This window comes from Rutidosis leptorrhynchoides, chromosome 3, assembly GCF_046630445.1.
Source record: "Rutidosis leptorrhynchoides isolate AG116_Rl617_1_P2 chromosome 3, CSIRO_AGI_Rlap_v1, whole genome shotgun sequence".
NCBI classification, from domain to species: Eukaryota; Viridiplantae; Streptophyta; class Magnoliopsida; order Asterales; family Asteraceae; genus Rutidosis; species Rutidosis leptorrhynchoides.
The window spans coordinates 481025654-481097742 of record NC_092335.1 but is presented as its reverse complement, the minus strand read 5'-3'; the positions used below and the strand labels follow the sequence as shown (position 1 = coordinate 481097742).

General features: G+C 34.6%; 1 pseudogene; it reads right to left on the bottom strand.

Annotated features, from left to right (window-relative positions):
- Window positions 1–12495: 12495 nt before the first annotated feature.
- LOC139898155 (probable disease resistance protein At5g66900) lies at window positions 12496–37320 on the bottom strand (annotated as a pseudogene).
- Window positions 37321–72089: the final 34769 nt, after the last annotated feature.

Sequence of the window (72089 nt, the reverse complement as noted above, 5' to 3'; positions counted from 1 at the left end):
TATGATATTAACTCATCAAATCTGTATTACATCTGAAGAAAATATACATACATATATTTTCATAAAGACGGTAATAAAAATTCTTTTGTACAAAATATTACTTGTGAAATCTTTAACGGGTAGGTAATTCCCGGGAAATATTTAAGTTCACAATTAATATGTTACACTGTACATTCTTCAACTTTGATTCAAAAATTATTAACTATTCTCACAGCGATATACAATCGTTTCCATACAAATTCAATTACATATTCTGATATTGACGGATCAGAATCCAAGTCAAGATTTAACGGGTGACATCATTCTTAGATCTCTACATCTTTCAAAGCTATACTTTGACTTCAAAAATGTGAAAGATCCTTTAGCATTGTTATTACTGAAAATAACCTTGCAATTCCTTTCCAAAAGTATCCAGTATTATCAACCGTTCAACCAGTCAACGACGACCTTTCAGACTTGTAACTTTGGCATATACGTTTTTGTTACTGGGGAACCTTTCATGTTCCATCACATTAGCAGTAAATTTACCAACAACTTCATTGATCTTTGACCTTCCGAAAAATCCTTATACTCATTGAAACCATATCATGTACTCATCCACATCTTGTAACGGCAATTGCCATACCAACTATCAGGAATTAGCAATCAGTATTTTGAAATCTTGTAGCACGTCTATGAAATGTCCCGTTCTTATTGATTAAAAACGTTCCATATTAATTGATTTCGTTGGGAGGTTTTGACCTCTATATGAGACGTTTTTCAAAGACTGCATTCATTTTTAAAACAAACCATAACCTTTATTTCATAGATAAAGGTTTTAAAAAGCTTTACGTAGATTATCAAATAATGATAATCTAAAATATCCTGTTTACACACGACCATTACATAATGGTTTACAATACAAATATGTTACAACAAAATAAGTTTCTTGAATGCAGTTTTTACACAATATCATACAAGCATGGACTCAAAATCTCGTCCTTATTTAAGTATGCTACAGCGGAAGCTCTTAATAATCACCTGAGAATAAACATGCTTAAAACGTCAACAAAAATGTTGGTGAGTTATAGGTTTAACCTATATATATCAAATCATAATAATAGACCACAAGATTTCATATTTCAATACACATCCCATACATAGAGATAAAAATCATTCATATGGTGAACACCTGGTAACCGACATTAACAAGATGCATATATAAGAATATCCCCATCATTCCGGGACACCCTTTGGATATGATATAAATTTCGAAGTACTAAAGCATCCGGTACTTTGGATGGGGTTTGTTAGGCCCAATAGATCTATCTTTAGGATTCGCGTCAATTAGGGTGTCTGTTCCCTAATTCTTAGATTACCAGACTTAATAAAAAGGGGCATATTCGATTTCGATAATTCAACCATAGAATGTAGTTTCACGTACTTGTGTCTATTTTGTAAATCATTTATAAAACTTGCATGTATTCTCATCCCAAAAATATTAGATTTTAAAAGTGGGACTATAACTCACTTTCACAGATTTTTACTTCGTCGGGAAGTAAGACTTGACCACTGGTTAATTCACGAACCTATAACAATATATACATATATATCAAAGTATGTTCAAAATATATTTACAACACTTTTAATATATTTTGATGTTTTAAGTTTATTAAGTCAGCTGTCCTCGTTAGTAACCTACAACTAGTTGTCCACAGTTAGATGTACAGAAATAAATCGATAAATATTATCTTGAATCAATCCACGACCCAGTGTATACGTATCTCAGTATTGATCACAACTCAAACTATATATATTTTGGAATCAACCTCAACCCTGTATAGCTAACTCCAACATTCACATATAGAGTGTCTATGGTTGTTCCGAAATATATATAGATGTGTCGACATGATAGGTCAAAACATTGTATACGTGTCTATGGTATCTCAAGATTACATAATATACAATACAAGTTGATTAAGTTATGGTTGGAATAGATTTGTTACCAATTTTCACGTAGCTAAAATGAGAAAAATTATCCAATCTTGTTTTACCCATAACTTCTTCATTTTAAATCCGTTTTGAGTGAATCAAATTGCTATGATTTCATATTGAACTCTATTTTATGAATCTAAACAGAAAAAGTCTAGGTTTATAGTTGGAAAAATAAGTTACAAGTCGTTTTTGTAAAGGTAGTCATTTCAGTCGAAAGAACGACGTCTAGATGACCATTTTAGAAAACATACTTCCACTTTGAGTTTAACCATAATTTTTGGATATGGTTTCATGTTCATAATAAAAATCATTTTCTCAGAATAACAACTTTTAAATCAAAGTTTATCATAGTTTTTAATTAACTAACCCAAAACAGTCCGCGGTGTTACTACGACGGCGTAAATCTGGTTTTACGGTGTTTTTCGTGTTTCCAGGTTTTAAATCATTAAGTTAGCATATCATATAGATATAGAACATGTGTTTAGTTGATTTTAAAATTCAAGTTAGAAGGATTAACTTTTGTTTGCGAACAAGTTTAGAATTAACTAAACTATGTTCTAGTGATTACAAGTTTAAACCTTCGAATAAGATAGCTTTATATGTATGAATTGAATGATGTTATGAACATCATTACTACCTTAAGTTCCTTGGATAAACCTACTGGAAAAGAGAAAAATGGATCTAGCTTCAACGGATCCTTGGATGGCTCGAAGTTCTTGAAGCAGAATCATGACACGAAAACAAGTTCAAGTAAGATCATCACTTGAAATAAGATTGTTATAGTTATAGAAATTGAACCAAAGTTTGAATATGATTATTACCTTGTATTAGAATGATAACCTACTGTAAGAAACAAAGATTTCTTTAGGTTGGATGATCACCTTACAAGATTGGAAGTGAGCTAGCAAACTTGAAAGTATTCTTGATTTTATGTAACTAGAACTTGTAAAATATATGAAGAACACTTAGAACTTGAAGATAGAACTTGAGAGAGATCAATTAGATGAAGAAAATTGAAGAATGAAAGTGTTTGTAGGTGTTTTTGGTCGTTGGTGTATGGATTAGATATAAAGGATATGTAATTTTGTTTTCATGTAAATAAGTCATGAATGATTACTCATATTTTAGTAATTTTATGAGATATTTCATGCTAGTTGCCAAATGATGGTTCCCACATGTTTTAGGTGACTCACATGGGCTGCTAAGAGCTGATCATTGGAGTGTATATACCAATAGTACATACATCTAAAAGCTGTGTATTGTACGAGTACGAATACGGGTGCATACGAGTAGAATTGTTGATGAAACTGAACGAGGATGTAATTGTAAGCATTTTTGTTAAGTAGAAGTATTTTGATAAGTGTCTTGAAGTCTTTCAAAAGTGTATGAATACATATTAAAACACTACATGTATATACATTTTACATGTAAATGTTGTTTTGAAACCTTTAGGTTAACGATCTTGTTGAATGTTGTTAACCCATTATTTATTATAACAAATGAGATGTTAAATTGTTATATTATCATGATATTATGATATATAATATATCTTAGTATGATGTATATACAGTTAAATGTCGTTACAACGATAATCGTTACATATATGTCTCGTTTCGAAATCATTAAGTTAGTAGTCTTATTTTTACATATGTATTTCATTGTTAATACACTTAATAATATATTTACTTATCATTTAACATAATTAACCAAGTGTATCAATATCTTAATATGATTCATATGTACCTAGTAAGACGTTGTTATAACGATAATCGTTATATATATCGTTTTCGAGTTTCTTAAATTAATAGTCTCATTTTTATGTATATAACTCATTGTTAAAATACCTAATGAGATACATACTTATAATAAAAACATGTTAACTATATATATAACCATATATATGTCATCGTATAGTTTTTACAAGTTTTAACGTTCGTGAATCACCGGTCAACTTGGGTGGTCAATTGTCTATATGAAACATATTTCAATTAATCAAGTCTTAACAAGTTTGATTGCTTAACATGTTGGAAACATTTAATCATGTAAATATCAATCTCAATTAATATATATAAACATGGAAAAGTTCGGGTCACTACAGTCTACGCCAACAGTTATATGTGTACATATAACGTCTACCTCTTGGACTTACATACTTTGAATGTGAAGTTTCCGAAAAACACCCCAAACTACGAAACTAGTTCTCCGAATTTTGGAAAAATGTTGATGAAGCAGCAAAAACTGTAAACGACCTTAACAGTCAAAAGTTTGATGATAAAGAATAGTATGGTGGTAAAGCTGAGAAAAAGAGAAAGTTTGGAACTGGAAAACGGATTGAGCAAAGTATGAAAGAGGCTGTGGATAAATCACAAGGACGAAACCTGTCTTCAAAGAATCCAAATGATTCAGTATCTGTTGAAGCCATTAACGAATACCTTGCTTCCGAATCTAAACCCTTGCGGACAATATTCTTCATCATCCTCTGATATTAGAAATTCTAAGATATCATCGTATCTTTCATTATAAATATCCTCCATATTTTTGGAGATAATTTCATAATCATTCTTATCAAAAATCAATTTTCTCTTTACGATATATGTGTTACACCATAAAAGAAACTATTTTAGTTTCTAAATTCTGAAACTTTCAAGTTTAAAATATAAATGTTTTGAAGTAATGTTGGGAATTGAAGCATGAGTTAATATAATATAATGACACTTGATCAACGTGATTATATTACAGTAAGTCATGCTGAGTTTCTAATGGAACGTGATAAAGGTTCATATATCATACCCTCATCATGAACCATGTTACATAACTCTTTCATTCTATATAATCTCTAAAAATATCAAGAAAATATTTTCTTAATGATTCGGTCTTTTTTGAGGTATTCTGGTAATTTGACAAGTCAGATTGTGCTATTTCCATTTCTTTCTTAGAACATTAGTTATATTCATCTGAAACTTCATACCTACAAATTCTGGACCATTATCCGCTTGACTTAAGGTCAGGAAGAGAAAACGAAAGCATGAAGCTCCGAAATATAATGGAGAATATAAAGCCCAATAACAACCTCAAAATTTACAAACCGTGTATATCAATGCGTATAGCAATATAAAGACACGGGAGAATGAAAAACACTATAACCCCAAGGTAATGGTAGAAGAAAGTAACTTCCTCTGGTGGTAGATGAAAAAGAAGAATGACAGATATGAAAGTTAGGAGTATATCAAGAATAAGAACTGGATGAAGCATTTCACAATCTTTTGGAAGTATGAAATGAGGAAGAAGATGTAGGAGTGGTGAAAATAATGAGACGAAAGGGGGTTAATTTATAAGCAAAATAACAGACAGAGCAATCGAGGCAGGTGACCTCATTTAATTAAAGAAGATCTTAATTTCCTTAAATTCCGAAGAATCAAATCTTATTTAGATTATGAAGACTTTCTATTCCTTAAATTTCAGAAATCAATCGTTACTACGTCAAGAGATAAGACGCATCTTTATTCTCTATTTCACTTTATTACGATAACTTCCCTCATACGCTTCGAGTAATTGGATTGTGTTATCCATATTATTCAACGGTGATAAAACTCTAATTATCAACTCATATACGTCATGAAAACATTTTTATTGTTAGCCATGATGACCTCACTCAAATTTCGGGACGAAATTTCTTTAACGGGTTGGTACTGTGATGACCCGAAAATTTTCGACCAAATTTAAACTTTAATCTTTATATTATTCCGACACGATAAGCAAAGTTTGTTAAGTTGAATCTCAAGAATTTTAAACTATGTTCATACATTCATTTAACCGCGACCAGATTCCAATGATTCACGAACCATTATATGAACGGACATGATTATATATGTATATGTGTATATATTATAACTTGAAAACGTTAACAAAGTATTAGGCGTATAATACTTTACACGAACGTATTTGTTTCGATATAGGTTTAATATAATTATCAACTGAATTAAAAGATAATATCAAATGATTGATTTATCAGATACATTGTATGATCGTGAGTCTCTATTGAGAGGTCCACTTTGATTTATGAAACCTTTCCTTTTTAACGATATTCGGAATAAATGGTAAAGTGACCTACAAGTAAGAACAAATATGTCAATTAACGATTACTGGACAAAGGTTAGTAGAGATTAACTTTCAACACAATGATGGTCTCGTGTCTCTTGATAAAGTTAACTATTTAGTTTTCTTAATATTGAAAACGTTTTACGACATAGATGAAACCTTTTAAAGAATGATTTTGAATATAACTAATTCTGGAAAACTTAATTATATTTATTCGATTTAGTTCAAATATATGAAAGCATTCTTCGAAATAATAGATTTTTAATTATTATAACGTTTCGATAAAAAGATGTAAATGTAATTAGTTTTAGAGAACTATAGTTATTCGATTTAGTATGGACACATTTTTCGATATAATAGAATTTTATTGTTAAAATATTTTTATGGATTTTCAATGATATGAAAATGAAAATAAAGATAAAATAAAGGTTTCTAATGAGCACTAAAAGACTACAACATTTCATCTCAAGATTTCAAGTTAAAATGATGGAAATCACTAAACCTGCGCACTTGCACGAGAAAAATCATAACTAAATCATACTGACTCGAAAAAGGGTGATTCCGGTGTCCAGACGTCCGTAACTCAAAAATCTACAACTTTCGTGAAGACACCATACGCGAACCGCGTACCTATCTACGCGAAACGCGTAATGTTTGTCGACATAAAAAGTTTGTCGACATAAAAAGTGATGGCGGCTTATTATTATATTATATATTATATTATTATATTATTATTTTACATATATATATATATATGAACGAAGTACTTATTAGGAACTAAAAAAAAACACTCACACACTCACATAAATAAATCACTCTGTATATTTTCTAGCCTAAAATTTTAAATTAGTAGTATGGTACTGTAACAAGTGATACACGGGTATTTTAATTCGGGTTACAAACCGATTATAACTAAGGAAACTATGAGTTATTGCCAAGGAGGTTATGGGTAATATTCGGGGATATATTTATGAATCAAACCTAGTGTTTATCATCTCCGTTACGTCTACGTACTTTCCTACAATATTGAATCTCAATATTGATATGTTGAGATCTACGATTATTTGATAATCCGAGTTTCGGTCACATTACGATGAACAACTTTATATGCTGCTAAGGTGAGTTTCATATGATCCCTTTTACTCTTTACATTTTTAGGCTGAGAATACATGCAAATACTTTATTAACTGATTTACAATATTTATATGCGTGAGTTTCATATGATCCCTTTTACTCTTTACATTTTTGGGCTGAGAATACATGCAAATACTTTATTAACTGATTTACAATATTTATATGCGTGAGTTTCATTTGCTCCCTTTTTAATTGCTTTTGCAATATATATTTTTGGGCTGAGAATACATGCACTTTATTTTAAACACAATGGATACAAGTACATACTAAATTCTACACTGAGTTTGAACCGAAAATCCCTTAGCTTTGGTAACTAGTAACTGCCAGTTATAAGAACTGGTGGGCGCGAGTAGTAGTATATGGATCCATAGGGCTTGATATCCCCGTCCGAGCTAGAGCGCTAGCCTTTTAACGGACGTATGCTATTTGAGAAGCGTACACGTTGGTTTGCGTGTATTATTAAGATGATTATACAAAGGGTATAAATTATATATACGTTAAAGTTTAGTTACCAGGGTGCTCAATTTCGTAGAATATTTTGATAAACGTTTCTGGATGAAACAACTGAAATCTTGTTATCCACTTTTATATGCAGATTATGCGAAACACTAAAACTATGAACTCACCAACCTTTGTGTTGACACTTGTTAGCATGTTTATTCTCAGGTTCCCTAGAAGTCTTCCGCTGTTTGCTTATATGATAGACAAGCTATGTGCATGGAATCTTACATGGCATATTTTTCAAGAAAACGTTGCATTTACCAATTCATCACCATGTACCTTATTTAGACTGCATTGTCAACGGAAGTACTATTGTAAACTATTATATAAGGTGATTGTTTATATGTAGAAATCATCAGATGTCGAAAACCTTTGATTTAATATTCATTTATGGTGTGCCTTTTCAAAAGAATGCAATGTTTATAAAACGTATCATATAGAGGTCAAATACCTCGCAATGAAATCAATGAATGACGTATTCGGCCAAATGGATTTGGAGCGATCGTCACACCATAAGAAGAGAGCAGGAACCGAACGGTTGTCTGAATTCTTCTATTATCTCACTTCTCAGAGTATGTCGAATAGTCCTTACGTTCAAAAGGCTTCTCCTCGAGGTGTTCCAAATTAACACTTTTTGCCAAAACAACAATATTCCACTCACTATATGGTGGATATGTGTGTTGCTTAGTGTATACTTCACTATCTTCTTCTAACATCTATCTTGCGTTCTTGAAAAAATCATAGTAGTGCCAGATTGAGACAAAAAAAAAAGATAAACAAATACTGAAATACAATGTTAGAAATCATGAACAATATGAAACAGGTTAATTGCATATATAAATCACCATGACCTGTGGCTTTACTTTATTGCCCACAATAAAAATAAACAAGGGGGTTAACTAGTGGGGTTTGAAAGTAACAATACCGACATAAATAATGTAAAAGAGTAATTGGGCTCTCCTTTTTAGAGTTACAAATGAAATAGCAGCAGAACAACACATAACAACACAGGGTCTAGAACAGTAATAATCGAAACATAAGCAGAACCAACACAATTAGGTCTGGAACAAGAACACAAGCAAGATCTTGAGCAGTGATCAAGGCAGGAACAACACTGAATCAGAAACGGGTTATGGGAACGGGTCTGGATCGGGTGAACTGGACAGATGCGGGTCAGGATTAGACAGAAACGGGTCAGGATTAGGAGCAGCTTTCATGATCGTTTTCAATATGTAATTATCTTGAACAAAACGGAAATTGGCAACAGGATGAACACGAAACAGGATTCATGGAAAGAATTTGCAACAAGAAGGGATGGCTGGAACAGGTAGTAACAGAAACAGACATACAGCAGCAGAAAACTTACCGGATTTTCGAACGCCGGCGAAGTCGGGTCCGGAAAGTTCTAGGTTACTGGTAGAGTGACAGCAGTAGCAGCAGAGTAACAATAGTAACAGCAGGAAGGTAGCTAGGAGTAACAGCCTAACAGCAGCAGTAGGCCTGATTCCAGCCAAGTTCAGATTCCGGTCAGACTTTCAGATCCCAGTCAGACTCAGATTCCAGCCATCGCTGGGTATGATACCATGAAAATTTATTTGATCTAAGGAGTTGAACAGATTCATGTAAACTGATTTCTCATCTTATTCATTAAGACCATATATAACCCTTGAATTATACACTTTTTGACTAAAAAGTACAATCTGCCTGTGATGTGGCAGATGTCAGTTTCTAACCCAAAATAACCGTAACGCCCCATTTTTGTGTCACATACCAGTTTTATTATTTTTTATTTTATATTAAATATGAATACAAAGTATTTTCGATAAAATAAAATGCATATAAAATATAAAAAAACATCACAAATTAATATTTCATAAAATTCAACCATTACATAAATTAATATAATTCAACAATACTTAATCTGACCATTACATAAATTAAATTATAAAATAAACTAGTTCGTGGTGCAACAATACGCCCGTCTTCCGAATCGGATTCGGAATTAAGTAAATACAATGCCATTTAATTATATAAATAATTTGAATGAAAGTGCTAAAATGAGTGAAAATATTGAGTTTGATATGTTAAAAATGATAGGTTTTGATGGGTTTATATAGAAATGAATATAAATATTTTAAATAAATAAAAAAAACAAAAACAAAACAAAAACCATTTAAATGAAAATGCTAAAATGAGAAAAAATATTGAGTTTGATGTGTTAAAAATGATAAGTTTTGACGGGTTTATATAGATAAGAATATAAATAATTTAAATAAATAAAAAAACAAAAACAAAACAAAAATCATTTGAATGTAAGTGTTAAAATGAGATGAAATATTGAGTTTGATGTGTAAAAAATGATGATTTTGATGAGTTTATATAGCAAAGAATATAAAAAATTTAAATAAATAAAAAAACAAAAATCATCAAAATACGTGGACCAATCACAGCATCTGACACATTTTTTTTCCGTGAAAAATTCGACTGACGCCCCCGGGGCGTTTCGCCTGACGCCGCATTAGGGGCGTCAGAGGGCGTCAACGAGCCTGACGGGACCCAACATAACTGTAAATTTATTAGAAAAAAGTGTACATGGATCAAAAAGTAGTGTGTGAGAATCACCTCCCTTAACAGTATCCATGAATGATATCAAACCTATCCGAAGGTTGTACCATCGTTGTAAGGTAACCTTTACCCCGTTTCTCTTTAAGCATAATCGAACTTGAGCTTCTTTTTTTTTCAAGCTAAGGCTGCACATGTGGAAATGATATATCTGTAGAAAATACAAGACATAAATAGATGGTCATAAACATTAAGACCACGGATAATGGTGATGTCTAAGTGGAATGGAAGAGAGGTACTTTTTGAGTATTGACGCGAACATGGTCATGGTGGGAAAATGAGAGGTTTGTGATGAGGGGCGTTTTTTTGAAATGTTGAAGTTGACGTGGCATTTAGTTTTGATTATTTATTAATAACATTTACTTTTTATATATTTTTTAATTTATTATTGCATTAAAAATATACTATAAATAAAGTAAAAAAGAAATTAAAATATAAAATATACGGAGTACTTTAATAACATAAATTCATAAAAAAAAATTAAGGAGGTTAAACTAAAATGTTTTACTAACCTGTGTATTTTTTGTAGACTTTAACATATTATAAGTGTATTAAGTGTAAAATCAAAAAAACCCCAATCGTCTTTTTCATCTACCGTCGTCTACTAGTTGCAGGTTTTTTTCATTTTTTTTGTTTGCCCAAATTTCACTCCTCCCACAATTCTTTTCATTTGAAAATCAATAAAAATTACTCCAACTAATCAGAACCCAACACATCATCTACAAAAGCCCCTCACCTTGGCGTGTTTGGAACACCAACGTCACACATCGATTTACCCACAAACGCCCCATTACAGATGTTTGTGGGGCGTTTGTCTTGCTAGCAAGGCGTGAGTGAGGTCACAAACGCCGGGTTATTCGTGATCTAAGAGAGTGTACATATTACTCCGTATCTATTTTCTGTTTGCTGACTTAAATCTATGGTTAAATGGTTGTCTTATGTGCCTTGCACTAATGGTATTTTGTATGGGTCAAATATTTACTAATTCATAAATATGTTAATTAGTTGATATCGACTAATCTTTGTAGTGCAATTTACGCATTTTGCATATTCAAATTTGTATGATAAAACGTTTAAGATACAAATGTTTTTAATACTCATATTTTCGATTTCCGATGTTAATGTTATCAATAATGATGTTTTTTTTCATTAAAATTGTATTTATATATATATATATATATATATATATATATATATATATATATATATATATATATATATATATTAGCGTCATTGAAAACTAATTTATACAAGTGTCGTGCAACGCATGAGCTCATAAAACTAGTTATATTATGAAGATACAAGTGTTCTTTATATATATATATATATATATATATATATATATATATATATATATATATATATATATATATATATATATATATATATATATAGGCAGGATCAATGGGAAAGTAACCAATCGGGGGGAAGCAAAAAAAATTTTTTTTTTTTCGCTTTTTTTGGAATTTTTTTCCCGGCATCAAGATCACACGAAAATATGAACATTTAGAAGAGACACTTCGTGATGAATGTTATTATTCAGGCGGAAAAACGATCGACAAAAATAACATTCAAGATAATATTGTTCGTGAAGAATATGAACGTTTTTTTTCTCCATGTTTTGTGAAGTAAAATTTAGCCCATTTAGAGTTTAGGGTTTAGGGTTTTGGTGTTTTGGGTTTATTCCATAAACCCAAAACACCAAACCCTAAACCCTAAACCCTAAACTCTAAACCGTTCGTGTTAAAAACTCAATCTAAATCCTAAATCTAAACCCTAAATCTAAACCCTAAACCCTAAATTTCTAAACCCTAATATCTAAACCCTAATATCTAAACCCCAATAGCTAAAACCTCAACATACGCTCGAAAAACACGATAATTGTTATATATTACTTCTTCGAGCGTTTTCCCGCCAAAATAAAAACATTTATCACAAAGTGTCTCTACTAGATGTTCATATTTTCATCTCATCTATAATGTTCGTGAACAAAGTTTTTTCAAAACACGAAAGAAAAAAAAAAGTTTTTGCTTCCCCCGCTTCCCCCCGTTTGGTTACTTCCATCTTGATCCTACCACTATATATATATATATATATATATATATATATATATATATATATATATATATTGCAAAAACTTCAACAGCAAAACAAACACATCAGTTTGTTGTGTTGATTTTGAAAATTTAACTATTAACAATCAAATTATTTTCAAATCCGCTCGAAAGAACAACCACCTACAATGACAAATGCGGTTTACAGAATATATAGTAACCATAGTTACATTTTAGCTGCAAGGAGGAGAAGTTCCAGTCTAACGACCAATCGCCGGTATTAGATGATTCGCATAAAAGTTTCTAGTCTATCTTCTTCGACCAAACTAATCTCTACATTATCGAATTCGACCCATTGATAAGATATTTCTTCGTTGCATACCACTTGTGTATGACATAGATCCTTTACAGATAATGGCAGTTCATATATACCTGTACAACCCTTCATGTAAATCGTTCGCAAATTTTGTAGCTTTCCCATCTCTTCTGGCAACTCTTGTAAGCTTAAACAGTCTGAAATATCAATGACGCTTAGTTTTTCGAGTCCTGTGACCGATTCAGGCAACTTTTCTAGCTTTGTACAAGAACGAAGACTCAATGTTTCAAGATTAGTCAAGTTACCAAGTTCGTTTGGTAGTACATACATTTCATTGCAGTTGGTGATGCTCAAAGTCTTAAGGTAGACACTGCTACACAACGTTGCTGGAAATTCTACCAAATCTTGACAATAATCCATTTCGATTTCAACTAGTCTTGGCCAGACGTTAAGGTTTTCGTAGCTTAGATTCTTAAAAGTATTGCCTATTTTGCACATTATGAACGATACCTTTTGCAAGTTTCCCAATGTTAAAACAGATGTGATGAATGAAGAAACCGAAACACGCTCAAGCCTAATTCTTGATAGATTGGATAAACAACCAAGAAGATGAATGTTTTCTATCTCTGTTGGGTACAAACCATAGTTTGTAACATTTATAACCTTTAGTTTTTGCATATCGTTTATAAAGTGCCGTAAAGTGTAGGTCTTCGACATCAAGTTCAGCACCATAACTTCAGCATTAGGGACTTTCATGTTGCACCATCTCGAGGAAAATGATTCCCCTGCAAATCAACATGTTAATCGATTAATTAAATACTTGGTATACCAATAAATATACATATTCAAGTTTTTCTGATCGATGACGCAAAACCTGTGGAAATAGACAATATGCGGGCTTGCATTGGTTCTTGAACTTGTATAATAGACGTGGGCAGGTCTGCTCCTCGTGCATTTATAATTAGTCTTTTCCTTTGAGAAATCGGTACTTTGCTACTCAAGTGAATAGCAAGTTCCCTCAACAGATCGTGTTGCTTGACGAATTGATGGTCACAATAGTTAAATGTTGTATCATGATATTTCCTAAGACTAACATATAAGACTTAAGTTAACAATAGATGATACAAAGTGAAAAGTGAAAAAACACTCTTCAATTCAATTAAAGTTATTACTGTAGGAATATTTTTAACGACAGCCTTTAGGATGAGTGTCGTTAACATGCATAAAATGCTGTAGAATTCAATAACCGTCAGTTTAAAGTCAACATATAACCGGTATGTACAACACTTTTATGCATGTTAACGACATCCCTAATAACTACTCTGTATCATTTATAGAGTTAACATAGTTATCGCTATTATGTTGAAACTTAAAAGATGGGGAGAGTTTTAGTACCCAGTGGCCATAAGATTGACAAGGTGTCTAAAGGAAAGTCCAACGATCTTGTCGAACGTTTGACTACCCTCATCATCGTGATCGTACAAATGCACCCACATATCTAAAAGAGCACTAGCAGGAATCCTTTGATCTTTGGAAATAATCCAAAGACCAAAAAATACTCTTTGAATTCTTCATCTAAGAAGTTAAAGCTTCTTTCAAGACGTTCACGTACTCGCAAATTCATATCAAGAACCGAACTACCATGAGATAATGACCTAAGCATTGATTTCCATGCTGACTCATCTCTCCCATTTAAAGAACTTCCTACCACTGAAAGTGTAAGCGGATGCTTCTTACAACATTTCACCATCTACAAAGAAGTGTTACAATATATGTTATCCCCCGAAGTAGTGTATGTATTTGAAGACACTACAAAAAATATGCTTTCATTATTTTTTTTACGCTTTAAAACGTTAATAATTTGATATGTTTTTGACACATATAACTGTCACAAAGTTTTTGACACTTAAAAGCGTCAAAAAGGAAAACCCACTGACACTTAGAAGTGTCAAAAAGGTGCTATATTTTTCCACACATCTAACTTATATTGTGAAAAACTCAAATAATAAGTGTTAAAAGCTACAAGATTAGTTGTAGTGTGAATAGAATATAGTAATAATACATTATAAACGTTACCTGATACACAAGATCTCCATCAATAACAGATTGATCAGGTCCGTTCCTGCTTCCAGTAAACGCAGAGCGTTTAAAAAGTGTCGTGGCATCCTCATCACTCAAAGGGTCAAACTTAAACGCGTAGTATTTTGGAAAGGCTGTTCTAGATGTTACCAGAATTTTACATCCTCTTATATTGGATGGGAAGTTATCGATAAAAGAATCAGACCATACATCATCTAAAACCAATAACATAGGACTTGATATATCATCTCGTAAAAAGTTACCCAGCTTATGTTTTGGATCTTCATCGCTTTGAAATGAAATTTTCTGACCAAAGTATTCTGGATTAAACAGATCATCAACAATTGTCATGAAGTTGGGTGTTTCTGAAACCGTCACAAAGAAAATTTGCTCCCCAAATTTTGCTGTCAAGGAGTAATGTATGTTAGTATCTTAATTCCAATTTATCAATCTAATTTAGACGTAACCAAACATACTTGAATCTATATTTTTGATGGAGTGCAAAGTCGATTTTAATAAGGAACGGGATTCCGAGTTTGATTTTGATTCCCTGATCAGTGGGACTCACGACCGCGAGAAGCAGATCGCGACCGCGAAATTGAGTCAAGCGAGCAGAAGTTGGAATGCAATATAATTAGGAGTCCCCGTTTGTGTTTGATTCGTCTTCGTTTAGAACTATATATATACACATATGTAACATGTAATCATGTGCACAGAGAAATATAGTAAATATTCTATGGTTTTCGCCCGTGGAGTAAATTATTCTCCGTGTTCTGGAGTTGAGATATAATCACGTTAAATCTTTATGCTGTTTATGCATCTATTTATCGTTTCATACTTTAGCTAGTTCTTTTATCGTTCGTGGGTGAGTGATTGGTTAAATCACTTGTCTTGTTGGGTCCTAAATTCCTAACAAGTTGTATTAGAATTTAGAGCTTTAGGTTACGAGATAGGGCACGATGGCGAATTGAAAGCAGAGTTGATATGGTTGATGATTCGGTTTTTCATCAGGCTTATCAAACGACAGATCTATGGTTTTGTTCGCAATATGTATTGTGATCAAGGGATTTTGTTTAGGTTGCTTGCGATGAACTCAGTGTAACACCCTCAAACGGGCTCAAACGGGCCTAGATGTATGACTATTGTTTTTCCCTTAGGATTTGATCAAGTGTGCTTATATGTTTTTATTTTATTAATATATTATAATTATTTGAGCGTTAGGATAAGACTAGTTTGTGACAAGGGTCGCATAATTGGTTTGCTTATTTAATTTGGACTCCGTTAGGGCCACCTAACGAAGTACATACGAGTTAGATAACTAGATAATTGTTAAATACCCGTGTGTTGTGGAGTATGGGTTTTAACCCCTTTTATGTTAGGTATCTGATTCATTTCGTTCCCTTTTCAGGAAAACTCCACACACACACACACACCTCATACCTAACACCTTCATCAACCTTAAACCGTAGTTCATCAAATCTTGTTCTTGGAAGCTGTTGTGTGTTAGAAATCGATTCATTGTGTTTCAGTGAATCAAACAAGGTAAAAATTACCCGTTTTCATAACCTAAATTCATGTCAAAATGGGATTTTTGGTTGGGTTTTATAAAAGTTTAATTTGGTGTCAAACTTGCAAATTAAGTGTTGTTTTGTTGTCAAATGTGTTGGTTTAAGTCTCAAAACTTGTTGTGGTTGATTTATGGTCGGTTTTATAGTCAAAAACAGGTCTTGGAACAAGAATTAATGATTTTAGCTTGAAACTTGTCATGAGTCTGTTGCTGCTGTGCAGATGAACTACATCTGTACGGATGCATCTTGTATCCGTACGAATGGGTGTTGTATCCATACAGTTGTATCATATACGTACGGATATGAACTCGGTATATCTGTAAGGATGAGATTCTTATCCGTATGAATGGGCAGTGGATCCGTACGGATAGACCTGTATCCGTACGGATGTGCATCAGTTGTGTGAATTTCATTTGAAGTGTCGGTTGCTTGCCGTTATGCTGCATCTTTGTATAATTTTGCTTAAGACATTATAACTAACTTGTGTGCATGTCTTTATCAGGTGAAAAGGAAAAAAGAGAAGGTTCAGTGAGTTAAGATAACTGAGCCCCTTCTCAATTCCTGGTAATCAGTGAGTGGGACTAACTAACTATGGACTTGTAGTATAGAGTAGCTAGTTATCCTAAGAATGCCATGTTAGTTAGGATTAATCATGCCACTATTGTTAGACTTAGATTACCTGTTGTATGTGCTATTTGTGGTTACCTTCTGTGTTGAAACCCTAGTATGTCCCTACACTGAGGTGGCCTTGAAACATGTAGGAGAGATCAACCATGTGGGGGTTGGGTTCCTCATCTGGCAGCCTCCTAGTATAAGTTTGAATGACGCATACGTTGTGTGTGGATAACTATACTTGCGGTATGTGGGAGGAACTTCAAGTAAACCCCGGTCCGATCAACTGGTGGTTGCAGGTTAGGCCAAACCGCCGGAGTCTCTTTAGACTACACTAGTGGTGGTTGTGTGTTGGACTATATGACATGATTGGAATAACTATTTCTGTATACTATAGTCGGTAGTTAGTTTCATTCACTTAACTTCATGCTAACCCCTCCATCTCCCACTTGCAGTGTCGGTGTTGCTATTTTAGGAGAAGATGGGCGTGTTAGTGTTATGTTTGGACGTGAAGAACTCTGATGTCTTTTAATATAATAATGTATTCTGTAACTTGATTTTAAGTGACTCCTGGTACTGTAGAAATTTATTAAGATCTATATGATTATGTTTAAATTAAATTTGATGTTTTAATTAATGCTTCCACTGTGTGTTTAAAAAATGAGCGGTGTCACAAGTTGGTATCAGATCATAGGTTTAGTAGCATGTACATTGTGATTTAATGTCATGTTCCCATACTTTATGGAAGTCATGTCAAACGTAACATTCAAGGGGATGGGATAAGTGAATGCTAAGACTGAGTGTATGTTAGTTGGTAAGAACTAACCGATTTTATACTAAAATTTGGTGTGAGATGCTGTGGTAGTGAAGAAATGACAGATAATGAAGATAATAAACTGGCCCCAATGCCCCGAAACTTTCAAAGCCCTAGATAAGGATGGGCATGTGTCATTAGAGGAAGCGACGCCTCAACAAATAATTGATCTACAGATTCAGTTACACAAAGCTCGAGATCGTATCAAAGAGCTTGAAAAACAACAGCAAGTACAGCTAAACCCTAATACTACTGCGTTGAATCAAGCAGTCCCTCACTGTACCCATAGTACGGAAGTTCCTCAAAATATTTTTTTTCCACATACTCAGTATCAATGTCCTCCACTAAATCAGATGCCATCCTAGTATATTCAGCCATTCCCAAACCAGATGATGTATCCTTTCCAAATGCCACGCTTCAACCAGTATTGTTTGAAAAAAAAAGAAGTGTACATACAAGTAGTTTCTAAACCCCCTAAATACAACGGTCATTCAAACCCAACCACGACACTCAATTGGCTCAGAGAAGTGGAACGTGCTTTGGAAGCTTGTTAGTGTGAGCCTTAATTGAGGGTATTATATGTTAGTTGTGACGCCCCGTACTAAATCATCATGTACGGACCATCATCAACAGGATCATTACAAGGTTAAGTACTATATGCGTTTTCAAAACAGAGTTTGCATTCATTAATAAAAGTGACGTCATAACATACGTCAATTGTTTTACAAATCAAAAGTATGCTTCGCTAAGTAGAAGCATTAAATAAGTGTACGTGACCATAATGGTCGTTACATAACAGAAGTTCATAAGTAAAAAGTTTGAATGCAACATAAGTAGTCATGCGATAACAACTCTAGGCAGCGGGTTCTACAGCACGACTAGTAAGATAGCGGAAGCGACTTCAAGCACCTGAGAAAATACATGCTTAAAAAGGTCAACACAAAGGTTGGTGAGCTATAGTTTAAGTATAACAGTAATGTAAGTAGGCCACGAGATTTCAGTGCTACAACGAGCGTTTCAAAAGTATGTAAAAGTATATGCTTAACCGTGGGCACCCGGTAACTAACTTAACGTTTAATGTACCCCCTTAAAGTGCACTTGGCAAGTGCGTATAACCTCGAAGTATTAAACACTCGTTAAATGCTAGCGCTACTAGCCCGAGTGGGGATGTCAAACCCTATGGATCCATATCTAAGATTCGCGTTCACGGTTCAAAAACCAATGATTAAACGTTACCGAGCTAAAGGGAATGTTTCTGCCGTTATATAACCCACACATATATAAAGTTTAAGTACTCGTGCCTAGTATGTAAAACATAAAATCCGCATGTATTCTCAGTTCCCAAAATAAGTTAAAGTAAAAAGGGAATGCTATAACTCACAATGATAATGTAGTCGTAAAGTCGGTCCGGTAAAGGTGTGCAAGTGAATGGTCCGAAGTCCTCAACCTAAGTCAAATAGTACTAGGTCAGTAAATCGTCTTAAAAGGTTTACAAGTACGTAATTAAGGTCATAAGGGTCATCATCAATCATCATTAAACAAAAGGTAACAAGTAAGACTCGTTTATGAAAGTCGTTTAAAACAAAGGCTGACTTCGGTCAGTCACCACGGCCTCTACCCTTACTGAATTAAGGTGAGACCAGTGGTCATGGCTCCGTCTATGAGTCCCTTAAGTGTGGTAAAATTTACAGAAGCAAACTCGTCTTGGTTTGACCGTGGCGACGGTCTAAGTGCGAGTAGGTCAGAAATTTCTGCACAACGTTAAAGGACATGGTAACGATCGGAGGGCCATAAATCCTAAACCGTAACTCGGATTAAGATGAGTCCTATATGAAAAGTTATCTACTCGAAAAGTTCTATCTAAAAATCAAGGTTAGAACAGCCCAGGTCTACTGGTCTGTTCCAGAAGCAGTAGGTCAGAAACATTTGGACAGAAACAGTAAGTTTTGAAGAGTTCCGGTTGTCTCGGTGCTTGATGTTCATCACGGTTCTCATCCTTGATGCGTATAGCTTCAAGTGTACAACTCGTTGATGTGTTAACATTATCTTGACCAAGGTTTGTCCATCATAACTCAAGTGCAAGTGTTGTAAGTGTGTTGATGAACCAAGGTTACATCAAAGCTTAGTTTCAACACTTACATGGACTTTAGTAGTAAAAACAAGTTATAAACTTAAATCAACAACTAGTAAAGTGTATGTAAGCTTAATAGCTTTTGTTTATGACAAATTTAGAAGACCATGAGCTAGATAACTTAGATCCTTTATAAGTTTATGAAGTCATAACTAGTAAGTTATACTTCTTTGTTCTTGAAACTTAAATAGTGTTAACTTTTGTTCAAGAGAAATGAGATCAAGACTAACTTGTAGATCTTGACCAACAACCAACAAACAAGTAAACAAGGTGCATAATATGAAGTAGTAAACTTAAATAAACAAGAAAGGTTCATGGTTGTTCATACTTTAAAGATTCAAACCAAAGTTTGATCTTTAGAAAGTAAACTTGAAAGTTTACTCCATGAACTCCAAGTATGATTCTTTTAATCAACACATGAACTTGTATTCTTTTGAAACAAAATATGTAGAACATAAACTAGTAAGTTTAGTTCTTGTGTTCTTGTTAAATACAAGATATAATGAAGAAAACAACTAGTAAGTTTGTTCCTTGAAACTTAGTAAAGAAAGACAAGTAAATAAGTAGATAATAACAAGTAACAAGACAAGTAATTAATCTTAAACTAGAATAAGTAACAAAGCTTTTAACAACAAAGATTGATGATGATTAAAAGACCCTTTTGGGTTCGGTTTTCTCAAGGAAAAAGAAGGAGAAAAACTTCAAGTTACCTTGCAAGAACAAGAGAGAATTTGAGAGAAATGGAAGTAAGTTTTGTGTGTGTGAACTTGAGAGAGAAGTGCAATGAGTTGTAATGAAAAATGGAAACCAAAACACCACTAAATGTGGCCAAGAATTCGGCATTCTGCAGCCCCAAGGAAAGAGTGCATGGTTTGTTGGATAATTACATGTAAAGAAGGCTTAAAGTTGGACAATAAGGTGGTGTGCATGGGGATAGTGAGCCAACAAGATTCCTAAAGCCTTTAACTATCTAGTTAACCTTCCAACTAACACTTACAAGGGTCATGTGGGCTAGTTAACTCATAAATAGAAGTAGGGTGGGCTTACACTAGTCCATTAACTAATAAAGCCCAAGTTGCAAGTAGTTTAACAATTAATCCACTAAAAGTCCAAGTTAAGCCCAAGTAATTAACTAAAAGCCTTAGTTAATTAAAATGATTAATAAAATTAATCATGAATGTAAATAATATCTTAAAATATTATTCGTGCATGTTCCTGGTGTCACAAAGACGTTTCGGGCATTTAAAGTTCAAGTACGGGCAATTAAAGCAACATGTAAATGTAATAACATACATTCGTTTAATCAAGCGTATTAATAATAATAATTATTAATAAATAACGTAGGAAAAACCAGGGTCGTTACATTACCCACCTGTTAAAGAAAATTTCGTCCCGAAATTCAAGCTGAAGTAGATGGAGGAGTCGGGAAAAGATGAGGATATTTCCGCATCATTTGATCCTCTCGTTCCCAAGTAAACTCAGGTCCTCGTTTGGCATTCCATCGTACTCGTACAATAGGAATCTTGTTGCGTTTCAAGGTTTTGATTTCACGATCCATAATCTCAACAGGTTCCTCCACAAAGTGGAGTTTGTCATCAATAGTAAGTTCTTCCAAAGGTATGATGAGTTCGGGTGCAGCAAGACACTTCTTCAAGTTTGACACATGGAAGGTAGGATGAACTGAGCTCAATTGTGCTGGTAGATCCAAACGGTATGCAACTGGTCCAACACGTTCCAAGATCTCGAATGGACCAATGTATCGTGGGTTCAACTTTCCACGTTTTCCAAAACGGATCACACCTTTCCAAGGTGCAACCTTCAACATTACACGATCACCAACATTAAATTCAAAGTCTTTCCGTTTAAGATCGGCATAGCTCTTTTGGCGATCACGGGCAGTCTTAAGTCTAGCTTGGATCTGAGCAATCTTCTCCGTGGTTTCGTGAACTACCTCGGGTCCGGTGATTTGCTTTTCACCTACTTCGGCCCAACAAATAGGAGATCGGCACTTACGACCATACAATGCTTCAAAAGGTGCAGCATTAATGCTTGAGTGATAACTGTTATTGTACGAGAATTCGGCGAGTGGCAAATGCCTTTCCCAGGCCTTTCCAAAATCAATGACACATGCACGCAGCATGTCCTCCAAGGTCTGAATCGTTCGTTCACTTTGCCCGTCAGTCTGAGGATGATAAGCAGTACTCATGTCAAGACGAGTTCCCATGGCTTCTTGCAAGGAACGCCAAAATCTGGAAGCAAAACGGGGATCGCGATCGGAGATGATTGATAAAGGTACACCATGACGAGATACAACCTCTTTGATGTACAGCTGAGCAAGTCTTTCCATTGTATCAGTTTCCTTCATTGCTAGGAAGTGTGCAGATTTGGTGAGGCGGTCAACAATAACCCAAATAGTATCGCATCCGCCCACCGTCTTCGGCAGCTTAGTAATGAAATCCATTGTGATCCTTTCCCACTTCCATTGTGGGATTTCCGGCTGTTGAAGTAACCCAGAAGGTCTCTGATGCTCGGCTTTAACCTTCGAGCAAGTCAAACACTTACCAACATAAGTCGCAACGTCCTTCTTAAGATTCGGCCACCAATACTGTTCTTTAAGGTCGTGGTACATCTTACCTGCACCGGGGTGAATCGAATATCTCGATTTGTGTGCTTCATCAAGTATCAGGCTTCGTAGATCTCCATAGTAAGGTACCCAAATTCTTCCGGCATAACATCGGAGTCCAGACTCTCTAACCTCGAATCGAGAGACAAGTATGTTCAAATGCTCGTGAGATATGTTCTCCTCCTTGAGAGCCTCAACTTGGGCTACTCTGATCTGGTTGTTGAGGTTCGAATGGATGGTGATGTTCAGAGCCCTAACACGGAGAGGTGCCGTCCTCTCCTTTCGGCTTAAAGCGTCAGCTACAACATTGGCCTTACCAGGGTGATAACGGAGTTCACAATCGTAGTCGTTGAGCGTCTCAATCCATCGACGCTGTCTCATATTCAATTGCTTCTGATCGAAGATGTGCTGGAGACTCTTGTGATCGGTTAAGATAGTGCTCTTAGTTCCATACAAATAATGTCTCCACAATTTGAGTGCAAAGACAACGGCTCCAAGTTCAAGATCATGTGTAGTGTAGTTCCGCTCGTGAATCTTCAATTGGCGGGAGGCATAGGCAATAACCTTTGATCGTTGCATCAATACACAACCAAAACCATTCTTCGATGCATCGCAATAAACAACAAAGTCGTCACTGCCTTCAGGAAGTGATAGGATAGGTGCGGAGGTTAACTTCTTCTTCAAAGTTTGGAATGCTGATTCGTGTGTGGGTTCCCAAATGAACTTCTTGCCCTTGTGAGTCAGTGCGGTCAAAGGACGCGCAATCAGAGAAAATCCTTCGATAAACCTTCGATAATAACCGGCGAGACCTAGAAATTGGCGAATATGCGTTGGAGTAGTGGGGGTCTCCCACTTGCTGATGGCTTCAATCTTGGCGGGATCAACTTTGATACCCTGGTCGCTCACAATATGACCCAAAAACTGTACTTCCTTCAACCAAAATTCGCACTTGGAGAATTTGGCGTAAAGTTGCTCTTGTCTTAAGAGTTCAAGCACTAGTAGAAGGTGTTGCTCATGTTCTTCTTCGCTCTTAGAGTAGATGAGGATATCATCTATGAAGACGATAACAAACTTATCCAAGTAAGGCTTGCAGACACGATTCATGAGATCCATGAACACGGCAGGTGCATTTGTCAAACCGAATGGCATCACGAGGAACTCATAATGACCATAACGGGTCCTGAATGCAGTTTTCATCACGTCACTTTCCTTCACCCTCAGCTGGTGATATCCGGATCGCAAATCGATCTTTGAATAAACGCTCGATCCTTGTAGTTGATCAAAAAGATCATCAATTCGTGGAAGAGGATATCGATTCTTGATAGTCAATTTGTTGAGTTCACGGTAGTCGATACACATACGGAAGGATCCATCCTTCTTCTTTACAAACAACACAGGTGCGCCCCAAGGCGAGAAGCTTGGTTGGATAAACCCTCGATCTAATAGCTCTTGTAGTTGACTCTGTAATTCTTGCATCTCGGAAGGTGCGAGTCTATAAGGTGCGCGAGCTACAGGTGCAGCTCCTGGCACTAAGTCAATCTGAAACTCTACTGCCCTCGGTGGCGGTAATCCAGGCAGTTCTTCGGGAAAGACATCGGAAAACTCGTTCACAATACGCACATCGTTCACGTTCTTCACCTCAGTTTCTACCGCTTTCACATGTGCTAGGACAGCAAAGCGTCCCTTCTTCATAATCTTTTGCGCTTTCACGCAACTAATGAGGTTCAACTTCGAGGTACATCTCTCTCCATAGATAACCAATGGTTCGCCATCTCCTTGTGGTATGCGAAGTGCTTTATCTCCACAGATAACATCGGCCTTTATCTTGCTCAACCAATCCATACCGACGATCGCGTCAAAACTTCCCAGTTTGATAGGTATCAAATCAATTTCGAAATCTGCACCAGCTATGTTGATAATAGCTCCACGACTAATATGGTCGACCTTTTCAAGTTTTCCATTGGCTACCTCGACAAGCATACTTTCCTTCAAAGGAACTAACGACCAATCTAACTTATCACAAAAATGTCTACACACATAGCTCCTATCGGCACCAGTATCAAATAGGACAGAAGCTAAAAGATTGTTGATCTTGAATATACCTGTCACCAAGTCGGGGTTGTCGCGAGCGTCCCTTGCATTAACGTTGAAGGCTCTAGCACGTGGTGGTCCGCCATCCTTACGCTTGTTAGGACACTCGTTTCTGAAATGGCCCGTCTTTCCACATTCATAACACTTCTTAGGCCCATTGTTGTTGTGGTTTGGCTTCACATTCAAAGTGGTAACCTTGCAATCCTTGCCAACATGTCCAGATCGTTGGCACTTCTCACAGATAACATTGCAATACCCAGTGTGGTGCTTGTAGCACCTATTGCATTGTGGTAAGGTTCCTTTGTAGTTCGGATTGGTGCGGTTGTTGTTGTTGGGGTTGGTGTTGTTGTTGTGCATGTTGTTGTTTTGCCTAAACCCTTCATGTCGCTTTGCCGGGTTTTGATCATAGTTCCTACCCCTGTTGTTGTTGTGGTTGTTGTCCCATTTCCTCTTTTCACCGCTAACAGTTTCAAACTTAGCCTTCTCCGGCTCGTCAAGGATGATTTGATTCAAGAGAGTATGCGCCATGCGCATTGCTTCGGGAACACTTGGCGGCTTGGATGAGGTAACATTACCCTTGATGGACTTAGGAAGTCCCGAGAAGTATTTCTCCAAACGCTTAAATTCGGGGGTGACCATGGTCGGACACATAAGAGCCAATTCCAAAAACCTACGGTTGTAGCTGTTAAGGTCGTTCCCTACGGTTTTCAATTGCATGAATTCGATTTCCATCTTTTGAATCTCGGTTCTCGGACAGTATTCCTCGATCATAGCACATTTAAATTCTTCCCAAGGCGTAGCATACGCCTCATCAATTCCTTTCGCTTGGGCCATGGTATTCCACCATGTGAGCGCGCCATCAGACAGCGTGCAAGATGCAAATTTCGTTTTGTTAGCCTCAGAACAATTGCTAACCCTGAATACCGATTCCAACTTTTCGAACCATCTGGTGAGACCGACGGGTCCCTCAGTGCCATTGAAGTAGTGTGGCTTGCAGTTTTGGAATTCCTTGTAAGTACACCCATCTCGGACGACAGGTGGATTGACAGGCGGTGGTGGTGGAACTTGGGGTTGTCTTTCAGCTAGTGCAGCAGCGACACGTTCGTTAATCATGTCCTCAATCTGGGCGGCGGTAGGTGTGGTTCTTCCGTTGGCCATGATGTTCTATACAAACATTTTGACTCAAGTCAAAATCCATTATGCAAATAATAATAGTACATTATATAACAACCAACATGGAAACAGCACAACACATGTTGATTAAATAATGCAAGCATATATAAGTACCACAAAACCATGATATGATAACGTAAATAGAACACTTGCGCACAAAGTAACAACACAAATTCCATTCATTAATGATAATAAGTTCATACATTACAATAAGTTCGTACATTACATAAGTAAAATATGAAATTACAAAAGAGATTACAATACAGAATCTAGTACAAAGTCCTACGGCGATGGTGGGTACAAGATGTCCAAAACATGAGTCATCTGCTCCTCGAGCTCAGTAACTCGAGTCTGGAGAATCTCAATCTCCCGCCTCATTTCCTCATTAGAGGAAGATGGTGGGGCAGGTGGTGCTGGCGGTGCAGGTGGAGCCGGTGGTGCTGAAGTGGATGGTCCGGCTCTGGGTGGAGACGGTAATATCAGTGGGTCGGCGGGGTACGGCACTAGCCGTTTACGAGCAGTGATCCTACGACGCCGACCATAAGCGTCAGTGACAGTACGACCAGGAATTATGCCAGCGAAGCGATACCGCTTCTTCGGCGGGGTAGAAGGTGCCTGAATCGGTCGGTCAGCGGGATCCTCCTCATCACTGGAGTCGTCAGATGAGGTGTCGTCTGAAGAAGCATCGGTGGAAGAACCGTCGTCTGAATCATGCGGTGGTGGCGCGGGTGGCTCAACATATCCGAAAGCGGCCAACATCTGTCGGTGTCGGCCTGGCGTAATCACGGCTAAGCGGCCGTCGGCAGTGCGTCGGCAAGGTGTGCGCCAGTGATTACGGAAGGGTCCTTCCCCGAACTCCGCGGGGATCTCCATGCCACCAATGCGAGCCAGTTGCCTCAGGGGTCTGGAAGAAGACGCCGGGATAGGCACACTAGAGCTAGCTCCAGAACTAGAGGCGCCGGGGTCGCCAGTGGGTGTCGGGGCCGGAATGTCGGCAGCAGCAGCAGCAGCAACAGGTGCAGCAGTGGGTGGAACAACGGGGCCTGAGCCGCTCGGGATGTCAGTAGGTGGAACGTCCGACATCTGAACAAGGAAAAATAAATTTTCCATGTCAGTATGTCATAAAGCAAGCAAATAATAGGCCAACAGTTTAATTCATGTATAACAATAAGTAGCATGGCAATATCAGTAATCGTACGAAACTAGCATGCAATCGAAAGCAAGTAATAGCATGCAGTAGTGAAATCATGTAGTAGCATACGGCATATAGCAGTAACAGTAAGCAGCAGCATGCAGTAAGTTCAGCGGAAACAAGTAAACTAACAAGTTGTAGATTAGCCCTATTAGTGAATCCTACTCGGGTCGGTCTTAGACTCACTAATGCATCCTAATTCCCTACAACCAATGCTCTGATACCAAATGTGACGCCCCGTACTAAATCATCATGTACGGACCATCATCAACAGGATCATTACAAGGTTAAGTACTATATGCGTTTTCAAAACAGAGTTTGCATTCATTAATAAAAGTGACGTCATAACATACGTCAATTGTTTTACAAATCAAAAGTATGCTTCGCTAAGTAGAAGCATTAAATAAGTGTACGTGACCATAATGGTCGTTACATAACAGAAGTTCATAAGTAAAAAGTTTGAATGCAACATAAGTAGTCATGCGATAACAACTCTAGGCAGCGGGTTCTACAGCACGACTAGTAAGATAGCGGAAGCGACTTCAAGCACCTGAGAAAATACATGCTTAAAAAGGTCAACACAAAGGTTGGTGAGCTATAGTTTAAGTATAACAGTAATGTAAGTAGGCCACGAGATTTCAGTGCTACAACGAGCGTTTCAAAAGTATGTAAAAGTATATGCTTAACCGTGGGCACCCGGTAACTAACTTAACGTTTAATGTACCCCCTTAAAGTGCACTTGGCAAGTGCGTATAACCTCGAAGTATTAAACACTCGTTAAATGCTAGCGCTACTAGCCCGAGTGGGGATGTCAAACCCTATGGATCCATATCTAAGATTCGCGTTCACGGTTCAAAAACCAATGATTAAACGTTACCGAGCTAAAGGGAATGTTTCTGCCGTTATATAACCCACACATATATAAAGTTTAAGTACTCGTGCCTAGTATGTAAAACATAAAATCCGCATGTATTCTCAGTTCCCAAAATAAGTTAAAGTAAAAAGGGAATGCTATAACTCACAATGATAATGTAGTCGTAAAGTCGGTCCGGTAAAGGTGTGCAAGTGAATGGTCCGAAGTCCTCAACCTAAGTCAAATAGTACTAGGTCAGTAAATCGTCTTAAAAGGTTTACAAGTACGTAATTAAGGTCATAAGGGTCATCATCAATCATCATTAAACAAAAGGTAACAAGTAAGACTCGTTTATGAAAGTCGTTTAAAACAAAGGCTGACTTCGGTCAGTCACCACGGCCTCTACCCTTACTGAATTAAGGTGAGACCAGTGGTCATGGCTCCGTCTATGAGTCCCTTAAGTGTGGTAAAATTTACAGAAGCAAACTCGTCTTGGTTTGACCGTGGCGACGGTCTAAGTGCGAGTAGGTCAGAAATTTCTGCACAACGTTAAAGGACATGGTAACGATCGGAGGGCCATAAATCCTAAACCGTAACTCGGATTAAGATGAGTCCTATATGAAAAGTTATCTACTCGAAAAGTTCTATCTAAAAATCAAGGTTAGAACAGCCCAGGTCTACTGGTCTGTTCCAGAAGCAGTAGGTCAGAAACATTTGGACAGAAACAGTAAGTTTTGAAGAGTTCCGGTTGTCTCGGTGCTTGATGTTCATCACGGTTCTCATCCTTGATGCGTATAGCTTCAAGTGTACAACTCGTTGATGTGTTAACATTATCTTGACCAAGGTTTGTCCATCATAACTCAAGTGCAAGTGTTGTAAGTGTGTTGATGAACCAAGGTTACATCAAAGCTTAGTTTCAACACTTACATGGACTTTAGTAGTAAAAACAAGTTATAAACTTAAATCAACAACTAGTAAAGTGTATGTAAGCTTAATAGCTTTTGTTTATGACAAATTTAGAAGACCATGAGCTAGATAACTTAGATCCTTTATAAGTTTATGAAGTCATAACTAGTAAGTTATACTTCTTTGTTCTTGAAACTTAAATAGTGTTAACTTTTGTTCAAGAGAAATGAGATCAAGACTAACTTGTAGATCTTGACCAACAACCAACAAACAAGTAAACAAGGTGCATAATATGAAGTAGTAAACTTAAATAAACAAGAAAGGTTCATGGTTGTTCATACTTTAAAGATTCAAACCAAAGTTTGATCTTTAGAAAGTAAACTTGAAAGTTTACTCCATGAACTCCAAGTATGATTCTTTTAATCAACACATGAACTTGTATTCTTTTGAAACAAAATATGTAGAACATAAACTAGTAAGTTTAGTTCTTGTGTTCTTGTTAAATACAAGATATAATGAAGAAAACAACTAGTAAGTTTGTTCCTTGAAACTTAGTAAAGAAAGACAAGTAAATAAGTAGATAATAACAAGTAACAAGACAAGTAATTAATCTTAAACTAGAATAAGTAACAAAGCTTTTAACAACAAAGATTGATGATGATTAAAAGACCCTTTTGGGTTCGGTTTTCTCAAGGAAAAAGAAGGAGAAAAACTTCAAGTTACCTTGCAAGAACAAGAGAGAATTTGAGAGAAATGGAAGTAAGTTTTGTGTGTGTGAACTTGAGAGAGAAGTGCAATGAGTTGTAATGAAAAATGGAAACCAAAACACCACTAAATGTGGCCAAGAATTCGGCATTCTGCAGCCCCAAGGAAAGAGTGCATGGTTTGTTGGATAATTACATGTAAAGAAGGCTTAAAGTTGGACAATAAGGTGGTGTGCATGGGGATAGTGAGCCAACAAGATTCCTAAAGCCTTTAACTATCTAGTTAACCTTCCAACTAACACTTACAAGGGTCATGTGGGCTAGTTAACTCATAAATAGAAGTAGGGTGGGCTTACACTAGTCCATTAACTAATAAAGCCCAAGTTGCAAGTAGTTTAACAATTAATCCACTAAAAGTCCAAGTTAAGCCCAAGTAATTAACTAAAAGCCTTAGTTAATTAAAATGATTAATAAAATTAATCATGAATGTAAATAATATCTTAAAATATTATTCGTGCAAGTTCCTGGTGTCACAAAGACGTTTCGGGCATTTAAAGTTCAAGTACGGGCAATTAAAGCAACATGTAAATGTAATAACATACATTCGTTTAATCAAGCGTATTAATAATAATAATTATTAATAAATAACGTAGGAAAAACCAGGGTCGTTACATTAGTCGTATGTTAAAACGTCAAGCTCTGAAGTGGTGGGATTCTATCACTGCTTACCTGCCCAAGGAACAATTTAACCAGATAACTTGGGAACAATTTAATGATAAGGTTTTCGAACGATATTACTCAGAGTATGAGATGGAGAGGCCGAAAATCGAATTTCTGAGTATGATAATGACAGATGAGATGAAAATCAACGAGGTTTTTTTCGAGATTTCACCGCTAAGCTGAGATTTGTACAACAATGGGTCCCAATTGAAAAGGATAAAGTTTAGTACTTTGTGAGGGTAATCAAACCAGAATACAGAACGGTGGTAAGATTTGCTTCAACTTTAGCACAAGCTCATGAGATGGCAAAGGCAGCAGAGGGGGATGTTAAGGCGGCGAGAAGTGCAAGTGCAGGAAGTGGGTCATATGGGGGAAGATTTGAAAGTCAATCGAGTAGTCATTCAAGTCAGGAATCTAGTAGGCAGTCAAGGTATCGCACTAAAAAGTTAGGTGGTTTTTAGCAGAAGGGTAAATCGGGTACGAGCAGGTCGAGTTCTTACCAGAAAGATTGGTGTAATGTTTGCAAATCCACACACACCGGCCCGTGTTCTCCGATGATTATGAGATGTTTAAGATGTAGAGTTTTGAGCCATGAAACAACTAGTTGTTCATTTAGGGCTAACGTATGTTGGAAATGTCATGTAGAAAACGACTTCCTTTATTCAAACATAGGGGAAAGATTGTCTACATCTCTCCTCCCCCATACACCACGCATGTGATATTAGGTTTTGTTGTTGTTGTATGTTGGAACTGTGATAGTGCTCCAAATGAACATATATTTAGTAGCAATATCCTCCCAATATGTAAATTATTTAGTTGTAATTGTCCTATTTTAAGTTGTAATCGTTTATATTAAATAAGTGCGAAGACAAAAGGCGTAAACGACGATTTGAAGACGCAAATGACCAAAAAGCTCAAATGTACAAGATACAATCCAAGTGGTTCAATTTATTGATGAGAAACGTCTAAAAATGACAAGAGTACAAGTTGCGGAACGCAAAGTACACGATATAAAATAATACGCAAGGACGTTCGAAAATCCGGAACCGGGACATGAGTCAACTCTCAACGCTCGACGCAACGGACTAAAAATTACAAGTCAACTATGCACATAAATATAATATAATATTTAAATAATTCTTAAAATTATTTATATATTATATTTATTTATATATTATGTCGGCAAAGCTAAGATCCAAATTGATGTGAGCTGGAAAATCAAACTCCACGACTCGCGGAGTTTGAAGGCCAAAAACTCCACGACTCGCGGAGTTTGAAAAATCAGAAATCCCTATAAAAGGCCATGCATTCTGCCGAGTTTAAGAATATAAATAATAATAATAATAATACTGTGTAATAAATAATAAATAAATATATAATATATATATATATATATATATATATATATATATATATATATATATATATATATATAGGGTAGTTTTATATTAGATTAGTTCGGGTTATGTAAAGGTTATTTTACGGGTTTTTGAAGTCGAAATTCTGTCCGTGTAACACTACGCGATAAATACTCAATGTAAGTTATGTTCTCCTTTTTAAATTAATGTCTCGTACTTAAGTTATTATTATGCTTATTTGAGCCAAAGTAATCATGATGTTGGACTAAATATTAAAGACGGGGTAATTGGGCTTTGTACCATAATTGGGGTTTGGACAAAAGAACGACACTTGTGGAAATTAGACTATGAGCTATTAATGGGCTTTATATTTGTTTAACTAAATGATAGTTTGTTAATTTTAATATAAAGATTTACAATTGGACGTCCCTATAAATAACCATATACACTCGATCGGACACGATGGGCGGGGTATTTATATGTACGAATAATCGTTCATTTAATCGGACACGGGAATGGATTAATAGTCTATGGAATTATTAAAACAGGGGTGAAATTATGTACAAGGACACTTGGCATAATTGATAACAAAGTATTAAAACCTTGGGTTACACGCAGTCGATATCCTGGTGTAATTATTAAACAAAGTATTAAAACCTTGTTACAGTTTAAGTCCCCAATTAGTTGGAATATTTAACTTCGGGTATAAGGATAATTTGACGAGGACACTCGCACTTTATATTTATGACTGATGGACCGTTATGGACAAAAACCAGATGGACTTATCAAATAATCCAGGACAAAGGACAATTAACCCAGGGTAATAAATAATCAAAACGTCAAACATCATGGTTACGGAAGCTTAAATAAGCATAATATATTTTATTTCATTTTTCCTCGTACTTTTATTTATTGTCATTGTAATTATTGTTATTTATTTTATATTGTTATTTAAATATCGTCATTTACTATACGCTTCGTTTAAAATATAAATCGACAAACCGGTCATTAAATGGTAAACCCCCTTTTATATATTATTATATATAATTATATATATTTTGTACAAATATAGTTGTTTAAAAATATAGTGTGCAATAAGCCCGCTCCCTGTGGAACGAACCGGACTTACTAAAAACTATACTACTCTACGATTAGGTACACTGCCTATAGTGTTGTAGCAAGATTTAGGTATATCCCATTTGTAAATAAATAATTAAAACTTGTCATATTTTGTGTAAAATTGTATCGTATTTAATATTTTTTCCTAGTAAAATATAAACTATTTCGTACCCCCACGCTACGACATCAAACTGTCACCGAGAAAGTCACAGATCAGGAAATTGTCTGTCAGCAGTGGTCATCGAAATGATACTACTAATTCAACTTATGTGTTGGTTCTTTCATCCCTAAGGGAAATTCTGAACCACCAAATGAAACTAATACATAGGATGTCAATATCAATGATCAAAGTGAGCTGAGAAGATCTTTCAAGAAAGTTCAACTGAGTTTGAAATCAATAGTAAGAAGTTTAATAGTTTTTTCAGAATTAACTCCACTACTTATTTGTGTTAAACGTTTAAGGGATTACCCTCATGGTTTAGTGTAAACTTTCAAAAACGACAATCAAGCCCACAAAATTAAAACGTAAATCGACAATTGCGACCCTTTGATATTATATATATTTATTAATATTAATTATTAATATGCGGAACCACAAACTTATAGTGAAGCAAAACATGAATAAAAAATTGAGTAGATACTATGAATAATGAAATGGAAGTTTTAAATAGAAATATGACTTGAATTGTTATAGAGTCATACATTAACATGAAAATATATACGGTGCAAGTATAAAAAATCCAGTATAAGTCTAATGGGTAGAAAGGTCTAAGGGAATGTTGATTGCAAAGGGTTTGAGTCATACATTAAAATATATACGGTGCAAGTATAAAAAATCCAGTATAAGTCTAATGGGTAGAAAGGTCTAAGGGAATGTTGATTGCAAAGGGTTTGAGTCAAAGGGAGGGAATAGTTTAGGAATAAACTTTCTCACCGGTGGTTAAAATGGTGAATGTTTGGTGCTTAAGTAATTTGTCAGTCCAAAATGAATTCATTTTTGTTCCAACTTGATATTAATAATTTTTTTTTTTTATTGGTGAGCTTGATGAGAATATGTAAATGTGCTTACCTTTAGGATAGTTTTTAGAAACTGGTAATAGAGTTTTCAGGCTCACTAATTCTCTATATAAGCCTAAACAAGCTCCTAGAAAATGAAATGAAAAGCTTTGTAGTTCATTGCTTGAGTTTGGCTTTGCTGAAAGCATCAACGATTATTCTTTGTACACTTATAATAAAGGTGGTAAGTTTATATCATTGCTTGTCCATGTTTATAATAAAATTATTACAGGAAGTAAAAATGTTGAACTTTTAAAATCTAGGAGTTTATAAAAACTAAGTTTTTAAGTAAAGACTTTGGCTAGTTGATACTTCTGAGTATTGAGGTAATGAAAAATGATAATCGTGAAGTATGTTTGTTTCAAATAAAATATTGTTCGGAGTTATTGAGTTTGAAATGCTTGTTAGTAAACCCATAAATTGGCCTTTGGAAGAAAATGCTTCTATTCCTATTTGTTAATACGATATATCCTTTTGTGTTCAATGTTTAAATCAATTTATGCATGCTCCTCTCTCATGTCAAGCAACCTTTTAAATTTTTCATATATTCGAAAAGCTCACCAGGTAAAGGTGTTTTCATTGATAGGTCACGTGAGTGCGTGTTAAGTGTTAACTGCATATTCTGATGATGATTGATAATTCTCTGTGTATCTTTGATCTCTTGAAATAGTAAGAAACAAGCAGTTTTGTCTAGGATTTCGAATGAGCCAGAGTATAGAGCATTAACCTTTGCTACTTGAGAAATCGTTTCAGTTATAAAAATGTTGAAGGATTTGCAGATTAAGGTGTCGCTTCTTTTTTATATCTGCATATCTTATTATGTCTTATGTCTACGCGTCTGCAGACGTTTTTACTGCAGACTGTTTTTTTCTGAAGACATAAAATAAAATAATGTCTTATTCTATCTACAAACTCGAAGACTTAGTAATGTGCTTCTAACTGCTGCAGACATGATTAAGTTATTTTGCAGACATAAAAACAAACAGTCTTCAATATTCAACATACATACCTTCAGACCACATCTTCTTTACAGACGTGGTCCGCAGATCTTCGGGCAAAAAATCTTAAAAAACAAACAACAACTAAATGTCCTTTACCGGTAGATCCTTATTGTGATAATGAGTCATTAATAGCATTACCGTCGGCTGTAAATCATGTTTTTCATGAACGTTTTAAATACTTTGAGATAAATTTGTATGTTGTTTAGGAGAATACTTGTTCTGGCGTAATCAATCCAATCTTTGTTGACTCTAAAACTCAACTTGACGATACATCCACAAAAGAGTAGAATCAAATTTAACTTTGTGTTTGTATTGCAGGACTTGTTCCTGATAAAGTTTGAGGAAGAGTGTTGAATAATGTAGTTTTATTGAGCAATCTTCATCCTTAAAGGTTTGTTATTTCGTTATTTGTGCAAGTTATAGTATGAGGGCTTATTATGTATGTTTAGAAGTTCGAGAATGCAAAGTGAAAATATGCTAATTTCTGGAAAGTATAAATTTGAGTTATTGAATGAATACTTATCAATATTCATTCAATCGTTTACGCTTTTCTCTCGCTCATGTCTTCACCCTCAAATTAGGGTTTCAGTTTGATTGTATATATTGTTCAGTTGATGAACAGTTTTAGATTTTTTTAGTGTATATAACGTTAGTGAGTTTGTAGTTAGAATTTCTGTTTTGTGATTGCAAGTTGATTAATGAAATTACTTCGTTGATTGAGGGTCAGATCTTGATGTTGGTTGTGTTTCTATATAGTTTCAGTTTAAGATCTATAGATCGTGATATTATATATAGTTTTGTACACTAATCAAAGATTAGTTGAGCATAACATTAATCGAATTAAGAACAAATTTCATAAACCATTAAGAGCCCAAACTATATATATATATATATATATATATATATATATATATATATATATATATATATATATATAGCATCAAGGCGGAAGTAACCAAGCGGGGGAAGCAAATTTTATTTTTTTCGTTTTTTGAAAAAACTTTGTTCACGAACATTATAGATTGGATGAAAATATGAAAATTTATTAAAGACACTTTGTGATAAATGTTTTTATTTTGGGGGAAAAACAATCGAAGAAGTAATATATAACAATTATTGTGTTTTTCGAGCGTATGTTGAGGTTTTAGATATTAGGGTTAATATATTAGGGTTTAGAAATTTAGGGTTTACATTTAGGGTTTAGATTTAAGATTTAGATTGAGTTTTTAACACGAACGGTTTATAGTTTAGGGTTTAGGGTTTGGAGTTTTAGATTTAGGGACCAAACCCTAAACTCTAAACCCTGAACCCTAAACTCTAAATCGGGCTAAATTTTACTTCACAAAACATGAAAGAAAAACGTTAACATTCTTCACGATCAATATTATCTTGAATGTTATTTTTGTCGATCATTTTTCCGCCTAAATAATAACATTCATCACGAAGTGTCTTTTCTAAATGTTCATATTTTCTTGTGATCTTGATGCCTGAAAAAAAAAATCCAAAAAAACGAAAAAAAAAAATTTGCTTCCACTTGATTACTTCCCCATTGATCTTGCACCTATATACTGGTAATATATATATATATATATATATATATATATATATATACTCCTTCGTTCGAAATCTATTGTCACATACAAAAAACAAAGTGACTGACGCATGTATTTTTTTTTTACTTTCCAGCTTTACTACTTACATTTTACCTATATTTTTGTCTTACATTTATAAAATAAGGTCAAAAAATAACTTTACTATATTATTCTTTTCCATCTATGCAAGTGGACAATTATTTTGGAATATCAAAAAAAAAATGAAATGAAAATGTATGAGAAGAGATGATACCTTGAATATCAGCATCATAACATAACTTGGTTACCAATGTAGTCTTTCCACATCCACCAGCAGCCGCAACAACAACAACTACTGAACCATAATCAAAACCTTCATCAATATCCATTGAATCTCCATCATCATCGTCAGCAGTAGTTAGAATCTTATCTTTCAACTTCTTTAACGGCTCATCAAAAGCTACGATTCCTCTAGGAAGATTCGGAACTTTCCAGCCCAAATTTCTCCTATCCGATTGACATCGGCCCATCGACATCGTTTGACCTATTTTGCTAACATCTATACATAAACTATCAAGCCTTAGGTGTACACCTTTAAACTCAACAAGCCCCTGTTTGATGTCTCGGATCTGAACGGCCTGCACTTCTAAGTTAAAAAACCGTGACAACTTGATGTTAACATCTTTCAACTTCAACGAGTGAGTAAACCTTTTGTATAAGTTTCTCTTAATTTTTGAACATTTTTCAACAAGTTTCTTAGCTTCTACGATTTCATCAATGAACATTTTGTATTCATCTTCAGTACGCTCGAGTTTTCGATCCAGGTTTCCGACTTCCTGAATGATTGGAGTTATTATATTTAAGGTCTTTTGGAGTTGAGCCAATTCGGGTTTGAAATAGGCAGTGGTTTGAACGGCAAATTTTACAGCATCACCAAGTTTCGTAATGCAATCAGAAAGAATAGGATCTATAAGCAGAGCCATTGTGAAAAAGATTGAATTTTCTTGTGATTTACATTCCAAATAGATGTAAAGTGAACCACAATTTACTTCTGTATATATGGAGTAGATTAGATAGATTAGATACTACTGTTTATAAATATACATATGAAAATGGTTAAACTTCATGGAAATGAATGAGGTTCCATTATTGGACCTTATGGTCCACGCGCTTTCTGTTCCCGCTTGAAAAAAGGTCTGTCATGATATAATATAGCAAACAAGAACCACAAGATATTATGTTGTTGTTGTCGTTATTTTATATTTTCAATTTTTGAGAAAAGAAACGTCTATATCTTATAAAGTCACTTTCAAGTCTAACTATAGAATTTATTTATGGGAGTTGATCCGTACACCACTTCTTTTTTGTCATACACCACCAAACTACAATCTTTGACTATTTTACCCTATCTAACTCAAGGCCCTTTTCCCTAAATTAATTATGAGAAAGGGTAAAATGGTCAAAAATTAAATTTTGGTGGTGTATTGCAAAAAGTAAGTGGTGTACGTATCAGCTCCCTTTATTTATAGCACCGAGTGGCATTGCCCGAGTGATATACGAAGCGACAATTAATTCGTCATTAATGAGTAGACGCAGGTTCGATCCGAAGATCCGAGATCTAATTGGTGCTGTCAGCAATTAGTTTCTCGGAAGGGTTTTCTCAACCTTCAACCATACTGCAAAAGTTGTTGCGATTTGGGTTTCCTCCTAACACGGGTGTGAATGTCATTTGATCACGAAGGTGATTTGGTTCCTTCTGAGTGATACCGATACTGCCGAAAAAAATAAAATATAATTATTGTTTTATATTTATTGATCTATTAATTAATGAGAGTCAACATGCACGGGTTAAACACGCTCTATTGCGTGCCGGAAGTTTTTTTTTTTCTAACTCACGCTCTACCGATGTGTGATATGTTTATGTTTGTTATAATGTGGAATGTAAAGAAAGAACATAAACACAAAGATTTATAGTGGTTCGGGTAGATGTTAACTAATCCACCTTAATCCACTCCCCGATTTACTAATCGGGAGTTTTGCTTCATTAAGCACCTTTCTTCAAATCCGGTGAAAATCCGATTTACAAGCCTTGTACTTCTCCTTAGACAACAAACCTAATCCTTATATTCCTTTGAAATATTACCTCCAACTTAGATCAAATTGTCTTCACCTTGGACAAGTATTAATCCCCAATGAGATTAATCAACTCCCTAGTTCCCTTTAAGGAAGATGATAGCTAAGCTAGCATATGCTTCTAATTACAAAGTACAAAGACTCACCCTTTTCTAGCGATGACAATCCTAAGACAATTCTAAGAATTATTACAACATTATGTAAACTTACAAAGTTAGTAATTTGAAAGTAAGTTTACAAAACCCCTTCTATAATCTATTAGATTATAGAACTTCTCTTACTAATCACAAACATATGTATAAGTGTTAAGTTCTTGTGATTCTCTGATGATTTTGAGTTGTAGCATGCAAGAGGTCTAAGTCTTCAAAGTTCTCCAAGCCTTGCTATTTATATGCAGTGATATAAAAGTAGCCGTTGCTGCGGCTGGGACCACGGTCGACCGTGAGTCGACCGCACGCGGTCCAGTCCAAAACTCCTATCCATTGTATAGCCATTTGAATCAGTTTTGAACATTAATCTTTGGACTCTTTACTTCATTTAACATTTGCAAAAGATACCCAACATCCTATACAAGTACTATATGCATTAAATGTCCATTTACTTTAGATGTATTGCCTTGATAGTGATTTGTCATGCTCAAAGTGGAAAGTCTAACATTCTTTAATACAAGTCATGATAAGCATTTGAGGCAATCTCATTTTTGTCATAATCTTTTGTTTGTAATTAACACACTTGCTAAATCCCTATTGGTTGGTCAACATGTCATTAATGACAACAACCCACTTTAATCACAAAGCATGCTATTATTCAAATTTGAATTTGTTTGTAATTAATTAAGTGTGTTAATGATGTCTTGACCATTTAAGCAAGTAATATTAATTAAGCATGTTGCAAGACATCAAGTTAAATCAAGTTTAAACCATTCATAAACTTAATGTTCGACTTAAGCAAACCTATGTGTGTTAATGATTCATTGTCTTTTAAGATTACTAGATTATGACATTTTAAGCATTATCCAAGTAGCACAAGCATATATTGAAGCAGTCCAAATACTAGTTGGTGGAATCCCAATGTAGTGACCCGAACTTTTCCATGATTATATATTAAATGAAATTGATATCTACATGATTAAATGTTTCCAACATGATAAGCAATCAAACTTGTTAAGACTTGATTAATTGAAACGAGTTTATGTAGACAATTGACCACCCCGTTTGCCTGATGATTCACGAACGTCATAACTTGTGATAATTATATAATCGTTTTATTTTTTTATGATGTAAGTTTTTATTTTATATATATATATATATATATATATATATATATATATATATATATATATAAGAAGAAATACAATTAAATCAAAGATGTACAAGTAAAACACTATTTGCTATAGTAAAACACTATTTGCTACAGTAAAACAATATTTGTTACAGTAAAATACTATTTGCTACAGTAAATTTTTGCTTTACTACAGTAAAATACTATTCGCTACAGTAAAGAATTTATTTGCTACAGTAAAATACTATTTGCTACATTAAACACTATTTACTCGTATTAAATATGTATTCGTAATCGTGCAATACACAACTTCTAAATGTATATACTATTGGTATATACACTTCAATGATCAGCTCTTAGCAGCCTTGGTGAGTCACCTAAACATGTGAGAACCATCATTTAACATCTAGCATGAAATATCTAACAAAAATACAAACTAATGGAGCCTATATCACAAGTGCTCATTCACGTTTTTCTTCATAAACCATAAACACATTTTCATTCCAACTTGTATGCATCAAATTACTCTCTCTCAATTCCTCTCTTATTGTTCTAAGCGTTCTTCATCATTTTCTTCATAACAACTACTCAAGAACACTTCATAAACACTTCAAAGTTTACAAGTTTACTTTCAAGCTTTCTAATCCATTCCAAGTAATCATCTAAGATCAAGAAACCTCTGCTATTTATAGTAGGTTATCATTCTAATTCAAGGTATAATTCATATTCAAACTTTGATTCAATTTCTATAACTATAACAATCTTAATTCGAGTAGAAATCTTACTTGAACTTGTTTTCGTGTCATGATTCTACTTCATGAACTTTCAAGCCATCCAAGATCCTTTGAAGCTAGATCATTTCTTGTCACTTCCAGTAGGTTTACCTACTAAACTTGAGGTAGTAATGATGTTCATAACATCATTCGATTCATATATATAAAACTATCTTATTCGAAGATTTAAACTTGTAATCACTAGAACATAATTTAGTTAATTCTAAACTTGTTCGCAAACAAAGTTAATCCTTCTAACTTGACTTTTAAAATCAACTAAACACATGTTCTATATCTATATGATATGCTAACTTAATGATTTAAAACCTGGAAACACGAAGAACACCTTAAAACCGGTAATACGCCGTCGTAGTGAAACCGGAGGCTGTTTTGGGTTTGATAATTAAAAACTATGATGAACTTTGATTTAAAAGGTGTCCTTCTGGGAAAAATGATTTTTCTTATGAACATGAAACTATATCCAAAAATCATGGTTAAACTCAAAGTGGAAGTATGTTTTTTCAAAATGGTCATCTAGATGTCGTTCTTTCGACGGAAATGACTACCTCTTTAGTAAATGACTTGTAACCTGTATTTCCGACTATAAACTTATACTTTTTCTGTTTAGTTTCAAAAATTACAGTTCATTATGAAACCATAGCAACTTGAATCACTCAAAAAGGATTTAAAACGAAGAAATTATGGGTAAAACAAAATTGGATAATTTTGCTTGTTGTAGCTACGTGAAATTTATAACAAATCTATATTAATCATACCTTAGCTAACTTACATTGTATTATACATGTATTATAACATATATTATGTAATCTTGGGATACCATAGACACGTATACAATGTTTTGACATGTCATATCGACCCATGTATATATATTATTTGGAACAACCATAGACACTCTATATGCTGTAATGCTTGAGTTCGCTATACAGGGTTGAGGTTGATTCCAAAAATATATATACTTTGAGTTGTGATCTAGCCTGAGACGTGTATACACTAGGTCGTGGATTGATTCAAGATAATATATATTGATTTATTTATGTACATCTAACTGTGGACAACTAGTTGTAGGTTACTAACGAGGACAGCTGACTTAATAACTTGAATCAATCCACGACCCAGTGTATACACGTCTCAGGCTAGATCACAACTCAAAGTATATATATTTTTTAGAATCAACCTCAACCCTGTATAGCTAACTCAAGCATTACTGCATATAGAGTGTCTATGGTTGTTTCAAATAATATATATACATGGGTCGATATGATATGTCAAAACATTGTATACGTGTCTATGGTATCTCAAGGTTACATAATATGTTAGAATACATATATAATACAATATAAGTTAGCTAGGATATGATTAATATAGATTTGTTATCAATTTCACGTAGCTACAACAAGCAAAATTATCCAATCTTTTTTTACCCATAATTTCTTCGTTTTAAATCCGTTTTGAGTGATTCAAGTTGCTATGGTTTCATATTGAACTTAAGTTTATGAATCTAAAAATAAAAAGTATATGTTTATAGTCAGAAATACAGATTACAAGTCAATATTATAAGAGGTAGTCATTTCAGTCGAAAGAACGACGTCTTGATGACCATTTTGAAAAACATACTTCCACTTTGAGTTTAACCATGAATTTTGGATATATTTTCATGTTCATAAGAAAAATCATTTTCCCATAAGGATAACCTTTAAATCAAAGTTTATCATAGTTTTTAATTATCTAACCCAAAACAGCCTGCGGTGTTACTACGACGGCGTATGTCCGGTTTTACGGTGTTCTTCGTGTTTCCTGGTTTTAAATCATTAAGTTAGCATATCATATAAATATAGAACATGTGTTTAGTTGATTTTAAAAGTTAAGTTAGAAAGATTAACTTTGTTTGCGAACAAGTTTAGAATTAACTAAACTATGTTCTAGTTATTACAAGTTTAAATCTTCGAATAAAATAGTTATATATATATGAATCGAATGATGTTATGAACATCATCACTACCTCAAGTATAGTAGGTAAACCTACTGGAAATTACAAGAATTAATCTTGAGCTTGAATGGATCTTTGATGGCTTGGAAGTTCTTGAAGTAGAATCATGACACGAAAACAATTTCAAGTAAGATTACTACTCAAATTAAGATGGTTATAGTTATAGAAATCGAATCAAAGTTTGAATATGAATATTACCTTGAATAAGAAAGGTAACCTACTGTAAATAACAAAGATTTCTTGAGATTGGATGATCACTTGAAATGGATTTGCTAGATTGGAAGTAAGCTAGCAAACTTGAAAGTGTACTTGATGTGTTTTTGAGTTGTTGTTTTGTAAGTTGGTTTATGTATGGATTTATGAGCTAGATTGATGTAGATTCTGATGAAGATGATGAAGAACACTTAGAACAATGGGAGAGAACTTGAGAGAGATGTGTTTGATGCAGAAAAGTTGGATTGAAAATGTGTTTGTGGTTGGTGAAGAAAAACGTGAATGAGCACTTGTGATATAGGCTCCATTAGTTTGTATTTTTGTTAGATATTTCATGCTAGATGTTAAATGATGGTTCCCATATGTTTAGGTGACTCACCAAGGCTGCTAAGAGCTGATCATTGAAGTATATATACCAATAGTATATACATTTAGAAGTTGTGTATTGTACGAGTACGAATACGGATTGAATACGAGTAAATAGTGTACTGTAGTAAATAGTGTGTTACTGTAGCAAATAGTATTTTAGTGTACTGTAGTAAATAGTATTTACTGTAGCAAGTAGTTACTGTAGCAAATAGTTTTTACTGTAGCAAATAGTTTTTACTGTAGCAAATAGTATTTTACTGTAGCAAACAGTATTTTATTGTAGCAAAGCAAAAATTTATTGTAGCAAATAGTGTTTTACTGTAGCAAATAGTGTTTTACTTGTACATCTTTGATTTAATTATATTTCTTCTTATATATATATATATATATATATATATATATATATATATATATATATATATATATATATATATATATATAAAATAAAAACTTACATCATAAAAAAAATAAAACGATTATATAATTAGCGCAAGTTATGACGTTCGTGAATCATCAGGCAAACGGGGTGGTCAATTGTCTACATAAACTCATTTCAATTAATCAAGTCTTAACAAGTTTGATTGCTTAACATGTTGGAAACATATAATCATGCAAATATAGTTTTCATTTAATATATAATCATGGAAAAGTTAGGGTCACTACAGTACCTACCCGTTAAATAAATTTCATCCCGAAATTTTAAGTTGTTGAAGGTGTTGACGCATCCTTTGGAAATAGGTGAGGGTATTTCAGCTTCATCTGATTTTCACGCTCCCAGGTGAACTCGGGTCCTCTACGAGCATTCCATCAAACCTTAACAATTGGTATCTTGTTTTGCTTGAGCCTTTTAACCTCACGATCCATTATTTCGACGGGTTCTTCAATGAATTGTAGTTTTTCATTGAGTTGGATTTCGTCTAAAGGAATGGTGAGATCTTCTTTAGCGAAGTATTTCTTCAAATTCGAGACGTGGAAGGTGTTATGTACGCCGACTAGTTGTTGAGGTAATTCAAGTTGATAAGCTACCGGTCCGACACGATCAATAATCTTGAATGGCCCAATGTATCTCGGGTTTAGTTTTCCTCGTTTTTCAAAACGAACAACGCCTTTCCAAGGTGATACTTTAAGCATGACCATGTCTCCAATTTCAAATTCTATATCTGTTCTTTTACTGTCTGCGTAGCTCTTTTGTCGACTCTGAGCGGTTTTCAGTCGTTGTTGAATTTGAATAATTTTCTCGGTAGTTTCTTGGATAATCTCCGGACCCATAATTTGTCTATCACCTACCTCGCTCCAACAAATCGGAGACCTGCACTTTCTATCATAAAGTGCCTCAAAGGGTGTCATCTCAATACTCGAGTGGTAACTGTTGTTGTAGGAAAACTCTGCTAACGGTAGATGTCGATCCCAACTATTTCCAAAATCAATAACACATGCTCGTAGCATGTCTTCAAGGGTCTGTATCATCCTTTCACTCTGCCCATCAGTTTGTGGATGATAGGCAGTACTCATGTCTAGACGAGTTCCCAATGTTTGTTGTAATGTCTGCCAAAACCTTGAAACAAATCTGCCATCCCTATCAAAGATAATAGATACTGGTATTCCATGTCTGGAGACGACTTCCTTCAAGTATAAACGTGCCAACTTTTCCATTTTATCATCTTCTCTCATTGGCAAAAAGTGTGCTGACTTGGTGAGACGGTCGACTATTACCCAAATAGTATCATAACCACTTGCAGTTCTTGGCAATTTAGTAATGAAATCCATGGTAATGTTTTCCAATTTCCATTCCGGGATTTCAGGTTGTTGAAGTAGATCTGATGGATTCTGATGTTCAGCTTTGACCTTAGAACACGTCAAACATTCTCCTACGTATTTAGCAATAGTATTTCTTGAGATCTTTGTACATCTTCCCCGCTCCGAGATGTATTGAATATCTGGTCTTATGTGCTTCCTTAAGTACCATTTTTCTCACATCTCCAAACTTTGGTACCCAAATTCTTTCAGCCCTATATCGGGTTCCGTCTTCCTGAATATTAAGATGTTTCTCCGATCCTTTGGGTATTTCATTCTTCAAATTTCCTTCTTTTAAAACTCCTTGCTGCGCCTCCTTTATTTGAGTAGTAAGGTTAGTATGAATAATTATATTCATAGCTTTTACCCGTATAGGTTCTCTGTCCTTCCTACTCAAAGCGTCGGCTACCACATTCGCCTTCCCCGGGTGGTATCGAATCTCAAAGTCATAATCGTTCAACAGTTCAATCCACCTACGTTGCCTCATGTTCAGCTGTTTCTGATCAAATATATGTTGGAGACTTTTGTGGTCGGTATATATGATACTCTTGACCCCATATAAATAATGTCTCCAAGTCTTTAATGCAAAAACAACCGCGCCTAATTCCAAATCATGTGTCGCATAATTCTGCTCGTGAATCTTCAATTGTCTAGACGCATAAGCAATTACCTTCGTTCGTTGCATTAATACACAGCCGAGACCTTGCTTTGAGGCGTCACAATATATCACAAAATTATCATTCCCTTCAGGCAATGACAATACAGGTGCCGTAGTTAACTTTTTCTTCAACAATTGAAACGCTTTCTCCTGCTCATCCTTCCATTCAAATTTCTTCCCTTTATGCGTTAATGCAGTCAAGGGTTTTGCTATTTTGGAAAAATCTTGGATGAACCTTCTGTAGTAACCAGCCAATCCTAAAAATTGGCGTATCTGCGTCGGAGTTTTCGAGGTTTCCCATTTCTCAACGGTTTCAATCTTTGTCGGATCAACTTGAATACCTTCTTTGCTCACTATGTGACCGAGGAATTGAACTTCTTTCAACCAAAATGCACACTTTGAAAATTTAGCGTACAGTTTCTCATTCCTCAACAATTCTAGCACTTTTCTTAAATGTTCTTCGTGCTCTTGCTCATTCTTTGAGTAGATAAGGATGTCATCGATGAAAACAATAACAAACTTGTCAAGATATGGCCCACACACTCGGTTCATGAGGTCCATGAACACAGCTGGTGCATTAGTTAATCCAAACGGCATAACCATAAACTCATAATGACCTTAACGCGTCCTAAAAGCAGTCTTTAGAATATCATCTTCCTTCACCCGCATTTGATGATACCCGGAACGTAAATCGATCTTCAAATAAACCGACGAACCTTGCAGTTGATCGAATAAGTCACCGATTCTCGGTAGTGGATAACGGTTCTTGATGGTAAGTTTGTTCAACTCTCGGTAGTCGATACACAATCTGAACGTACCATCTTTCTTTTTGACAAACAAAACAGGAGCTCCCCACGGTGATGTGCTTGGTCGAATGAAACCACGCTCTAAAAGTTCTTTTAATTGACTCTGGAGTTCCTTCATTTCGTTGGGTGCGAGTCTGTATGGAGCACGAGCTATTGGTGCAGCTCCTGGTATGAGATCTATTTGAAATTCAACAGATCGGTGTGGAGGTAGTCCCGGTAATTCTTTCGGAAATACATCGGAAAATTCTTTTGCGATGGGAACATCAGTGATGTTCTTTTCTTCGGTATTGACTTTCTCTACATGTACTAGAACGGCATAGCAACCTTTTCTTATTAGCTTTTGCGCCTTCAGGTTACTAATAAGATTTAACTTCACGTTGCTCTTTTCTCCGTACACCATTAAGGGTTTTTCTTTTTCTCGTACAATGCGAATTGCATTTTTGTAACATACGATTTCTGCTCTCTCCTTTTTCAACCAGTCCATGCCGATTATCACATCAAAACTCCCTAACTCTACTGGTATCAAATCAATCTTAAACGTTTCTCTAACCAGTTTTATTTCTCGATTCCGACATATATTATCTGCTGTAATTAATTTACCGTTTGCTAATTCGAGTAAAAATTTATTATCCAAGGGCGTCGGTGGACAACTTAGTTTAGCACAAAAATCTCTACTCATATAGCTTCTATCCACACCCGAATCAAATAAAACATAAGCAGATTTATTGTCAATAAGAAATATACCCGTAACAAGCTTCGGGTCTTCCTGCGCTTCTGCCATATTAATACTGAAAACTCTTTCGAGACCCTGCCCATTTGTATTCCCTTGGTTCGGGCAGTTAGTCCTGAAGTGGCCTGGTTTCCCACATCCATAACAAATAATGACGGCATTCTTTGTTCCGACATTATTTGTTCCTTTAATTCTGTTGGTCATTGGTCCGTAGACTTCACACTTCGTCACACCATGACCAGTTCTCTTACACTTGGTGCAAGTTGTCATGCAAAACCCAGTTAGATGGTACTCTTCACACCTTTGGCATGACTTTTTCTGATTCTTGTTGTTGTTATGGTTGTTATTGTTGTTGGGACGGTTGTTGTAATTGTTGTTGTTGTGATGGTTGTTGCGTTTGTTGTTGCGAAAAATGGTGCGATTGGAATTGTGATTGTTTTGGTGACCCTTGTCATTATTTTCTTCCCACTTTCTCTTGACTTGTTTCATTTTGGCCTCCTCGGCCGCCTGCTCTTTAATCCTTCCCTCGATCTGGTTTATAAGTTTGTGAGCCATTCGGCTTGCCTTTTGCATTGAGGTGGGCGCGCTTGCACTCACATCCTCCTGAATTCTCTCTGGTAACCCCTTTACAAACGCATCGATCTGCTCTTCTTCATCTTCGAACACACTTGGACATAATAAACACAATTCGGTGAATCGTCTTTCGTACGTGGTAATATCGAATCCTTGCGTTCGTAATTCCATAAGCTCTGTCTTGAGCTTATTGACTTCGTTTATGGTACGGTACTGCTCATTCATCAAGTGTTTGAATGCTGACCACGGTAATGCGTAAGCAGCATCTTGTCCCACTTGTTCGAGATAGGTGTTCCACCATGTTAACGCGGTACTAGTGAAGGTATGTGTGGCGTACTTTACCTTGTCTTCTTCAGCACATTTGCTTATAGTAAACACAGATTCGACCTTCTCGGTCCATCGTTTCAGTCCGACTGGTCCTTCAGTTCCATCGAATTCCAGAGGTTTACATGCAGTGAAAGCCTTGTAGGAGCATCCTACACGGTTTCCTGTGGAGTTAATTCCACTGCTAGACCCTGAGTTATTGTTGTTGTTTTGCATTACAGCCTGTACTGCGGCTATATTTGCTGCAAGGAAAGCACGGAAGTCTTCCTCGCTCATGTTCAAGTTCTGACGAGTCGTCGGTGCCATTTCCTTCAAAAATAGCGAAAAGAATTGAGTTAATCACATAGAATTTTTAAGTGTAGTCAATAGTATTTCGTAGCATAATATAAACTTATTTATAAAAGATTTTTCTTCATATTAGCGTTTTATAATTTTTCATTCGGGTAGTACCTATCCGTTAAGTTCATACTTAGTAGCTAACATACAATTCAACTACTACAATTCTATATGAAAAACTGATTACATTAATATTTCGCATTCAAACTTTTATACAATATTTTACAAACTTACAATACCGCTATTTTACATATAGCATGAAATATAGCACACAATAACTTTGATACAAGGTAGTTGTGAAGATAATTCTAGCTAGTACGCAAGTCGTTCAGCAAAGGCAATAAAGACACGTAATTCATAAGTCCAGAAGCAAGTCATGCATTCGGGTTTTACTAATACTATTTTCCATCCTTGGTCTTGTGGAAAATAACCGTTATGACTGTTGGCTAGGCAGCATGTTGTAACGTCATCAAAAGGACGAGGGTTACATAATGCCCAACAGTCCTGTAATAATCTAAAAACCTTATTTCTCACTTCTACCACTGAATTCGTCACTTGTGGGAATGTTTTATTTAGAAGTTGTAACCCGATGTTCTTTTTCTCAATTTGGTGAGAAGCGAACATCACTAACCCGTAAACATTACACGCTTCTTTATGTTGTATGTTTGAAGCTCTTTCTAAAGAACGAAGTCCTATGTTGGGATATGTGGAGTCAAAATAGGCTCTCAACCCGTAGCGTAAAATTGCATTTGGGTTTCCCGCATTTAATGCCTTAAAGAAAACACGGTGTAACTTAAAGTCTCCCCAATGTGATATACCTCATATTTCAAAAGAAAGCCTTTTATAAACTAAGGCATGCTTGGAACGTCTTTCAAATGTTCGACAAACTAATTTCGCCGTAAATAATTGTGCCGATGAATTCTGACCGACTCTAGACAAGATTTCATCAATCATTTCCCCGGGTAGGTCTTCTAAAATATTCGGTTGTCTATCCTTAACGTCCATTGTATGTTTTATACTGTAAAATAGACAAGGATTAGATTTGTAAAAGATAGTTAACAAATAATACAAGCAATTTTTTTTTTTTCATATATCATCAAAGTACAAGCACATTACAATACATATATTACACAACATGATTACTCCTCTTCATTCCGACTCACTTGTTTCTTCCTCTTCAGACTTGATTCATTTCGCTAATTTCCTAGGGATATATGTTGTTCCTCTAATACGAGCCGTCGTTTTCACAAATGGTTTAGAAAAACCTGGTGGCTTAGATGTTCCCGGGTTACAGTTAAAATTTAATAAATATGGGTGTATACGGTATTTTCCCTCAGGGTATTTCATATCGGATTCGGGTTTCTCTATTTTGATAGATTTTCCCTTATTATTTTCTTTTGCTATATTAAATTGGGCCGGGGTAATTTCTACTACATCATCGAAATCCTCGTCGGGATTCGATTCATCAGAAAATTGGTAATCCTCCCAATATTTTTCCTCCTTAGCGGAGACACCACAAACCATTTTTAGCTTTGGTCCATTGATTGAGGATTTTCTTTTATTTAACCGTTTTTCTGTGGTTCCTAATATTTCCTCCTCCGGATCCTCTTCTTCCGGTTCTTCTTCTTCTTCCGGTTCCTCTTCTTCCAGAATTTGTGAATCTTCCCAAAATACATTCGACTCTTCATTGTTATTAGGTGAGTCGATGGGATTTGTACTAGAGGTAGACATATATCACACAATAGCAATCACGTTAAGAGATTAATATAACACATAATATTTACATGTTAACAATATATAGTTTCCAACAAAAGTGTTAAGCAATCGTTTTTAAAGAGAAAAAAAAATACGGTCGAAGTCCAGACTCACTAATGCATCCTAACAAACTCGATAAGACACACTAATGCAATTTTCTGGTTCTCTAAGACCAACGCTCAGATACCAACTGAAATGTCCCGTTCATATTAATTATAAACGTTTCATATTAATTGATTTCGTTGCGAGGTTGTGACCTCTATATGAGACGTTTTTCAAAGACTGCATTCGTTTTTAAAAACAAACCATAACCTTTTTTTTATCGATAAAGGTTTAAAAGCATAACGTAGATTATCAAGTAATGATAATCTAAAATATAACGTTTTACACACGACCATTACATAATGGTTTACAATAATATTACACATTAAATTAAGTCTTCGAATGCAGTTTTTAAACAATATTATACAAGCATTCTGACTCCAAGTCTTGTCCTTAAATTAGCATGCAATAGAGGAAGCTCTTAATAAAAACCTGAGAATAAACATGCTTTAAACGTCAACAAAAATGTTGGTGAGTTATAGGTTTAATCTATATATATCAAATTGTAATAATAGACCACAAGATTTCATTTTCCATAAACATCCATCTCATATCAGGCATTTCGCAAACTGCATAGAGATAAAAATCATTCATATGGTGAACACCTAGTAACCGACATTAACAAGATGCATATAGAATATCCCCAAAACAGAATCCTCTCGTCTGTATAATAATAAATCGAAGTACTAAAGCATCCGTACCTCGGAGGGGGTTTGTTAGGCCCATAGATCTATCTTTAGGATTCACGTCAATTAGGGGTACTGTTCCCTAATTCTTAGGCTACCAAGCTAAAAGGGGCATATTCGATTTAGATAATCCAACCATAGAATGTAGTTTCGATTACTTGTGTCTATTTCATAAAACATTTATAAAACTGCATGTATTCTCATCCCAGAAATATTAGATTTTAAAAATGGGACTATAACTCACTTTCACAGATTATCAATTCATTGAGAATTAGACTTGGCCACGGGTTGATTCACGAACCTATATATATATATATATATATATATATCAAAATATGATCGAAATATATTCACAACATTTTTATTACGTTTTAATGATTTAAGTTTATTAAGTCAGCTGTCCTCATTAGTAATCTACAACTAGTTGTCGACAGTTAGATGTACAGAAATAAATTAATATATATATTATCTCGAATCAATCCACGACCCAGTGTATACACGTCTCAGGCTAGATCACAACTCAAAGTATATATATTTTTTAGAATCAACCTCAACCCTGTATAGCTAACTCAAGCATTACTGCATATAGAGTGTCTATGGTTGTTTCAAATAATATATATAGATGGGTCGATATGATATGTCAAAATATTGTATACGTGTCTATGGTATTCCAAGGTTACATAATATGTTAGAATACATGTATAATATAATATAAGTTAGCTAGGATATGATTAATATAGATTTGTTATCAATTTCACGTAGCTACAACAAGCAAAATTATCCAATCTTGTTTTACCCATAATTTCTTCGTTTTAAATCCGTTTTGAGTGATTCAAGTTGCTGTGGTTTCATATTGAACTTAAGTTTATGAATCTAAATAGAAAAAGTATAAGTTTATAGTCAGAAATTCAGGTTACAAGTCAATATTATAAGAGGTAGTCATTTCAGTCGAAAGAACGACGTCTTGATGACCATTTTGAAAAACATACTTCCACTTTGAGTTTAACCATGAATTTGTAATATATTTTCATGTTCATAAGAAAAATCGTTTTCCCAGAAGGATAACCTTTAAATCAAAGTTTATCATATTTTTTAATTATCTAACCCAAAACAGCCCGCGGTGTTACTACGACGGCGTATGTCCGGTTTTACGGTGTTCTTCGTGATTCCTGGTTTTAAATCATTAAGTTAGCATATAATATAAATATAGAACATGTGTTTAGTTGATTTTAAAAGTTAAGTTAGAATTATTAACTTTGTTTGCGAACAAGTTTAGAATTAACTAAACTATGTTCTAGTTATTACAAGTTTAAATCTTCGAATAAAATAGTTATATATATATATATATATATGAATCGAATGATGTTATGAACATCATCACTACCTCAAGTATAGTAGGTAAACTTACTGGAAATGACAAGAATTAATCTTGAGCTTGAATGGATCTTTGATGGCTTGGAAGTTCTTGAAGTAGAATCATGACACGAAAACAATTTCAAGTAAGATTACTACTCAAATTAAGATGGTTATAGTTATAGAAATCGAATCAAAGTTTGAATATGAATATTACCTTGAATAAGAAAGGTAACCTACTATAAATAACAAAGATTTCTTGAGATTGGATGATCACTTGAAATGGATTTGCTAGATTGGAAGTAAGCTAGCAAACTTGAAAGTGTACTTGATGTGTTTTTGAGTTGTTGTTTTGTAAGTTGGTTTATGTATGGATTTATGAGCTAGATTGATGTAGATTCTGAAGAAGATGATGAAGAACACTTAGAACAATGGGAGAGAACTTGAGAGAGATGTGTTTGATGCAGAAAAGTTGGATTGAAAATGTGTTTGTGGTTGGTGAAGAAAAACGTGAATGAGCACTTGTGATATAGGCTCCATTAATTTGTATTTTTGTTAGATATTTCATGCTAGATGTTAAATGATGGTTCCCACATGTTTAGGTGACTCACCAAGGCTTCTAAGAGCTGATCATTGAAGTGTATATACCAATAGTATATACATTTAGAAGTTGTGTATTGCACGAGTACGAATATGGATTGAATACGAGTAAATAGTGTACTGTAGTAAATAGTGTGTTACTGTAGCAAATAGTTGTACTGTAGAAAATAGTGTTCACTGTAGCAAATAGTTTTTACTGTAGCAAAGCGAAATTTTACCGTAGCAAATAGTATTTTGCTGTAGCAAATAGTGTTTTACTGTAGCAAATAGTGTTTTACTTGTACATCTTTGATTTTATCGTATTTCTTCTTATATATATATATATATATATATATATATATATATATATATATATATATATATATATATATATATATATATAAAATAAAAACTTACATCATAAAAAAAATAAAATGATTATATAATTATCACAAGTTATGACGTTCGTGAATAATCAGGCAAACGGGGTGGTCAATTGTCTACATAAACTCATTTCAATTAATCAAGTCTTAACAAGTTTGATTGCTTAACATGTTGAAAACATTTAATCATGCAAATATAGTTTTCATTTAATATATAATCATGGAAAAGTTAGGGTCACTACACTATATGCATTTGTTAATGTCGGTTACCAGGTGTTCTTCATATGAATGATTTTTATACAGATGAGTGTTCCTGTATTATATTCTTTTGCAGATGAGTGTTCCTGCAGTTAACTATGAAAAATGAAATCTTGTTGCCTATTAATATAAATTGATATATAAGTTAAACCTATAACTCACCAACATTTTTATTGACGTTTAAAGCATGTTTATTCTCAGGTGATTATTAAGAGCTTCCGCTGTTGCATGCTAAATAAAGACAGGATGGAGTCTGCATGTTTGTATAATATTGTTCAAAAACTGCATTCGAAGACTTAAATTGTTGTGTAATATTATTGTAAACCATTATGTAATGTTCGTGTGAAAACGCTATATTTTAGATTATCATTATTTAAGAATCTTCGTAATGCTTTAGACCTTTATCTATAAAATAAAGGTTATGGTTTGTTTTTAAAATCGAATGCAGTCTTTGAAAAACGTCTCATATAGAGGTCAAAACCTCGCAACGAAATCAATTAATATGAAACATTTATAATCATTATGAACGGGACATTTCAGTTGGTATCCGAGTGTTGGTCTTAGAGAATCAGAAATTTGCATTAGTGTGTCTAACTGAGTTTGTTAGGATGCATTAGTGAGTCTGAACTTCAACCGTGTTTTCTTTAGAAACGATTGCTTAACATTTTTTTGTTGAAAACTATATATTATTAACATGTAAATATTATGTGATATATTAATCTCTTAACGTGTTTGATATTATGTGATAGATGTCTACCTCTAGTACAAATCCCATCGACTCACCTAATAATAATGAAGAGTCGAATATAATTTGGGAATATTCACAAATTCCCGAAGAGGAACCGGAAGAAGAGGAACCGGAAAAAGAGGATCCGGAAGAAGAAGAACCGGAAGAAGAGGATTCGGAGGAGGAAATATTAGGAACCACAGAAAAACGGGTAAATAAAAGAAAATCCTCAACCAATGGACCAAAGCTAAAAATGGTTTGTGGTGTCTCCGCGGAGGAGGAAAAATATTGGGAGAATTACCAATTTTCTGATGAATCGGATCCCGACGAGGATTCCGATGATGTAGTAGAAATTTCCCCGGCCCAATTTAAAATAACAAAATAAAATAATAAGGGAAAAGCTATCAAAATAGAAAAACCCGAATCCGATATGAAATACCCTGAGGGAAAATACCGTATACACCCATATTTCTTAAATTTTAACTATAACCCGGGAACATCTAAGACACCAGGTTTTTCTAAACCATTTGTGAAAACGACGGCTCGTATTAGAGAAACATCATACATCCCTAGGAAATTAGCGAAACGATCCAAGTCAAAGGAGGAAGAAACAAGCGAAAGAGTTGTAATCATACGATGTAATATATGTAATAATATGTGAAAATTGCTTGTATTATTGTTAATTATCTTTTACGAATCTAATCCTCGTCTATTTTTACAGTATAAAAACAAAAATGGATGTTAAGGATAGACAACCAAAAATTTTAGAAGACTTACCCGGGGATATGATTGATGAAATCTTGTCTAAAGTTGGTCAGAATTCATCGGCACAATTATTTACGGCGAAATTAGTGTGTAAAACATTTGATGAACGTTCCCGGCATGCCTTAGTTTATAAAAGGCTTTCATTTGAAAGATGGGGTATATCACATTGGGGAGACCGTAAGTTACGCCGTGTTTTCTTTAAAGCGTTAAATGCGGGGAACCCAAATGCAATTTTTCGCTACAGGTTAAGAAACTATTTTGACTCAACATATCCCAACATAGGACTTCGTGAGTTAGAAAGAGCTTCTAACATGCAACATAAAGAAGCATGTTATGCTTACGGGTTAGTGATGTTTGCTTCTCACCAAAGTGAGAAAAAGAACATCGGATTACAACTGTTAAATAAAACATTCCCACAAGTGACGGACTCAGTAATTGGGGTGAGAAACAAGGTTTTTAGATTGTTACGGGGCTGTTGGGCATTATGAAACCCTCGTCCCTTTGACGACATTACAACATGATGTCTTGTCAACGGCCATAATGGTTATGTTCCACAAGACCATGGATGGGAAGTAGTCCTAGTAAAACCAGAATGCATGACTTGTTTCTGGACGTATGAATTACGTGTCTTTATTGCCTTTGCTGAACGACTTGCGTATTAACTAGAATTGTCTTCGCAACTACTTTGTATCAAAGTTTTTATGTGCTATATTTCATGCTATATGTAAAATAGCGGTATTGTAAGTTTGTAAAATATTGTATAAAAGTTGAATGTGAAATATTATTGTATTTAGTTTTTCATATAGAATCGTAGTAGTTGAATTGTATATTAGCTATTACGTATGAACTTAACGGGGTGGTACTACCCGTATTAAAACTTATAAAAAGCTAATATGAAGAAAAAACTTTTATAAATGAGTTCATATTATGCTACGAAATACTATTGACTACTCTTAATATTCTATATGATTAACTTAATTCTTTTGGCTATTTTTGAAGGAAATGGCACCGACTACTCGTCAGAACTTGAACATGAGCGAGGAAGACTTCCGTGTTTTTCTTACTGCCAACATAGCCGCGATACAGGCTGCAATGCAAAACAACAATAATAACTCTGAATCTAGCAATGCAACTAACGCCACTAGAAATCGTGTAGGATGCTCCTACAAGGAGTTTACTGCCTGCAAACCTTTGAAATTTGATGGAACCGAAGGACCAATCGGATTGAAACGGTGGACCAAGAAGGTCGAATCAGTGTTTGCCATAAGTAAATGTACTAAAGAAGATAGGGTGAAGTACGCTACGCATACCTTCACAGGTACTGCGTTAACATGGTGGAACACCTATCTCAAACAGGTGGGACAAGATGCTGCTTACGCACTACCGTGGTCAGCATTCAAGCACTTGATGAACGAGCAGTACCGTCCCAGAAACGAAGTCAATAAGCTCAAGGTAGAGCGTAGAGGATTACGAACACAAGGTTTTGACATTACCACATACGAACGACGATTCACAGAGTTGTGCCTATTGTGTCCAAGAGCGTTCGAAGATGAAGAGGAGAAGATCGACGCATTTGTAAAAGGATTACCCGAAAGGATTCAAGAAGATGTGAGTTCACACGAGCCCGCCTCCATACAAAGGCAAGTCGAATGGCTCATAAACTCATAAATCAGATTGAGGGAAGGATTAAAGAACAGGCGACCGAAGAAGCCAACATGAAACAAGTCAAGAGAAAGTGGGAAGAAAACAGTGATAAGAGTCACCAACACAACAACAGTAACAATCACCTTGATAAGGCTAAAAAGGAACATATATTTCATAGCAATATCCCTCCTAAATAATAGGTTTTCATATGTAATTGTATTATATTTTCATTGTAATTGTTTAAATAAATAAGTGCGAAGACAAAAGGCGAAAACGAAGATTTGAAGACACAAACGTCCAAAAAGCTCAAATGTTCAAGATACAATTCAAAAGGTTCAATTTATTGATGAAAAACGTCTAAAAATGACAAGAGTACAAGTTACAAAACGCAAAGTACAAGATATTAAATTGTACGCAAGGACGTTCGAAAATCCGGAACCGGGACATGAGTCAACTATCAACGCCCGACGCAACGGACCAAAAATTACAAGTCAACTATGCACAAGAATATAATATAATATTTAAATAATTATATAAATTATTTATATACTATATATATATATTTAAAAATTATGTCGACAAGCTATGAGACAAATGATCCTGAGCTGGATTTTCAAACTCCGCGACTCGCGGAGTTTGAAGGCTAAAAACTCCACGACTCGCGGAGCTGTCAAAAATCAAAACTCCTATAAAAGCTCACGAATTCTGCGAGTGAAAAAAATATAATAATAATAATACTCTTTAATAAATAAATAAATAAATATATATATATATATATATATATATAATAAATATATATATAGTATAGGGTAGTTTTATATTAGATTAGTTCGGGTTATGTAAAAGTTATTTTTACGGGTTTTTGAAGTCGAAATTCTGTCCGTGTAACACTACGCGATAAATACTCAATGTAAGTTATGTTCTCCTTTTTAAATTAATGTCTCGTACTTAAGTTATTATTATGCTTATTTGAGCCAAAGTAATCATGATGTTGGACTAAATATTAAAGACGAGGTAATTGGGCTTTGTACCATAATTGGGGTTTGGACAAAAGAACGACACTTGTAGAAATTAGACTATGGGCTATTAATGGGCTTTATATTTGTTTAACTAAATGATAGTTTGTTAATTTTAATATAAAGATTTACAATTGGACGTACCTATAAATAACCACATACACTCGATCGGACACGATGGGCGGGGTATTTATATGTACGAATAATCGTTCATTTAACCGGACACGAGAATGGATTAATAGTCTATGGAATTATTAAAACAGGGGTGAAATTATGTACAAGGACACTTGGTGTAATTGCTAACAAAGTATTAAAATCTTGTTACAGTTTAAGTCCCCAATTAGTTGGAATATTTAACTTCGGGTATAAGGATAATTTGACGAGGACACTCGCATTTTATATTTATGACTGATGGACTGTTATGGACAAAAACCAGACGGGCATATTAAATAATCCAGGACAAAGGACAATTAACCCATGGGCATAAAACCAAAATCAACACGTCAAACATCATGATTACGGAAGTTTAAATAAGCATAATTGTTTTATTGTATTTTTCATCGTACTTTTATTTACTCGCTATTTTATTTAACGTCATTTATTTATTGTCATTTATTTTTCGCTACTTTAATTATCGTCATTTATATTTTGCATTAGGTTTTAATTGTAACTTAAAATATAAATCGACAAACCGGTCATTAAACGGTAAACCCCCTTTTTATATATTATTATATATATTTATTTATATATTTTGTACAAATATAGTTGTTGAAAAATATAGTGTGCAATAAGCCCGCTCCCTGTGGAACGAACCGGACTTACTAAAAACTATACTACTCTACGATTAGGTACACTGCCTATAGTGTTGTAGCAAGGTTTAGGTATATCCATTTTGTAAATAAATAATTAAAACTTGTGTAGTTTGTATCACTTTTCGTAGTAAAATATAGTACTATCACGTACCCCCACGCTACCACATCAAGTTTTTGGCGCCGCTGCCGGGGACTTGGCGAAATGCTATATTTTTAATATATATTTGTATAAATATATTTTTAGAAAAACAATATCAAATTTTAAAAAAAAAAAAACCGAAAAAAAAAATAAAAAAATAAAATATATATATAAATCTAGTTTTACGATTTTTATTTATAAAATTATAAAGTAGTTCTATTTTTATATAAGTTTTTATTATATAAATATTTAGATTTTAAAACAGAAAAATAAAAAAAAAATAAAAAAAAAACACGTCAAATTAAAAACTGTACCAGAGTTAAATTTTGGAACCCCGCGACTCGCGGGGTTTGCTGCATCGATTACCGCAACTCGCGGAGACACTCTGACACGGGTACATAGAACCCTAATTCAGCATTAATTACGGATAATTATTAATTATTATTATTATAACCCTAACTAATTATTATTATTATAATTACTTTTACTTTTTATTTAATTTATATATTTTAGTTAAATTAGTTTAATTAATTTGTAAAATTAATAGTTTTAATAAATAAATAATATAAAAATAATATTTTTATAAAAATTGTACTTTTTACAACTTTTTGTATATTTTTATATTTTGTCCCTTTTTAATCGTTTTAGCGTAATATTTGTATTTTTAGCTCATATTTAGTTTTAAACTTAGTTTTTGCCATAGTTATTTTTACTTCTAGATTTTTAGGCTTTGCTGTAAAATCCCTTAAGTGCTTTTTATTTAGACTAAGATTTAGGTGCTTTAGAATTTTGCGACGCCTTTTTAAGTTTTAGTACCTTTTTAAGTTATTACCATTTAGGATATAGTTTTTCTTTTAAGCTTTAATATTTTTAGACGCAACTTTTAATTCTTAGTTTTTAATTCCTTTTTAAGTTACGACGCGCTATTTTCTTATTTTTATTTTTCGACGTTTTTCGACGCGCATTCTTTTTCTTTCTTATTTCTCGACGCTTTAGTTTTTAGGACTTAGAAATTTTCTCTATTTCTTATCTAATATCTCAAACAGAAAGAAAAATTATTTAAGTGGTTAAATTAATGGACGTTGACAATTTTCTGCTTCGTAGTAATAGTTGGATTTGTTAGTGGCTGAGTTGTGAGCTTCCGATTTAAAGGGTTCTGGCTCCCTGCTGCATCTTTTGGCTATTCGAAACGTGGGCAAAAGCAGAAAAGTCTATTAATTGGACAACTTATATAAGTTTTTCTATTTTTATAACTAATAGGATAATTAGTAAATGCACCACATTGTAGCTAAAATTTGGCCATCGCAATAAAATGGAAAATTTTGAAAACAAGGCTATGGAAACTCTTTTTGATATCCAAAATCAATTAAATCAATACTCTCAAATGAGTGTTGATGACAATTCGTTCGGTCAATCTTGGATCACGAATGACGAAACAATAACTGGTTGTGAAATCTGTGGAAATTATCACTCAACATGGGAATGTTATTATTACGTTCCTATGAAAAATTACGCACCCACGGAACCTGAATGGAATGATTATGAAGAATACAATTCAAATTGGGATTATTCCCAAGAATATATCCAAACTCAACAACCAGTAGACGAGGAAAATTACGTGTCTGAAAATTTATTAGACAATATGAAAATCAAACTCGAAGAACTCAATGCTCAAAATGAACAAATGAGAGAGTTTGTAAACCGGCAAGCTGAAACTCTATCAGACTACACACCTGTTGATCTGAGGAGTCGTGTGCAAGAAAATCTCATATCATCAAATTTTGATGAATTCGAGAGCTCCGAAATCACCAATTATCCCGATGATACTTTTTATTCAGTCTTACCAATTTCACAACATATCGACACATTAGCCTCTACCGACGAAATCATTGATCCATCAATAGATGAAAAAGAAGTAAGGGTGACAAATTGGTACTCTTGGAAAAACAATAACGTTGAAAATTTTACCCCCGAGACCAAAGTGGTGGGACCAATAAGGACCGTTAAAGAAGAAGAATTTGCTTCGATCTCGAATTTTACCATCTCACAACCTTCCAACCCAATATTCTCAATAGACGAGTCATCTACCAGAAATGAACTACGAGCTGTAATAGATAATGACACCTCAAATTTCACCCAATTGGGTAATAGAGGTGAAAACTTTGACGTCGAGAATAAACGAAAGGAAATGTTAGGAATTGTCCACCCTATAGATATAAGTATGTCGGTGTATATCGATCCATTTGACCAAGAACCAGAAAAGAGACATATCCATTTACTAAAAGCTACACTTAAAAAAGAATTAAGTAGTGACGATCGGGTGGGTCTAAACTTTAAACCCATTGATATATTATACACCACCCGAGATGTAAATAATTGGCTCACTACTCTAATTCATGGAACTTATTCTACCGACTTCACATGTCGTCAGCTAAGTGTGGGGAAGTCTAACCCCACTTAACGTTAAATTAGGGGTTCGGGTTAGTGCATAACTCGTTAATAAACATGCATAATAAATTAGGGTAAAAGACGCATTTTCAAAAATTATCAAACAGTTCAGAAAAGCAACCGTTTTTGAATATAAAAAAAAACATGTGTGATAAAACAAGAAGGAATGAACGATGAGGTGCACCATCTATCATCCTGCAATTTTATGGTATCTTTAACTACTTTCTACACTAATCACCCTCATGAATTTATAATTATAGTCTGATTTCATGCAAATGAGGGCATTGCATGATCTTAAGTGTGGGGAAGGGTTATAAATTCTCTCGGGTTTACACTTGGTTTTATTTGCCAAATTTTGTGAAAATTTTAAAAAAAAATTTCAACTAAATGAATTTAAAATCATGTTTATATATATTTATGAACGGTGAAAACTAGGTGTTAATACCGAAATTATCGTTACCTCGGAAAGGACATAAATTGAGAAACACCCTAAAACGATTGAATTCATTTAAAATGGAATAAAGGAGAATAAAAAGGCAAAGAAAGAAACTAAGTGTGGGGAGAATGTACCAAGTTATTCAATTAAAAACTATATATCACATGTTTCTGTAAAGTTATTGCAGGTGCTTTTGTTTTGGACTAAATTAACTGTTTTACCCGATTTACTGTAATATATTTGAAAGAAAAGATGGATCTACACGATGAATCAATTCCATCATTAAAAGGAAGTAAAGTCTTCCGAAAAAGACACGCGCTTCTTGATTTAGGTCATGAAGTTGTCGTCCAGACCAGCTGTAGGTTGACGAAAAATCTAGAAAAGTCACCTCTAAAATCAGCAGGAAATCCACGGACCTCAGCATCAAACAGGGTCGCCAAGTGGTCAGATTTATCCTAACCATGAGAAGGATTTATCTCGTACAATGGGGGCACCGTGCAAATTAGCTTGATAAGACTAATGAATCAGATCCCCAGAAAGGATAATCTCCTTAAAGATCAAAAATCAGCTTTTAAGCCTGATATTACTCAATCCTTGAGATTGACCTTAAAGATTGAGAATTACAAACTCATGGAATTCAATGATATCTAAACTCGAGCTTGAACGAGAAAATATTTTGATCAAAATTACAAACCGATTTGTTTTCTGAAAACCCTATTTTCAATGCATTCATTACCATTGAACGTAAAATCCTAGGAATTCACCTGGAATTCATTAGGTCACCTGAACCAAATCGGGTGTCAACCGTAAGAACGGTGGTTGCATAGCATGGTCGGAGACAGGACCTTGTGCCAGACCGAAAAATCATAGGATGATCTTTACTATTGCTCCTACAAAGGATAGTAATAGCATCCGACACGTTTATAGACCATAATTAAAAGCAAGTCACGGGACATTGCCTTAACAGTTTCTTGTTCATCGCTTTCCTTTACAACCAGACGGTAGTTTACCGAAAGGTAATATACGGAGCAAGTATACTGGACGTGTTGCTTTCCCAATACAAGGTTAGCAAGTGGGTAACACAAAACCACAAGTGTTGAGCTAAAATTTTCAAATCTGAAACCCACACAACCCACAAAAATAATTTGCAAACACCGGTGAAGGGTTATTCCGGAAAACTTATCTAGGGTAAAAACTAGATTGAATTTTCAAAAGATCAAATGTTTTCATAAAGATCCAATTTCCTTACGGATCTAAATTTTCATAGTCATGTGGGACTGTAAATCGCCTTTCAAATGTGCACTTTGCTTTGGAAACCGAAAGTAAATCGGCTATTTGATTGCAAGTGTCGTTGACCTAAACCCGAGGCAACTGTGGATGACACACCCACCTTTAACCATGGTTCTATCGTTACTATCATTGTTTATACCACCATATCAAAATCACTGATGTACAAAGTGTGATGAATAAAAAAGTGATTCATGTATGTTTTTATTTCAAGTTCTGTATTGCTTGAGGACAAGCAACGCTCAAGTGTGGGGATGTTTGATAAGGCTAAAAAGGAACATATATTTCAGAGCAATATCCCTCCTAAATAATAGGTTTTCATATGTAATTGTATTATATTTTCATTGTAATTGTTTAAATAAATAAGTGCGAAGACAAAAGGCGAAAACGAAGATTTGAAGACACAAACGTCCAAAAAGCTCAAATGTTCAAGATACAATTCAAAAGGTTCAATTTATTGATGAAAAACGTCTAAAAATGACAAGAGTACAAGTTACAAAACGCAAAGTACAAGATATTAAATTGTACGCAAGGACGTTCGAAAATCCGGAACCGGGACATGAGTCAACTATCAACGCCCGACGCAACGGACCAAAAATTACAAGTCAACTATGCACAAGAATATAATATAATATTTAAATAATTATATAAATTATTTATATATTATATATATATTTAAAAATTATGTCGACAAGCTATGAGACAAATGATCCTGAGCTGGATTTTCAAACTCCGCGACTCGCGGAGTTTGAAGGCTAAAAACTCCACGACTCGCGGAGCTGTCAAAAATCAAAACTCCTATAAAAGCTCACGAATTCTGCGAGTGAAAAAAATATAATAATAATAATACTCTTTAATAAATAAATAAATATATATATATATATATATATATATATATAATAAATATATATATAGTATAGGGTAGTTTTATATTAGATTAGTTCGGGTTATGTAAAAGTTATTTTTACGGGTTTTTGAAGTCGAAATTCTGTCCGTGTAACACTACGCGATAAATACTCAATGTAAGTTATGTTCTCCTTTTTAAATTAATGTCTCGTACTTAAGTTATTATTATGCTTATTTGAGCCAAAGTAATCATGATGTTGGACTAAATATTAAAGACGAGGTAATTGGGCTTTGTACCATAATTGGGGTTTGGACAAAAGAACGACACTTGTAGAAATTAGACTATGGGCTATTAATGGGCTTTATATTTGTTTAACTAAATGATAGTTTGTTAATTTTAATATAAAGATTTACAATTGGACGTACCTATAAATAACCACATACACTCGATCGGACACGATGGGCGGGGTATTTATATGTACGAATAATCGTTCATTTAACCGGACACGGGAATGGATTAATAGTCTATGGAATTATTAAAACAGGGGTGAAATTATGTACAAGGACACTTGGTGTAATTGCTAACAAAGTATTAAAACCTTGTTACAGTTTAAGTCCCCAATTAGTTGGAATATTTAACTTCGGGTATAAGGATAATTTGACGAGGACACTCGCATTTTATATTTATGACTGATGGACTGTTATGGACAAAAACCAGACGGGCATATTAAATAATCCAGGACAAAGGACAATTAACCCATGGGCATAAAACCAAAATCAACACGTCAAACATCATGATTACGGAAGTTTAAATAAGCATAATTGTTTTATTGTATTTTTCATCGTACTTTTATTTACTCGCTATTTTATTTAACGTCATTTATTTATTGTCATTTATTTTTCGCTACTTTAATTATCGTCATTTATATTTTGCATTAGGTTTTAATTGTAACTTAAAATATAAATCGACAAACCGGTCATTAAACGGTAAACCCCCTTTTTATATATTATTATATATATTTATTTATATATTTTGTACAAATATAGTTGTTGAAAAATATAGTGTGCAATAAGCCCGCTCCCTGTGGAACGAACCGGACTTACTAAAAACTATACTACTCTACGATTAGGTACACTGCCTATAGTGTTGTAGCAAGGTTTAGGTATATCCATTTTGTAAATAAATAATTAAAACTTGTGTAGTTTGTATCACTTTTCGTAGTAAAATATAGTACTATCACGTACCCCCACGCTACCACATCACACCTCATCAATCAACACAACAATAATCACAAATTCAATCGCACCATTTATTGCAACAACAAATGCCCTAACAACAACAATAACCACTACAACAACCGTCCTAATAATAATTTCAACCGCAACAACAACCCCAACAATAACAACAACAACAACAACAACAACAACAACAACAACAAGAGGCAGAAAAATCAATGCCTAAGGTGTGAGAAATATCATTCGGATGACTTTTGTAGGGAGTTATGCACCAAATGCAACAGAACGGGTCACAGTGCTACAAAGTGTGAAGTCTACGGACCAACGGTTAATAGAAATAAAGGAACGTATAACATCGGAACAAGTATTGCTGACGTTACATGTTTCGGATGCGGGAAGAAGGGTCATTACAGAAATACGTGTCCAAACCCGGGGAATAATAATGTTCAAGACCGTGGAAGAGTCTTCAACATAAATGCGGTGGAAGCACAGGAAGACCCGGAGCTTGTTACGGGTACGTTCCTTATTGATGAAAAACCTGCTTATGTCTTATTTGATTCGGGTACGGATAGAAGCTATATGAGTAGAGATTTTTGTACTAAATTAAGTTGTCCATTGACGCCTTTGGATAATAAATTTTTACTCGAATTAGCAAACGGTAAATTAATTTCAGCAGATAAAATATGTCAGGATCGAGAAATTAAACTGGTTAGCGAAACATTTAAGATTGATTTGATACCAGTAGAGTTAGGGAGTTTTGATGTGATAATTAGCATGGACTGGTTGAAGAAGGAGAGAGCAGATATCGTATGTTACAAAAATGCAATTCGCATTGTACGAGAAAAAGGAAAACCCTTAATGGTGTATGGAGAAAAGAGCAACGCGAAGCTAAACCTTATTAGTAACTTAGAGGCACAAAAACTAATAAGAAAAGTGAAAGGACCCGTCCTAATCCACCTGGACGAAGTCATCAACATTTGGTCCCATTGCGATGATCGGCTCCAAGTAATGTCCTTATATTGAGCAAATGCACAGCGGAAGACTTAATTCGTACCTGAGAATAAACATGCTTTAAAGTGTTAACCAAAAGGTTGGTGAGTTCATAGGTTTATCATGACAATCATTTCAATATGTTAATAGACCACAAGATTTCATAATCATAAACATAATACACTCGCAAGTGTATGTAAAGCATTCTAAGTAGTTGAGCACTTGGTAACCATACTTAACATTTAATCAACGTCGCATATTCCCTTTATTATGAAATCTCACTACACCGTACCAAGTGTAGTCACCCAAACGAAGTACTGTGCAACCGTTGAATACTGGTCGTCCAGTCCGGTTTGAAATGTCCCGTTCTTATTGATTAAAAACGTTCCATATTAATTGATTTCGTTGCGAGGTTTTGACCTCTATATGAGACGTTTTTCAAAGACTGCATTCATTTTTAAAACAAACCATAACCTTTATTTCATAAATAAAGGTTTAAAAAGCTTTACGTAGATTATCAAATAATGATAATCTAAAATATCCTGTTTACACACGACCATTACATAATGGTTTACAATACAAATATGTTACATCGAAATCAGTTTCTTGAATGCAGTTTTTACACAATATCATACAAACATGGACTCCAAATCTTGTCCTTATTTAAGTATGCGACAGCGGAAGCTCTTAATAATCACCTGAGAATAAACATGCTTAAAACGTCAACAAAAATGTTGGTGAGTTATAGGTTTAACCTATATATATCAAATCGTAACAATAGACCACAAGATTTCATATTTCAATACACATCCCATACATAGAGATAAAAATCATTCATATGGTGAACACCTGGTAACCGACAATAACAAGATGCATATATAAGAATATCCCCATCATTCCGGGACACCCTTCGGATATGATATAAATTTCGAAGTACTAAAGCATCCGGTACTTTGGATGGGGTTTGTTAGGCCCAATAGATCTATCTTTAGGATTCGCGTCAATTAGGGTGTCTGTTCCCTAATTCTTAGATTACCAGACTTAATAAAAAGGGGCATATTCGATTTCGATAATTCAACCATAGAATGTAGTTTCACGTACTTGTGTCTATTTTGTAAATCATTTATAAAACCTGCATGTATTCTCATCCCAAAAATATTAGATTTTAAAAGTGGGACTATAACTCACTTTCACAAATTTTTACTTCGTCGGGAAGTAAGACTTGGCCACTGTTGATTCACGAACCTATAACAATATATACATATATATTAAAGTATGTTCAAAATATATTTACAACACTTTTAATATATTTTGATGTTTTAAGTTTATTAAGTCAGCTGTCCTCGTTAGTAACCTATAACTAGTTGTCCACAGTTAGATGTACAGAAATAAATCGATAAATATTATCTTGAATCAATCCACGACCCAGTGTATACGTATCTCAGTATTGATCACAACTCAAACTATATATATTTTGGAATCAACCTCAACCCTGTATAACTAACTCCAACATTCACATATAGAGTGTCTATGGTTGTTCCGAAATATATATAGATGTGTCGACATGATAGGTCGAAACATTGTATACGTGTCTATGGTATCTCAAGATTACATAATATACAATACAAGTTGATTAAGTTATGGTTGGAATAGATTTGTTACCAATTTTCACGTAGCTAAAATGAGAAAAATTATCCAATCTTGTTTTACCCATAACTTCTTCATTTTAAATCCGTTTTGAGTGAATCAAATTGCTATGGTTTCATATTGAACTCTATTTTATGAATCTAAACAGAAAAAGTATAGGTTTATAGTCGGAAAAATAAGTTACAAGTCGTTTTTGTAAAGGTAGTCATTTCAGTCGAAAGAACGACGTCTAGATGACCATTTTAGAAAACATACTTCCACTTTGAGTTTAACCATAATTTTTGGATATAGTTTCATGTTCATAATAAAAATCATTTTCTCAGAATAACAACTTTTAAATCAAAGTTTATCATAGTTTTTAATTAACTAACCCAAAACAGCCCGCGGTGTTACTACGACGGCGTAAATCCGGTTTTACGGTGTTTTTCGTGTTTCCAGGTTTTAAATCATTAAGTTAGCATATCATATAGATATAGAACATGTGTTTAGTTGATTTTAAAAGTCAAGTTAGAAGGATTAACTTTTGTTTGCGAACAAGTTTAGAATTAACTAAACTATGTTCTAGTGATTACAAGTTTAAACCTTCGAATAAGATAGCTTTATATGTATGAATCGAATGATGTTATGAACATCATTACTACCTTAATTTCCTTGGATAAACCTACTGGAAAAGAGAAAAATGGATCTAGCTTCAATGGATCCTTGGATGGCTCGAAGTTCTTGAAGCAGAATCATGACACGAAAACAAGTTCAAGTAAGATCATCACTTGAAATAAGATTGTTATAGTTATAGAAATTGAACCAAAGTTTGAATATGATTATTACCTTGTATTAGAATGATAACCTACTGTAAGAAACAAAGATTTCTTGAGGTTGGATGATCACCTTACAAGATTGGAAGTGAGCTAGCAAACTTGAAAGTATTCTTGATTTTATGAAACTAGAACTTTTGGAATTTATGAAGAACACTTAGAACTTGAAGATAGAACTTGAGAGAGATCAATTAGATGAAGAAAATTGAAGAATGAAAGTGTTTGTAGGTGTTTTTGGTCGTTGGTGTATGGATTAGATATAAAGGATATGTAATTTTGTTTTCATGTAAATAAGTCATGAATGATTACTCATATTTTTGTAATTTTATGAGATATTTCATGCTAGTTGCCAAATGATGGTTCCCACATGTGTTAGGTGACTCACATGGGCTGCTAAGAGCTGATCATTGGAGTGTATATACCAATAGTACATACATCTAAAAGCTGTGTATTGTACGAGTACGAATACGGGTGCATACGAGTAGAATTGTTGATGAAACTGAATGAGGATGTAATTGTAAGCATTTTTGTTAAGTAGAAGTATTTTGATAAGTGTATTGAAGTCTTTCAAAAGTGTATAAATACATATTAAAACACTACATGTATATACATTTTAACTGAGTCGTTAAGTCATCGTTAGTCGTTACATGTAAGTGTTGTTTTGAAACCTTTAGGTTAACGATCTTGTTAAATGTTGTTAACCCAATGTTTATAATATCAAATTAGATTTTAAATTATTATATTATCATGATATTATCATGTATGAATATCTCTTAATATGATATATATACATTAAATGTCTTTACAACGATAATCGTTACATATATGTCTCGTTTAAAAATCATTAAGTTAGTAGTCTTGTTTTTACATATGTAGTTCATTGTTAATATACTTTATGATATGTTTTCTTATCATAGTATCATGTTAACTATATATATATATCCATATATATGTCATCATATAGTTTTTACAAGTTTTAACGTTCGTGAATCACCGATCAACTTGGGTGGTCAATTGTCTATATGAAACATATTTCAATTAATCAAGTCTTAAAAAGTTTGATTGCTTAACATGTTGGAAACATTTAATCATGTAAATATCAATCTCAATTAATATATATAAACATGGAAAAGTTCGGGTCACTACAGTACCTACCCGTTAAATAAATTTCGTCCCGAAATTTTAAGCTGTTGAAGGTGTTGACGAATCTTCTGGAAATAGATGCGGGTATTTCTTCTTCATCTGATCTTCACGCTCCCAAGTGAACTCGGGTCCTCTACGAGCATTCCATCGAACCTTAACAATTGGTATCTTGTTTTGCTTAAGTCTTTTAACCTCACGATCCATTATTTCGACGGGTTCTTCGATGAATTGAAGTTTTTCGTTGATTTGGATTTCATCTAACGGAATAGTGAGATCTTCTTTAGCAAAACATTTCTTTAAATTCGAGACGTGGAAAGTGTTATGTACAGCCGCGAGTTGTTGAGGTAACTCTAGTCGGTAAGCTACTGGTCCGACACGATCAATAATCTTGAATGGTCCAATATACCTTGGATTTAATTTCCCTCGTTTACCAAATCGAACAACGCCTTTCCAAGGTGCAACTTTAAGCATGACCATCTCTCCAATTTCAAATTCTATATCTTTTCTTTTAATGTCAGCGTAGCTCTTTTGTCGACTTTGGGCGGTTTTCAACCGTTGTTGAATTTGGATGATCTTCTCGGTAGTTTCTTGTATAATCTCCGGACCCGTAATCTGTCTATCCCCCACTTCACTCCAACAAATCGGAGACCTGCACTTTCTACCATAAAGTGCTTCAAACGGCGCCATCTCAATGCTTGAATGGTAGCTGTTGTTGTAGGAAAATTCTGCTAACGGTAGATGTCGATCCCAACTGTTTCCGAAATCAATAACACATGCTCGTAGCATGTCTTCAAGCGTTTGTATCGTCCTTTCGCTCTGCCCATCAGTTTGTGGATGATAGGCAGTACTCATGTCTAGACGAGTTCCTAATGCTTGCTGTAATGTCTGCCAGAATCTTGAAATAAATCTGCCATCCCTATCAGAGATAATAGAGATTGGTATTCCATGTCTGGAGACGACTTCCTTCAAATACAGTCGTGCTAACTTCTCCATCTTGTCATCTTCTCTTATTGGTAGGAAGTGTGCTGATTTGGTGAGACGATCAACTATTACCCAAATAGTATCAAAACCACTTGCAGTCCTTGGCAATTTAGTGATGAAATCCATGGTAATGTTTTCCCATTTCCATTCCGGGATTTCGGGTTGTTGAAGTAGACCTGATGGTTTCTGATGCTCAGCTTTGACCTTAGAACACGTCAAACATTCTCCTACGTATTTAGCAACATCGGCTTTCATACCCGGCCACCAAAAATGTTTCTTGAGATCCTTGTACATCTTCCCCGTTCCAGGATGTATTGAGTATCTGGTTTTATGAGCTTCTCTAAGTACCATTTCTCTCATATCTCCAAATTTTGGTACCCAAATCCTTTCAGCCCTATACCGGGTTCCGTCTTCCCGAATATTAAGATGCTTCTCCGATCCTTTGGGTATTTCATCCTTTAAATTTCCCTCTTTTAAAACTCCTTGTTGCGCCTCCTTTATTTGAGTAGTAATGTTATTATGAATCATTATATTCATAGATTTTACTCGAATGGGTTCTCTGTCCTTCCTGCTCAAGGCATCGGCTACCACATTTGCCTTCCCCGGGTGGTAACGAATCTCAAAGTCGTAATCATTCAATAATTCAATCCACCTACGCTGCCTCATATTCAGTTGTTTCTGATTAAATATGTGTTGAAGACTTTTGTGGTCGGTATATATAATACTTTTGACCCCATATAAGTAGTGCCTCCAAGTCTTTAATGCAAAAACAACCGCGCCTAATTCCAAATCATGCGTCGTATAATTTTGTTCGTGAATCTTCAATTGTCTAGACGCATAAGCAATCACCTTCGTTCGTTGCATTAATACACAACCGAGACCTTGCTTTGATGCATCACAATAAATCACAAAATCATCATTCCCTTCAGGCAATGACAATATAGGTGCCGTAGTTAGCTTTTTCTTCAATAACTGAAACGCTTTCTCTTGTTCATCATTCCATTCAAATTTCTTCCCTTTATGCGTTAATGCAGTCAAGGGTTTTGCTATTCTGGAAAAGTCTTGGATGAACCTTCTGTAGTAACCAGCTAGTCCTAAAAACTGGCGTATGTGTTTCGGAGTTTTCGGGGTTTCCCACTTTTCAACAGTTTCTATCTTTGCCGGATCCACCTTAATACCTTCTTTGTTCACTATGTGACCGAGGAATTGAACTTCTTCCAACCAAAATGCACACTTTGAAAACTTAGCGTACAATTCTTCCTTCCTCAATACTTCTAACACCTTTCTCAAATGTTCACCGTGTTCTTGGTCATTCTTTGAGTAAATAAGTATGTCATCAATGAAAACAATGACAAACTTGTCAAGGTATGGTCCACACACTCGGTTCATAAGGTCCATGAACACAGCTGGTGCATTAGTTAAACCAAACGGCATGACCATAAACTCGTAATGACCGTAACGTGTTCTGAAAGCAGTCTTTGGAATATCATCTTCTTTCACCCGCATTTGATGATACCCGGAACGTAAGTCAATCTTTGAATAAACAGACGAGCCTTGTAGTTGATCAAATAAGTCGTCGATTCTCGGTAGTGGGTAGCGGTTCTTGATGGTAAGTTTGTTCAACTCTCGGTAGTCGATACACAACCTGAATGTACCATCTTTCTTCTTGACAAACAAAACAGGAGCTCCCCACGGTGATGTGCTTGGTCGAATGAAACCACGCTCTAAAAGTTCTTGTAATTGGCTTTGCAGTTCTTTCATCTCGCTGGGTGCGAG